The sequence below is a fragment of the Telopea speciosissima genome, chromosome 9 (genome assembly GCF_018873765.1).
Source record: "Telopea speciosissima isolate NSW1024214 ecotype Mountain lineage chromosome 9, Tspe_v1, whole genome shotgun sequence".
NCBI lineage: Eukaryota > Viridiplantae > Streptophyta > Magnoliopsida > Proteales > Proteaceae > Telopea > Telopea speciosissima.
Genome location: NC_057924.1, coordinates 9,469,892 through 9,541,980, shown reverse-complemented (window position 1 = coordinate 9,541,980; position 72,089 = coordinate 9,469,892). Strand labels below are relative to the sequence as shown.

The 72,089-nt window shown below is 38.1% G+C and overlaps 3 protein-coding genes, 1 long non-coding RNA gene and 1 other non-coding gene across 6 annotated transcripts; 1 reads left to right on the top strand and 4 right to left on the bottom strand.

Annotated features, from left to right (window-relative positions):
* Nucleotides 1-10,414: 10,414 nt before the first annotated feature.
* Nucleotides 10,415-10,486, bottom strand: TRNAQ-UUG. Its single transcript has one exon. It is a non-coding gene; the product is annotated as a tRNA-Gln (tRNA).
* A 7,174-nt stretch (nucleotides 10,487-17,660) lies between these two features.
* On the bottom strand, nucleotides 17,661-18,793 carry LOC122638618 (transcription factor MYB14-like). Its single transcript, XM_043831477.1, has 3 exons — nucleotides 18,605-18,793; nucleotides 18,213-18,342; nucleotides 17,661-18,117 (listed from the first exon to the last, which is right to left on the bottom strand). Exons 1-3 carry the CDS (start codon nucleotides 18,735-18,737, stop codon nucleotides 17,661-17,663), a joined length of 720 nt encoding a protein of 239 aa, XP_043687412.1. The 5' UTR covers nucleotides 18,738-18,793.
* An 11,776-nt stretch (nucleotides 18,794-30,569) lies between these two features.
* On the bottom strand, nucleotides 30,570-31,766 carry LOC122638617 (transcription factor MYB14-like). The gene is made up of 3 exons (XM_043831475.1): nucleotides 31,616-31,766; nucleotides 31,284-31,413; nucleotides 30,570-31,047 (listed from the first exon to the last, which is right to left on the bottom strand). Exons 1-3 carry the CDS (start codon nucleotides 31,746-31,748, stop codon nucleotides 30,570-30,572), a joined length of 741 nt encoding a protein of 246 aa, XP_043687410.1. The 5' UTR covers nucleotides 31,749-31,766.
* A 5,951-nt stretch (nucleotides 31,767-37,717) lies between these two features.
* LOC122640110 (ubiquitin carboxyl-terminal hydrolase 14) lies at nucleotides 37,718-67,405 on the bottom strand. 2 transcript variants are annotated; one of them, XR_006329627.1, is made up of 20 exons: nucleotides 67,209-67,405; nucleotides 66,927-67,098; nucleotides 66,039-66,151; nucleotides 65,617-65,953; nucleotides 63,200-63,294; nucleotides 53,321-53,454; nucleotides 53,184-53,240; nucleotides 52,996-53,073; nucleotides 48,306-48,360; nucleotides 47,088-47,168; nucleotides 41,454-41,652; nucleotides 41,316-41,373; nucleotides 41,110-41,232; nucleotides 40,584-40,672; nucleotides 40,380-40,469; nucleotides 39,162-39,332; nucleotides 38,877-39,010; nucleotides 38,642-38,771; nucleotides 37,917-38,277; nucleotides 37,718-37,840 (listed from the first exon to the last, which is right to left on the bottom strand). XR_006329627.1 is itself a non-coding variant. In XM_043833243.1 (19 exons), the coding sequence occupies exons 1-19, from the start codon at nucleotides 67,314-67,316 to the stop codon at nucleotides 38,099-38,101; spliced, it is 2,403 nt and encodes an 800-aa protein (XP_043689178.1). In that variant the 5' UTR covers nucleotides 67,317-67,405; the 3' UTR covers nucleotides 37,718-38,098. The 2 variants fall into 2 exon arrangements, 1 of the variants encoding a protein (XP_043689178.1); XM_043833243.1 differs by having other exon boundaries at nucleotides 37,718-38,277.
* Nucleotides 52,397-53,772, top strand: LOC122640111. The gene is made up of 2 exons (XR_006329628.1): nucleotides 52,397-52,431; nucleotides 53,630-53,772. It is a non-coding gene; the product is annotated as an uncharacterized LOC122640111 (long non-coding RNA).
* Nucleotides 67,406-72,089: the final 4,684 nt, after the last annotated feature.

Genomic DNA, 72,089 nt, shown 5'->3' with positions numbered 1-72,089 from the left:
CTGGACATTCCAGACCTCACAATTTGAAGTTGGTGGGAAGCTCAAGGGTGTCCCGTGGTTGCATTATTCTCCCTAGGTCCCATATAAGCTAAGCTAGCTAGAACCAAAGACATGAATGGTTCAATTCTTTTATTTTCTTCTACATTCAATCTTTCACGGTTGAATTGTTTAATCCCATCAGATGTTTTACAAGAAGAGGGGAAAATTTAGATACAGAAAGAGACATTCCAATAGTATATATGGTCAGGTCACTTTCTTAAATCCTGCCATTGTGACCCTATTCATTTACTGATGCAGATCTTGCCTCCCAAATCCATTTCTGTCCTTTCCCAAGCCAAAGCAAAAAAATAAAAACCCTTTTGTCCTTTCATCAATTCACCATATTTGTGGTAACTATAAGCCTTGCATTCTTCTATCTAAAGAACTACTTGTGACCTTGAGAAAGGAGAAAAAAAAATGGTTTATAATTCAAACATAAGAGATTTTTTAACTCTTCTAGGTGAGTATGAAGGCATGGACCATGTAACCAGTTAAGAAGGCTGCCATTGGATATTTGGATATCTAGGTAAAAGGACTGGAGACACATGCTATAGCCGAGTTTGAAGGCATGGACCATGTAACCCATAAGATTAAAAAGGCTGTCATTGGATATCTAGGTAAGGGACTGGAGACACATGCAGGGGACCATCTCCTGATTAACAGTTAAGACTTGAGAGAGACTAAATCTTAGTTGTTTCAAATTTTCGGATTAAAATAAAAAAAAAAAGAAGCAAATATAAAATTATGAGACGAAGACTTGACTTGGGGTGGAGTTATTTATAGAGGGAGACCTTAGACCTGACAAGAGCTGGACGGTCTGACCAGTATATTAAGGGTAAGGATAGATAGGATGAGGGAGGAACGGTAATATCTTTATTGATAAATAGAAAGATTATAAAGATTTTTCACAATTATGAGATCAAGGGAGTAGATTGTATCAAGGATGTTGATTGTAGAAACTAGAAATCCTATTAGAGGTTTAATCATGTGGAGAAAGTTTTCCTGCAAGCACGCTCATCTAGGATCATAAATGTAGGGGTGTCAAAAGGCTCGCACCGGTAGGTTCGATTTAAACAGACCTTTTTGAAGCCCGACATGGCTGGTTCGACCAATTACTAAATGTGTTGAACTCAACCACTTATCGATCTACTAATAATCGGGCGGTCCCAGTGCAAGGTAGTGGCTCGATTGTTGCCCAATTGGGACTGATCGATCACTATGAGTGACCGATAACCAACCATTTATAGCCCGATTAACTCGTTTAAGCCCATCAGCCTGATTATAGCTCCATTTATGGACTGTTTATAGCCAAATTAATCAAGTATCCCGTTTAAATCCCGATTATCGCCCGATTAGCTAAAATTACCTTGACCCGGATTGTGATTCGGAAACTAGGTGTGTCAATGGGCCGGGCTTGACCTTAACCCTAGCCCAACCCTAGGAACCTTAACCTAAACCCAAGCTAGCCCAACCCTGCCAGGGCCCAGTATACCCACAACGCAGCCCGATCCTGGCAGAGTTTTCCCAGCCCGGCCCGACATTGATAGACCCTGATGGTCCATTGAATAATGAAATTAACAAAGCCCATCATGGTAACACAGCCCACTTGATATATATTAATGTATATGAAAGCCCACTTAATAAAGCCCCAGCCCACTTTTTGATGTACTATATAATATATAATATATTGTTTACCAAAAAAAAATATAATATATATAATTAAGATAATACATTAATACAGGGTCGGGTTGGCCTTGCCAGGGCCGAGTCCTCAACCTAGGCCTGGCCCGGCCCTGCCAGGGCCTAGCAATTATGAAACCCAGCCTGACCCTTCCTTATCCCTAGGCCCGGCCCAGTCCTGTCTTGGCTCTGGGAGGGTTAGGACCCGGTCGAGATGGTCGGGTTTTTTTGACACCCCTACTAGAAACCGATCGACCAAATAGAAACATGTCCATTCCTTGACCCATAAGGCCCTGAATACCTAAACGGGTAGAAACAATGTAAGGCCTTAAATTTGTGGGGACCGATTAGGCCCGACCGATTGACAACCCTACATAAATTTATGCCCCCTATTGTACACGGTTGATAATATCCCTATACTATTCCTCGACTTAGTCAAGGGAGAAATTCATTGACCGTAGCGGAAGGCTGGAAAACCGTCTCCTAATCTATAGATAATTAATAACAATTGGCAAAAATTTATGTTCACCTAGTGTGAAGAGAGAATCTCTTAAAATAGTGAATGTCAGGAATTAGTTCATGGTTGATACTGATGTGTAGCGCTTAGGATCAATCCAAAATGGCTGAAAGTACAAAAACCATCTCCTTTTTAGTTGATACCAATGATACGCGTTAATAGAGATGGTAGATATAATACCAATACCTAAAACCATGAGACTTCTCTGCTTGTGGATTCTGATAGATCTCAGACTGTTAGTTCTTTCTTAAATACTAACAACTGGAATTCTGATCTGCTTAACAATTGCTTACCTCCTCTGCTGGCTTCACATATTCAATCTTTAACTCTCTCTAACTCTGAGGATAAATGGTGGTGTTTTCTAGCCAAAAATGAAATCCTCACTACTAAATTGGCTACTCTTTATCTTACCTCTGATTCTGACAATTTATCTGTTCTAAATTTTCATTGGTGGAGATTTTTTTGAAAATTACAAATTCATCCACAATTTAAAATTTTCTTCTGGCGTTTGATACATGCAGGACTTCCTACCAGGGCTACCCTTTTGAAATGGATCCAGATTGACTCATCTTGGGCTTTGTGTGGAAATGGTGTTGAATCATCATGGCACCTTTTCGTATCTTGTGATTGGGTTAAACACATCTGGGCAGCAGGACCTTTGGGCCTAAGAACTGATTTCACGGCGTTTGATAATATTCAGTCTTTATGTTTGTTTTTTTACTCTCTCCTCAGGTCAGACAAACAACTGGTTGTGTGATTTTTTGCATGTTTATGATAACCTGTTATTTTATATGGACATCTAGAAATAGGACTATTTATGGGTCGCAAGTTGCTGATCCCTCTTGGGTGCTCCAATGCACCCAAAAATGGATCATATTTCATGAATTACTCCCCCCCTTGTTTGTATCCATTCATGTAATGGATATTTCAGATTCTACACCACCTATTGGATTTCTTCTTTCTCAACTACCTATACTCAAGTTTGATGTTTTGGTCTGTGCAGGATACTATAAATCAGGATTAAACCAAGCTGGCTAGTCATATTTCTTTTTGACACATGGCAATATTAACTTTTTTGACACAGGGACTATCTCTCAACGGGACAATCTAACGGCCCTCCTTTTTGCAATCCGCAAAGGTATTGATCATGCTGCCAGCATTGGGTTGAAGATTAAAAAAGTTTGGAGTGATAACCGTTTCATCTCAGAAACTCTTCCATCTCCCACCAAATGCCATTGGCCATGGATTTTGTTTAAGGACTTCTTATACATATCTGACCACACCCCTGAAGTAACTTTTGTACAAACTAGTAATCATTTGTGTGTTACTTATGCTTAGAAATGCTTGTAATTATGACGCAGATAACTTATATGTTTGTATTTTTTCTTCTCATAAAAAAAAAAACCATGAGTGAATATTGTCGTAAGTCCAAAATACATTTCTTAATCCAATCAAAAAGTCAGATTTCGTGGATTAAAAAATTCTCTTTTCAACATGGGTAAAGGAAAACTTGGTTCATGAAAATTTATGACTTAAACTCTAAGTTAATAGAATCACCTTCGTTGGAATTGGATTGAAGCAGAAACCGTTTCTGATTTTATTTCTTTCTTGATTCAAAAAGAAAAAATTCCAGATATGTTTTGTGCTGCCATGGTCCATTTGTTGTCTTCTTTAAGATGTATATTTGTGTGTATGCTAAAGTTACACATGAGAGAAGGTGTTGAGATATTAATTAGGAGCTATAGATATCGGTGTCAAATTGGAATCGAAGCCAAAAACCAAAATCGAAATTGAACTAAATCAAATCAAATGGAATAAAAATCAGTTTCAATTCGGTTATGGAATGTAGGAACCGAATTGGGTTTAGTTCCGATTCCAACATAGTTATCATCAGTTCGAACCGAAAACGAACGAAATGGGATACTAAAGAAATAATGAAAGAATAAAGATGAAAGAGGCATTAGATCGAGCACGTACGTAGGACCATTTTCTTTGAAGGCTCAATTGCTTTGCTCCTAATAATGAAAGCCCATCTTCACATCACATGAATAAATGAGGACGAAAATGCAAGTATTGAGTAGTTCGAGTGGATAGTAGAGACCAGATCTCAGGTGTGTCTCACTCTGTGAACTGTGTTCCTGCAATTAAGTTGGAAATAAGTCTTGTGGGTTCATCAGAGAAAGATTCACAAGGAACCCGAGACACACGCACACACTAGAAATAGAGAGAGAGAGAGAGAGAGAAGTGGCTCGTCTCTTCATCATCCGTGATTGGTGGTAGGGCTTGTGGTTCGTATAAGGAAGGTTTCATGGGCTGTTGCTTCGATCAATTTCTGTTTGCTATAACTTATTAGGGAATATCAACCAGGACTCGACTCCTGTCCAGCACCCTGCTCGGACTGCACTTGCATCGTCGGTCGGACGCAGTGAGGCATAAAAAGACTGCCTCACCCCTGTCCATAACCAACATTCTCATACCTCGGAGAATTATCTCCTCCAGTCCCTGCCTGGCCCAGTTCCCCAATTCCTCTAAAAAAGGGCGGTGGATCCCACCGAATAGGATGATCATTTCACCCCCTCTTATTAGAGGAACTGAGGAACTAAGTCAGTCAGAGAACTAGAGGGGATAAAGATCCCTCTCACACCCCAGAGGGAACAACACCGGTGCTATATAATCATCAACTTTTAAAAAGCTCTCCTTCCTCCCATGCATAGCCTCTCCCTGGTCCCCCACATCTACGCCTTCCAACGCACACCCATGCATGGCCATTAGCCACCATCACGAGAGTTCCAACTCTGGATTCATGGCTCCATCCAAAAAATTCAAAGCCAAATCATATCCTGACCTCTTCACTATCACAGTTTCACGGCCTTAAAAAGGTACATGACCCCCAACCCGGCCCATTTACTAGTGCTCTATGAAATCATCATTCTGCCCCACCTTGAAATAACTTGTCTTTGGGAGTGTTTGGTCATCATAATAGGGGTACGGTAGAGATTACAGAGGTTGAAGATGAGACTAATAGCCATGCCTTTGGGCAACTCACCCATGATAAGCATTTGGTCCAATTTTTTTGTACTCGAGTTTGTTGTAAGTTTCATTAGGAAATCTTTCTTTCTGTAAAGTATACCAAGTCACTCTTCTCAAAATCATCATATCATCAACGGGATCGATCGCTTCCCAAATGGACACTTTTGTGTAGACTGGCACATGGAGTTATTATAAGCAAACTCTGCTTACGGTAAAATAAGATCTCATTAACGTGGATGATCATCTACAAGACAACAAAGTAAATCATCAAATTATCTACTCACAACTTCGGTTTGTCCACCAATTTATGGGTGATGGAAATTTGATAATTGAAATTTGGTACTCATGTGTCTTCACAAAGTAAGCCGAAAATGACTCATTTATTAGCTTCTTTATTTTCACCTTTTAAAAAATGTTGATAAAATAAATAATATTAATTTTCAAGACAATCCTATATCCTTATCCTTAATATATATATGAGGGTCGAACCCAGGTCGTTGGATTCAAAGTCTAGAGTGCTAACCACTACACCATGGAACCGCATTGGATATATATTTTTTTTCATCTATGAGGAAAAGTTGGCTTCCCCAAGGAGTGATTCAATTTTTGTCTCGTTGCAAAGTTTTGAAACTCTCTCATCTCATATTTGCAGATGACCTAATGATCTTTGTGAATGCCAATCATAAATCTATTTTGGTTAGTTTGGGAGTCTTAAATGAATTTACTTCCTATTCTGAGTTGCATTTCAATAAGATTGAACCCTTTATCATTCTCGGAGGAATTTCTCATTCTAACACTCTGCAACTAATGGAATTAACGGAATTTTCTACAACCAACCCAAGTTCAGAGCTTGGTCCAATTTGGGCTCAACCAACTCAAACTCTACTAGCAATGTTTACAACTCCAAATCGGGCCATGGTTCATTAAATCAACTAATATACGTAGGTACTTAAGGGGGAAGGGAAAAACAATGATTAAAGAGCCTTTTAGAAAGCATTAAAAGTACACTTAGAGGAATTAAATTAGTTTAAATAAATTCTCTGATTAAATATTACTGATGTAGATAATATAAATTAAATTTGAATTTTATTAAACAGTATCACATGGACAAAAAATAACCTCAATTGGAACACCAGCTCCAAAGAATTTGATCTTATTACGGCTACTAGCGAAAGGGTGATCAAATTAAGCACAAAACAGTGGCAAATGCTTTCTAATTATGCTTTAATCCTAAGGGAAAATTTCCTAGATCTACTAGATTAAAAAAAGATTTACAAAATAAGTATATTTTAAATTTGTTTTACATCCGTAAAGTTATATTTTGAAAAGATTTACCCAATCCCCAAATCAGTTAGTTACCATCCCGCCCAAACTATAAACTTCCTAATATACCCTTTGACTCAATTTTTTTCCTTAAAAAAACACTAAAGATAATGCTTTAACCGTTTGCATTACCCAAAAATAAAAAATAAAAAAAATAGTGTAACCGTTTGCACTTTGCACAACTCATTGAGTTCTCTCTTATTTCTATTTGGCAGGAAACTTGCAGAAACTAGCAAAAGTGGAGCTCGCTAGGCGCAGAAGAAAAAAAAAAACTGCAATAGGGACAAAGAAAGTGAGAGAGAGAGTCAATACTCATCGGGACTAGTGAAGATGATTAACGAGTGGAAGAAGGATAACGAGATAAAGATAAGTGATGATGATTAACGAGTGAAAGAGGGATAACGAGATAGAGATAAAGGGAAGCACCTAACCAACTTCTATTAATCCTGCAAGTTTTTTCTATGGAAAAGGGAATTCAATAAATTGTGCAAACGGTGGTTTTTTTTTTAATAAAGTGCAAACGGTTACACTATTTTTATTTTTCTTTTTGTAATGCAAACGGTTAAAGCATTATCTTTAGTGTTTACTTTATTTTGGAAGTAAATATGGCAGCATGTTTTTTGTCTTTCTTTAGTTTCTCTTCCTCAGACACAATCCTACAAATTAGGTCACTAATACTCCAGACTCCATCTTGGGAAATAGAGTTGGTTTAAATGATGCCAAATTCAGATGGTAGGGTATTCAAGGCTTGATGGACAATTAAGGCATCAGAAAAAAGAATGTTCAAGACCTTAAGTTTAGTTTGGTAATCAACCATCCTAATAATGTAATCCCCAACACCCCCAGAACCATCATATTCCATATTAAATAGCCCTTGCAGAAGTGTCCTAATCTCAGCATTTGATGAAACTATGTAGCTCTTAGAAACTGCATCTAGCAATTTCCTAGTAGTATATTAATTAGGCAGATCACTTTTTAGGTGTTCCGGTATTGACCTCTTTATGGATAGTATACTGAGTCGATTATTTTTTTGCCATGCAGCATGCACGAATTTTTCGTCCTCGGTACTATCAACAGTTAGGTCCATTGGTTTATCCAAAACAAGGAACGTGTGCACATCTGCCATCTCCATGGCAAACATAAGGTCTTCTTTCCACTTCTTAAAATTTGACCCAGTAAAAATCTCAATAGTGACAATGTTATTGTTGACAGAAAAGGTGACTGAAAATTTAAGCAATGAACAGTACAATAATCAGCATGATGCAAGTAGAGCTTAAAACCTTATAAGCAAATGAGAATTTTACACACATCGTTGTGAAAACACCTTTGGGATGAATTCCCAACATGCAATTGTAAAAATCCCTACATACCAGTGGTCATGAGAATATAACTCAGCTATTAAAATCCACCACTTTTTGGTGTATAGAATTCTAGGGTCGGCCTATTCACATGCATACTGTATATGTAACCCTTCAAGTACTAATACATAACCACTACCTTCGGGTGTATGACCACACATCAGAGTTGAAGGATATCCCACAACTGTATAAGACTGGTTTTTCACAAATCCAACAAGGAAGATCACTTTGGCGGCTGCATCCTGTCGAACCCATGGAACCCTCTCTTGGGATTTTCCAAAATTACTTACGTCTCTTTCAATTTTGTGTTATTTTATAATTTATGACAAGGGGCTTAAATGTCTTAAAATTAACACAAAAAACTAATAATTCTGTTAATCAAGGTAGGTATTCCAACAAATAAAAAAATTAGTTCGATTCTCAATGGAACGAATCGACAAATTCCAAAAAAGAACATACATCAATAGAATATAAAAAATATTGAAAATATGCATATTTTATCAAAACAAAGCATACCACTGTGTAGAACACAGAAAAACAGAACTAACGCAAAAAACGGGACACCAAACGGAGTCTCGTAGCGCCCACAAGGCCGATCAAAGTTTAGGCCAAAAATCGATTGACTGGTCCTGGTTCTGAGCGGTCCGTACGAGCAAATCAATTCGGTCCAATCCAATAGTGGTCCAACAGGTCTGATTCAACCCCGGTCCAACCGGGTCCGAGTCGACCCTAGACGGGTTGTCTGGTCAGGAAACGGGTCGACCCGACCCTTCGGCGCAAGTTAGCAAAACCCTTTAACAGTCACTGGCGCACGTTAGCAAAACCCAAAAGTGCCTTTTTTTTTTAACCCTGCCGAAGAGTGAGATCCACTCGCGGCTTTCGCCGGTGCGTGAGAGCGCATCCGGTAGCCACCGGTGGAAATCCACCCATCAAATTGCTCAGAATTCCAAGCTCCCTTGATCACCCTATGTCCTCTTTCAATTTTCGTCGACTAAAAAAATCGACAAAAAGCCAGTGTTCATACGGGTTTTTTTAAAAAATAAAAAAATCCTAAAAATACTTGATTCGAAACGAAAAAATTTTGATTCTCATAGCATGATCTATTATTTTGAATCCATATAGGTTCAAGAACGGATCTATGGAGGCTCTGATGCCACATGTTAAATTAATTTGATCCAAATAGGGACAAAACCCCAAAAGCCAGGATCTCCATAGGGTGTTCAAGAACACAATCAAATAAATAATAGAAAATAGGGATAGAACCACTAACCTTATTTCGCATCCACAGTGATGATGGTTGCAGCGAAAAATAAAGACCAAGATATAAGTGTTTTCCCTCTATTACCAAAGTAATTGGCTTGATGAGAATACCGATTACACACAGATGATGAACACTAAATATCTACATCTTTTTCTAGAATGCACTCCTCAATAGAGATTGAGAATAATTAGTTGTGATGGGTAGAGGGGGGGACCTAGCTCTCTTTATATAGTAATTCCTATAGGGCCTGATCACAGTCCCAATAGGAATCTATCTGCCCACACTAAAGCCAGTCCACATTGGATTCCTAATATAACTCAATGACACCCTTAATTAGACCAATACCATAATTAGCTTGAGTTTTAGTTTATTTAAAAAAAATCTCCTCCCTCCCATGCATAGCCCCTCCCTGGTCGCCCACATCTACGCCTTCCACTGCACAGCCATGCATGGCCATTAGCCACCATCATGAGAGTTCCAACTCTAGATTCATGGCTCCATCCAAAAAATCCAACACTAACTCATATCCCGACCTCTCCATTGTCACTGATTCACGGCCTTAAAAAGGTATATGAGCCCCAACCCGGCCCACCTACTAGTACTCCATGAAATCATCATTCTACCCCACCTTGAAATAACTTGTCTTTGAGTTTGTCATTAGAGTGTTTGGGTTATCATAATAGGGGTAGAGATCAGAAATGTTGAAGATGGAACTAATAGCCATGCCTTTGGGCAACTCACCATGATAAGCATTTGGTCCAATTTTCTTGTACTCGAGTTTGTTGCAAGTGTCATTAGGAAATCTTTCTTTCCGTAAGTATACCATGATTAAGTCACTCTCCTCAAAATCATTATACCATCGACAGGATCAATGGCTTCTCAAATGGACACTTTTGTGTAGACTGGCACATGGAGTTATTATAATCGAACTCCGCTTATGGTAAAATAAAATCTCATTAGCGTGGATGATCATCTACAAGGCAACAAAGCAAATCATCAAGTTATCTATTCACAACTTCAAATTTATGGGTGATGGAAATTTGATAATTGAAGTTCGGTACTCATGTGTCTTCACAAAGTAAGCCGAAAATGACTCATTTATTAGCTTATTTGTTTTAACCTTTTCAAAAATGTTGATAAAATAGATAATATTAATTTTCAAGACGATCCTATATCCTTATCATTAATATATAAATAGAAGGGTCAAGGTCCCACCGGGATTCGAACCCAGGTCGCTGGATTCAAAGTCCAGAGTGCTAACCACTACACCATGGAACCGCACGACCCTATATCCCCATACTTATTTACCCTTGCATTGGAGTTTTTTTTTTTCATCTATGAGGAAAAGTTGGCTTCCCAAGAGTGATTTAATTTTTACCTCGTTGCAAAGCTTTGAAACTCTCACATTTCATGTTTGCAGATGACCTAATGATCTTTGTGAATGCCAATCATAAATCTATCTTGGCTAGTTTGGGAGTCTTAAATGAATTTACTTCCAATTCTGAGTTGCATCTCAATAAGATTGAACCCTCTATCATTCTTGGAGGAATTTCTCATTCTAGCAATCTGCAACTAATGGAATTAACGTAATTTTCTGCAACCAACCCAAGTTTAGAGCTTGGTCCAATTTGGGCTCAACCAGGTCAAACTCGACTAGCAATGTTTACAATTCCTAATCGAGCCATGGTTCATTAAATCAACTAATATATGTAGGTACTTAAGGAGGAAGGGAAAAACAATGATTAAAGAGACTTTTAGAAAGCATTAAAAGTACACTTGGAGGAATTAAATTAGTGTAAATCAATTTTCTGATTAAATAATGTTGATGTAGATAATATATAAATAGGCTCATGTTCTCTGTGCTGCAGCGCAAGCTGCGCCTAGACACATGGGTCTGTCACTCGGGGGGCAGGGTGGTTATTGCACCCACCCCAATGTGTCTGGGCACAGACACAGAGAACATTCTCCCTATATAAATTAAATTTGAATTTTATTAGAACATTCTCCCTCTATAAATTAAATTTGAATTTTATTAAACACTACCACATGGACAAAAAATTAACTTCAATTGGAACACCAGCTCCAAATAATTTGATCTTATTAGGGCTGCCAGCGAAAGGGTGATCAAATTAAGCACAAAACAGTGGCAAATGCTTTCTAATTATGCTTTAATTGTAATAAGATTCCTAATTAATTACCCAAATGAAGTGGTGACGTCTCTTTGGTGCCACCATCAACCGTCAGCAAAACATAGAGTCAACAAATAACGACGAAAGAGTTCTTCGTTTCTTGAATAAGATAAGATATGCATTACGTACTAGTTACATTATTTTAGAAAAAAAATAATTTATATAATAAACTTATGGAATTGTGTTTCACACCTGATTTTGTATAAAATAAAGTTGCCTTGTTTGGAACTCCATCATGTATGTATATATCATCCATAACCTAAAGGGAAGTGGAGTTTTCGTTTCATAAAAAAAAAAAAAAAAGAGGAAAGTGTTGTAAACTTAATTACAAAAATTATTATTATAAAGAAGAAAAGAGAGATCCAGTAAGACTGAATTAATAAATTAAGAAAGACGGACCAGAAACACGAAGAACAGTTTTGGGTGGGTCAATCCAGCGCGTGAAGAACATGGCTTCTTTATATCCCAGTTTTGTATGATTATTACAGAACCCATCTCCATGTTCTTTCTCCCTTATATAATATATGGGAAACAGATTTCTATACAGGAGTGTGGCCTACACCAGTACTCCCATGTGTCTATCTCTCTTCTACTTAAAATAAGGGGGCAGAGAGGTGTTTTTTCACATGAAAATGAGAGAGATAGACTCATGGGAGTGCTAGCGTAGGCCACACTCCCGGATAGAAAACTTATTCCCATAATATATTTAGCCACAGGTTAGATTCAGATTGGGTCACTAGAATCTAGAGAGAGGGAGAGAATGGCCTAAGTAGATAATTTATAATTGGGGCAATTACTATCACTATTCTTTACTTAGCCTATATTTACTAAAATTATCCTACCTTAAACTTCTTTTCTGAAACTACCCTACTTTTAAATTTTTACATCTCCTTCTACCCTCATGTTTTTAAATACCCAGATTACCCTTCCTTTTCACCTAGTAACCTGCTAATCTGTTTAACCTACCATTCTTCTTCTATTTTTTACTATTTTTGTCATTAAAATAGTAAAAAATGAAAGCACCCACCCGCGTCTTCTCTCTCCTATTTTTTATTCTGTTCGTTTTTTTTTTTTCTTCAATCCATCTATTTAATTAATTTTTTATTCAACATTTCATTCTCATCATTCTTCTTCGAACAGAAGAGTGGTGACTCGAGAATCGTGCTATACGTTAATAAAAAATAAAAAACATGGGAAGGTAAAAAGAGGAAGAGAGAGAAAAAGTGGGGTACTGTGAAGAGAGTCGATTTGTTCCATGGTTTTAGTACACGGGGTCAGAACGGGTATCAACAACCTGCAAAACCGATTTGATACCGATACGGTATCAGCCTGGATCGACTGCATCAGACAAAATTACCCTTGAATCTCCTTAAAAATGAGTTTTCTAACCATTTTACCCCTTGTCCATACCGTACTATCGATACGGTATAGACATGGTATCGGTGACTAGCAAAACCAATACGTATCACCCGATAGATACTTAGAACCATGATCTGTTCGAAGAAGAACGATGAGGATGAAATGTTGAGTAAAAAATTAATTCAATAGAGAGATTGAAGGAAAAACAAAAAAACGAATGGAGTAAAAAACGGGAGAGAGAGAAGAAGCGGATGGGTGCTTTCATTTTTTTACTAGTTTAATGATAAAAATAGTAAAAATAGAAGAAGAATGGTAAGTTAAATAGATTAGCAGGTTACTAGGTGAAAAGGAAGGGAAATTTGGGTATTCAAAAACATGAGGGTAGAAGGAGACCTAAAGGTTTAAAAGCAGGGTAGTCTCAGAAAAGAAGTTTAAGGTAGGGTAGTTTTAGTACATATTGACTACGTGTAGGGTAGTGATAGTAATTGCCCCTAATTAATTAGGTCTTAGAGGACGATCTCCATGAATTAATTGCATTTCCAAATGAAGAACTTGGCAGTAGCATGAATTTGTATATAGTATGCAATATGATCTGATGGCTACAATTTCTCCATTTGCTATAAGGGTGTCAAAAGCTGATTCGAACCGGTCAAACCGGCCCGTACCAACCCGATCCAAACTGAACCAAGGCCTTGTTAGTTCGGTTTACGAGTTAGGGCACCATTCGGTTTCAACTCAATTCACGCTAAACCGACGGGCCACTGATTTGTTTGATCGATAGGACCAAACCCCAAATACGCTACCTAATCCCTACCCAAAACTAGTTTATACCCGGTTTTCAAAACGAACCGATATCACAAACCGGACCAGACCCGAGCCCAATCCGAACCAAATCGAAACCGAAATGTCCTTGTTGGTTCGGTTTCGTTTTCCGTAAAACTCACATTGAAACCGAAGAAACCGAAGAAACCGAACCGAACTACCTAATTGACACCCTTAATTTGCTAGTTGTCAAGTAACCAAAAGAAAATCCTATAAGTTCACTGTGCTGAGTAATCAGCTTTACAAACTAGTGAATCTTATAATGATTTCATTCTCATTTAAGTTTTCAATCTCTTCTTGTTATGTGTCTTGAATTCTTGTACCTATTTCAAAGATTGACCTGCTCCGACATCTTTTGTGGCAAACCGAATGGGATTTTTTTTCGAGGTCTGTGATGGTAGCTGAAGGCTTGGGTCGATAGAAGTATAATTTCTTGGTGTTCGTTTTAACACTTCTTAAATCCATTTCCTGTATGTGCCATGCCATGTTTCATGTCCTCCTAATTAATTTTTGTGAAACTAATTAATCCCCTTAAGAAGACTATGACTAGCAAAGGTCAGAGAGAAAAATAGAAATTGTTTCACTCAATGGAATATAGAGCTTTGGAGAACAAACTTTCAATATGCTTTTGTGGATTGTTTTCCGGGAAAAGGAATTTCCTTTTTCCTTTCATTTTCTTTAGGGCATGTGTTGGAATTTTTTCAATAATTGTGTGGACGGTTTTGGGTCATTCTTTGGTTCAATGTTGGCTTGGTTTTTTGGCTAAGGGACATGTATCTTCTAAGAGACATATCTAAGGGACATGTATCTTCTAAGAGATATATCCAAGGGATATGAATCTTCAAATAGACATATTCATTTGTATAGGTGCATTCATAGCACTTGGATTGGAATCTTTTAATCTAATCCATTGATCCAAGAGACACACCTATATCATGGGGTATCTCCAAGAGACACACCTACACCATGGGATATCTTCAAGAGACACTTACATATAAGTGCTTGGATTAGAATCTTTTAATCCTATCCACACATGTCAATGGGCACACCCATTCCATGAGGTGTCTTGAAGGGATACATCCACCTCTATAAATAGAGGTGTAATGGACAGCCCAAATCTTCAATTTTTGTGATACGATTTCAGTTAGTCAGGCATTAACAAATTCTTAATTCTCTGATAGTTTCAAGTGATTACTGTCTCTGCAAATCAATAATCAGTCCAGCATGTTTTATCTTGGGAGGCAGATTTGCTGCAACCCAGTGCAGTAATAAGGTGCAAATACTGTCTTAAGGACAGAGTGTTCTCGTTCGACTCAGGCTATCTCTTTGTCCTCTTCTTTTGATATCAACATTTTTCCAACAACATTCATCTAGTCGCTCCTCTATACTTTCTCCTCCAACCCTTTTCCTGGAACTTGCATATCGAAGCATTGCATGTCGACCCCTCCCTTATTTTCTCGACTCAAAAAATGCTTTTTCTCCAATGTGTAAATCATTCTAAACTTACTAGAAAAATCTGTTCATCAAGGGGATCTTTATCTTCTCAGCTTCCCTGGTTGGTACAGTTGTCCGGTTCTCTCATAGGGGGGAGGAAATATCAACTTAACCCCCTATCCGAACACACTGCCCGGGTGAGGTCCAACCCCCTCTTATTAGAGGCACCGGACAACTGTACTGGGCAGAGAACCTGAGAGGATAAAAATTCTCATCAAGGTTATAGAACATTTGAAATAGGCGACAAAAAAAAATTCTTGATTAGAAACCTTGTGAACCTAAGTGCAGAGAAGGAAGCTCAATTCTAGAACATTTGAACGAGGCGCAAAGTATTACGAATCAACTCTGCTCCATGAAGATGGTGTTTGATAGTGAGTTACAAGCCATGTCACTTCTCAGTTCATTACCATCTGGGAGACACTAGTGGTGTCTCTTAGTAATTCTGCACTAGATGAGGTACTCTTAGTGAGTCAAGTGACAGGAAGTTTGTTGAATGACGAATAAGAATAAAATCCTTGGGCCCACCGCAACAAGAAGCATTTGTCACAGAAAATCAGCAACAAAGATTTTTAAAAAAATCAAGAAAAAATATTATAAGATAGTAAGCCACTACTGAAAAAGGTCAAGAAGCTCAAAAGAGATTCAAATAAAGAGGAGAAGATAGTGATGAAAAAGACACCACTATCTTCTACTAATATAGAAATATTATCTTTTTAAATAATGAAAAATCATGTCACACCTCCTCAATGGAGTGTTCATACTCATAACCTCATTGATCGTGTTCAAACCCTCCTATGGCACATAATGATGGCAAGATCTACAACAAGACATTGGAGATGCAGATGGTGATGTTGGTGTTGACGATGATCCTACAATTGGTCTAGAAGCCTCCTCAAGAGCTACCAATTGAACCTCAATTAATGAGAATATTTACTAAGGAGTGACAATCATCTACCAAAGTTTCGCCACATCAGTATATATAAGTAAACCAGGTTGTGCTAAAGAAACAAAGGCCAGTGAGTGTAAAATCATGCAAATGGAGTATCTGCATGAGGAAATAATCAGTGCGAAGTTGGATCTGTTCTAAGATTGAGAGTTGTTCATTTGAGAGAGTAGTACTACATAGAAAGGCATACAGGCAATGTGCAGAGAATTGCACAGATAATGGTATATGCAGAATGGTATGCACAGATAGTGGTGCACACAGAATGATACAGGCATTGAGAATACGCTTATTGAATAGTGAAACGAATAAGTTGCACATTACAGTGGCAAATGAACCATATTGTAGGATTGGCAATGTGAGGTAGCACTCCTATAATATAAGAAGTGTGGTGTATGTCATGGCAGAAAGCTTGTGTTGTAGGGATACATAGATGTTATATGGCAAATTTGGGAGATCCATCCTCGTGAGTCGAAGGGGGAGTTTCTTCGGATCCTTCTCATGTTATGAAAGAGCCACATGCGTGAGGCGGTTGATAAAACCTAAATACTCGGGGCCAATCCCGATCCGCCACGTGGCATGGCATGAAGAGAGAATAACTCAGACTCGGTTACATCAAGACTCATCCATTGAGCACAAGAGGAAGAGACCTAGTAGGTCACTCCAGGACCAAGATCACTACACAGGTCAACAAGGGCGTCACCACCCAAATCTACATCGTCTTGCAGGCAAGGGGATCTTATCCCAAAGGAGATGCACATTACCCATGCACGACTCTCATGGATCTTATCCAACACTTGAGGAGCACGCATGTCTATCTGCGAGGGAACTCCTTCCCTACCCGGACTCTACCTCCCAAGAGGAGGAGATCTACTACGTGATGGACTCTCCTACCAAGGAAGCCTAACACCAACTACTGGACTCTCTACACCGCCATATTCAGCTATAAATACCCAGGTATTCTACCCCATTGACCCATCTTGAATTTCAGTAATTCATATGTTACTCAAAGAGATCTTACTTAGGCATCGGAGAGTCCTAGGCCGGAACCACACTGTATTTGTCACATCAGATATTGAAGTGAGAGTACTGTAATCTTGTTAACCCATTCTCCCCCCCCCCCCCCCCCAAAAAAAAAAATATCTTGTTAACCCACCTTTGTTTGGTGAGTTGCTTTGTAATCTGAGAGAAGAATTTTCTCTTAATGGTCAACATCTTTCAGCATTTTCTAGAGAGTATTGTAACCCCATTATTATTCTAGTGGAAGCTTTCCACGACAAAATAATTTTCTGGGATTGTATTTCAATCGGTCAGTGCATCGCCCTATCAAGGTGGAAGTTGCGGGTTCGAGACCTTGGCAAATGTGTTACATGGCTTTCCTTATTCCAGTTTTCCCAGGAGGAGACAAATAACTTGATAGACTGTAATTACACTAGTAGAGATGTCTAGATTAAATTCTGAAGCAGCAGAGTAGTTCACTAAATTTCAATCCGTTTTCTCTAATTTTACACACAATCCACCAAGAGATGCATCTTTTAAAATTCTCTTTTCCTAAATCCTACTATATATGGTAAAAGACCAAAAAAATGTACTTGATCCAAGTAGTAGCTGTTGTCTTCTTGAAGTTCTTGATATCTCATATCCTTTAGTTGAACCATTCCATGTAATTGTCTTCGTACGATCCGTAAGTACAGAAGTAGTCTTCAAGCAACAAGGGATAAAGAGGGAATTGAATTCCTGGATCAACCCAAGTTTGCTGAAAATTCTCTTGGATATAAGAGCTCCCTGCCACATATGGTTCTGTCCAGAAACCCCCAATATTGAGTTCTGCAAATTTCTCTGGTGAAACAGTACTAGTTCCAAATATAGAATCAGTGCTTGAGGAGAACAATGGTGGTGAGCTTTCCAAAGTTTGGAGTGAGAGAGCACTGGGGAGCTCTAATTCTTGTTTACTGTTAGCTTTGCATTCATCAGATGAGTTGTCTGGTTTTGATTCTGATAACTTCAACTTTTGTTTCAAGAGTTTTCTGAGTTTGCTGTGCCAGTGGTTCTTGATGTCATTGTCTGTCCTACCTGGTAATTTTGTTGCCATTGTTGCCCATCTGCAAGTAAAAGAAAATTTCTTGATGAATAATCCCCCCCCAAAAAAAAAACATTAAAGAAGAAATTCATGATTCAACATTGCTTTAATCCATACTTGTTCCCTAGAGCTTGATGCATGTTGATGATGATTTCCTCTTCTTCTCTGCTGAAATTCCCAATTTTGATATTCGGTCGCAGGTAATTCATCCATCGAAGTCTGCAACTCTTTCCACATCTTGATAGACCTACAGAGAGAACCAAAGAGATTACAATCCTTGAATATGGAAGCCACAAATCAACTTCACTGGCTAAAATTTAATTGTTGGGTTTTGAAAATCTATTCAATTTTGATGAGGGGAAGCTTCATCTATTTATTACCATAAAAAGTAGAAACTTGGATTCAGAGATTAGAGAAATAAAACCCAGATGTAAAGATTCAAAATAAGATCATCTGGGCTTATATGAAGACCTTAAAAGTAACTTCTTTTGTAAATACTAATAACCTACCGGCGTACTTGGGAAGCTCACGCCAATTCCAATGGCCATATCTGGTAATGTAAGCTACTAACTTCTTATCTTCTTCAGGAGTCCATGCTCCTTTCTTTAGTCCACTTTTATCACAACAGGGAGTTCTCACCATTTCCGGAATGTGGGAAGAACTGATTTGAACACTGAAACCAGTACTGAAAGTCTCGAACCCAAAATGCTTCTTACTTCAATCACTTCACAGCTCACCCAAAAAACTACCTATGAAATTTATACTAGCTAAGATTTTTTTTTAAAAAAAATTACTAAAAAATAAATATGTTACCAATCATGCTAACATATGATTGGCTCCCTCACTTTCTTACAGGGTTCACGGATGATGCTAGGAAATAAGATAACAGGAACAGAGAAATAAATGATCGATGTATTTTGCCACTAACGATTAACGGAAGATGTCAACACGTTTTTTTTTAAATCTTTTTTTAGTCCGGCCGTGTCTTGTTGCCACTTGCCATGGGAAACGGTCTCCAGCTTAAACTGTTCGGAGTATCTGGACTAGAATATTGAAAAAAAACAATTAATAATAACTACATATTTCAAAAGAAGCATGTTGAAAATAAGTGCGAAGGACAAATAGATATAAGTAAGTGATGGGTCAAGGGTTTCGGTTTCAAATCATGACCAAAGTTTTTTTTAAGTCACGGTGAATGAGAATCCATTTATTACAAGACTTTATAAATATGCGTGGGAAGGTATTTTAGAAAATATATTAAAACCTTATAGGGGTTCGTTGATCCTAGGATGGTGTGGTGAACTTTCATTGCATCGTGAAAGCGAAAGAAAACTTTCTCCTCCCAACTTATTTTGTTACTTTCAAATTTTGAAATTTGATTCTGCTAGTTTATTCTAGTCAAATCAGATTGGAATCAATTCAATCTCATTCCCACTTTTTAGATTAGATTAAATTAAATCAGACCAGGTAATTAATTGGATGGGATCATAGTTGACCGATCTGCTTCGAATCACTTCCATTGCATGCTAGACACGTGTCTTCTTAGGAATTAAAAAAAAGGGAGATGGGTGGTAGCTAGGGCTGCAAAGGGGAAACCGAAGCGAGAGGGAAAGGGGGAGCTAAAGTCAAAGGGGAGGGTGAGGAAGAACATAAATCAATCATTATACCATCATGATTTTTGTCTCATTATATATATTTTTTTTTTTCTTTTCTTTTCTTGACATCCAAACATAGCCTAAGTGATTATTGATCACAGCAAGAAAAGCAAACAATGTCTACAATCTCGGAGACGTGGGACATCATCCATACATAGCATTAGTAGTTTTTTATTGCCACTAAAAGAGAAGGGTTTTGTAGACACTACATTTTTCATCCCAAAGGAAGCTCATGACGACGATGAACACTTGTTCAAGGGTCAAGAGAAAGCTCCGTTTTAAGGTTTAGAAAATTCTCCAATATCTCATACACGTGGAAGATCATCCAAATAAAATGACCAATATAACCCTAAAAAGTAAACAAGATTTAAATGTAGTTAATTGACCCTAAAATCAACCTAAATTTTCAAATAAATTTATTTTCATTCTTTATTTTATCATATTTAAATTTGATTTCAAAATGAGTTTATTTACATCTAATTTAGTAAAGATTCCATTTCAAGCATATGGGGTCAACAGTCAACACTGAAAATGAGTTCTATTGACCAAAACAACCCCCACGTCCATACCGTATGGGTCCATCACTTACACTTATCCGGGTGTCTTTGCCCGAAAAAGCAAAGCGAAATGGTAACAAATTGAGAGAATTCAGATGAAAGAGGCATTTGATCGAGCACGTACGTAGGACCATTTTCTTTGAATGGTCAATTCCTTTGCTCCTAATAATTAAAGCCCACCCTCGCATCACAAGAGTAAATGAGGACGAAAATGCAAGTATTGGGGGGCAGTACAAGAGTGGAAAGTAGCTAGAGACCAGAATCCAATCTCAAGTTGGAATTAAGTCCTGGAGGTGCATTAGAGGAAGAGTCATGACATGGAACGAGCGAGAGAGAGAGAGAGGGAGTTCTTAAGTGTGCCTTGTGCCTGTGCAGATCTGGAGAGACATCTGTCGGCTTTGCTCTTCTAGATCCTCAACTTTGGATGTTATGATGGAAGAAGAAGAGAGGGTTGTTAAGGAGTTTCGAGGCGATCAAATGGGAAACATTGGCAAAGTGGCATTTTGTTCTACCATTGCTTACTTGTGGATGAAGAGAAATTTCAGGATATTTTGGAACAAAGCACGGACCAGATTTGTTGTTATTTACGATATTTCTGCTAATGTGAAGAATCGTTTTCACTCCATCACTCTGAGGGGAAAAAGATTTGCTATTTTTTACGATATTTCTGTTGATGTGAGGAATCGTTTTTCAGAACTATTGCCTTGGCTTACTGATAAATGGGGGGTGAATGCTCTTTTATCGAGCTTTTTTTTTTTTTTTTTTTTTTTTGACTGGGCCGATTGACCATCGGGGCCCCACAAGGAGGCAAGGAGAGGACCCACAAGGGATCAAATATGATACCCACAGGGCTCCACTTCTTGGACTAGGTGCCACTAAGGAGACTCGAACCACCAATCAAATTCCCTGACGTTGTTCTCTCAAGGGAGTTGTGAACCACCAGGGCAAACCCTGGATCAGCAACCTTTGTTTGATATAACAAATTAGGGAATACCAACCAACACTCACACACAAACAGCCGCTAGCTCGGCTGATTGGAGGCATTGTTAGTTGAGTGCATGCCCCCCAGGAGGTCAAGGGATCGACTCTCCTGGATTGCAAATTGTGCCAAAAAGGCACCCCTCTCTCCCCTCTTTCCCCCCCCCCCCCACTTAGTTGTAGATTATGACCGGGCTTGTTTTAGCCTTCCCCCTTAGCTTGTAGTTGGCCTGTGGGCCCTTGAGTAGGGTAGACCAAAAACAAATAAATAAAAAAACCAACACTCATACCCAAAAGTGAACACTTTGGCGGCCACAGGAGTGGGAGTCCGGTGACTCTTCACGTACGTGAGCGTATGTGAACGACTCAGAATCGTTCAAATGGAATATTCTCACATATTAGATTCCATCTGAACGATTGTGAGTCGTTCACGTATACTCATGTACGTGAAGATTCCCCACTCACCAGGCGTGGTGCCATATAATCACACCTTTAGAAGTTTATTATTTGTGATACATAATAAACCTCTCCTTCCTCCCATGCATGCATAGCCCCTCCCTAGTCCCCAGATCGATCACATTTCATTGCACAGTCATGGCTATTAATTAACCACCATTACGAGATTTCTAACTCTGGATTCACACATCCCCACCTCTCCACTGTCACTCTATCATGGCCTTAAAAGGGTAATATGACTGACCTCCCAACCCCACTTGTAATTTCTGTGTTATTTTCTTATATGTGTACATGCATTGAGAGCTAGCGTGAGCAATTAACATTAATTAACTTGGGTTTTATTAAATAAGCGAGTGTGATTAATATCTCTATAGGTCTATTTAGAACCTGACACCCCCTTTTAATTGTCTCTTACCTTATTCTAAAAAGGTTTTTAAGACATGTATTAAAGGGTTTTAAAAAATAAGTTAAAAATGACATATCACTATGTCATTGTTATGCATATTTTTCGAGTACGCATTTGATCTGACACTATTACTCTCATTGGAAGAAAAAAATGTCATAAAAAAAGGACAAAACGTGAAGATTTTCTACACTCAAAAAAATAAAGTTACAAATTATTTAGCACATTAAGAGGTGTCAATAAGAAAACCTCATTAAATAAAGTGGGCATGAAATACCATTTAGAGGTCAGCTAGCTTGGATGGAGATTTGACCCCCTTGTCCCCACAACATATGAAAGTAACAATATCTCCTAAATGTGCTACTCTTTAAACAAAAAAAACAAAAAAAAATAGGAAAGTGACTAACAAGAGAGGTTATGTTCACATTTTTAGAAACCAAATTTCAACTACTGATGTAGCCTTGTTGAAATGAGTCTACATCATATGGGACTATACTTTTATAACTCGCAATATCTCAATAAGTTTAATTTGTTTCATCAATTTAAAAATTCAATTAAGACTGAACAATGGTAAGATATTGACCTCCGATTAGTTCAAAAACTATAAATTAATGTTTCAAAATTCCGGGTCTGTAAAATCTATCCATGTCTTAAACTCTTATAAAATGTTTTGTAAGGATTTTAGATTTTTTAGACCGAATTATTTGTAAAAATCAAAATTGTTCTTGCCGAATCATTCATGGACTCTAATAAAATCTAGGGAAAATTACGCGTACACTCCCTGTATTTTGCCTTAAGTAATAATCAACCTGAAGTTTCAAAAAACGCATTTGTACACCTCCTCTATTTTTTTAAAAACTACAAAATTAACGATCGTTAGGAGGTGACTGTTAAGTGATGTTGTCATCGTTATTTTCACTTGAAATGACAATTTTACCTTCTTAATTCCCAAACCCTTTCTCCCTTGATTTACCCCCTTTCACATTCACCCCGGCCCCTTTGCTGGTTGCCCCAACACCTTGGCCAAACTCCACCCTTTGCATCACCCCCTCCCCGGCCACTTCTGGGAAGGCTTTCGCTAAGAGGGTTGGGGTGGATGTCAAGGGAAAGAAGAAGAAGTTATCGCCTCAAGATGCAGCTCTGATGATCTAGATGACCTTCAGAGCTTATATATTTGATCCGTCGATCACAAGCTCCCCGTGCGCTTTGCGACTTGGCTATGGCCAAGGCCAAGTTGAAGGAGAGTAGGGCGTTGTTCAATAAGTTCTCTTACCGCCTCTGTATTTCCCGCGATGCTGAAGACTTCTAAGAGTTGAATAGATCCATGTTTTGTCTGCTGTTTTTGGAAATTCTCTGTTAAGTTTTTCTTGACTTCCCCACTGCAACTGCAAAGATGAGCGGACTCTAATTTCACAGTATCTATCGTTTTTAGTAGAGACTAGAAACTAGGGATCGGATCGTCTACGGCGCGGTTATGCATCTGCCTGTCTCGCTGTCTTGCTGCTGCAGATACTGATGCCACGCATAAAGACCACCTTACACCCACTCGGGCAAGGTGTTCGGGCAGGGGTAAAGCAGTCTTTACACGTGGCACTGTGTCTGCGTAGCACAGGTAGGACAGGCAGCTGCGCTGTAGACGATCCAAATTGAGAAACTAGAGAGTTGATTCCAGGTGAAATGATTGAATAGTTACGATAAATGTTACATTAAAATAGATTTAAAAAATAAGTTAAAAGTGACATATCACTATGTCATTATCAAAATGGATCATTTTTATGCATGTTTTTCAAGTACGCATTTGATATGAAAGCTAGCTTGGATGGAGATTTGTCCTCCTTGTCCCCACAAAATAAGAAAGTAGCAATATCTCCTAAATGTGTTATTCATCATAAAACAAAAAAAACAAAAAACAGAAAGTGACTAACAAAAGCGATTGGTTACGTTCACATTTTTAGAAATCAAATTTCGGTGGTTGGTGTATTCACACATCTAAACCAAATTCAACTACAGATGTAGTCTTGCTGAAGTGAGTCTGCGTCATGGGACTATATTTCTATAACTCTCAACATCTCAATAAATTTAATTTGTTTCATCAATTTTAAAATTCATAAAACTGAACAATGGTAAAATGCCCAGGGAAAGCGAAATTTTCATTGATTGCAAAACTCTACTCCCATCCGCTTTCCAGTTATATTGGTGGAAATTATGAACCCCAACTCTTTCTTTTTTTTTTGGGTGTCACTTAGTCTCTCTGCATCATTCCTTCACCCAACCATCGGATCTCAAGATTAGTTGTGCCAAAGCTCTGTGGATACTTTCCAAAGGAAGTGGGGCTGGGGTGATGCAGAAGGTGGAGTTCGGTCAAGGTGTTAGGGCTACCAGCTAGGGGGATGATGGTAAAAGGGGAAATCAATGGAGAAAAGTTTTGGGAATTAAGAGGGTAAATTTGTCATTCAAATTAAAAAAAAAAAGAGATAATGTCATCACTTAATAGTCACCTCCTAACGGAACATTAATTTTGTATTTTTTTAAAAAAATAAAAAAGTGTACGTGTTTTTTGAAACTTTAAATTTTTTATTACATTAGGCAAAGTACCGGAGGTGTACACATAATTTTCCCTAAAATCTATTAATCTCTTCACTAATTAACATCCTTGGATATGTGAGGCTGGTCACCCAATGTGATTACATCATGTAGGGTCCTCTAACATCGCAAACCCCATAAAACAAGAGAAATGAAAACTAAAAATTAATTTTCCAAAAGTTGATTTGGTTGTAATTCTGATGAGACTCAAAATCTGAGAGGTTTGCATTTTATTTAATTACGGCCGCACTGCAGGCTTTCATGTATGGGCCTTACAGTCCTCATCAATTCAACAACATATATGATAGGAGTCCCAAATGTAGAATTTGGTTCCTATAAAAAAAAAAAAAGTGTAGAATTTGGTCCAATTTGGACTCAGCCTCAATTTCTATTAGCATTGTAAACAACTTCAAATTGTATCATGAGTCATTAATTAGATGTTACTCACATATTTAACATTGCCACGTGATCAAATACCACTTCTTGAATTGAAAATAATGCTCTCTAAGTGTGCTTCAGTTAGAACCCAAGCTCCAAACAAATTGATCTTGTTATGGCGGTTCGATTCGGTTTTTTTGGTTTTGGTGTGAGTTTTAGGGAAATCGAAACCAAACCAATGAGAAATTTTCAGTTCGATTTTAGTTCGTTTTGGATTCGGGTCCGGTTTGGTTTTTGTTATCGGTTTCAATTTGATTTGGGTTCTAGGTAGGAATTATTTAGGGTTTTTAGGGTTCGGTTCAAATTCGGTCCTATCATCACTCGTCGATTTAGCCCGAACCTAGTTGAGACTTAATGGTACTCTAACCTTTAAACCGATAAAGCCTCGGTTCGATTTGGATCAGGCTCAATCGGGTCGGACAAGTTTGATTTGTTCGGTTTAGGTTTTGACACTCTTAAGGTTGCAGAGATGTTTTCTAGCTGTACCTTAATTATTCGGATCTGGCTCTTGTCCTGCAGTGGCGGGAGCTGGAGCGTCCAACCCATGGAAACCACCTAAAAACAAGGGGTGGGGTGGGCATTTCACATGTGGGGCCCAGGTGGGACCCACCTGTGAAATGACCACCCAACCCCTGTTTTGGCTGTCGTTTAGCTGGGTTGGACGCTCCAGCTCCCACCACTGCAGGACAAAAGTCAAATCGTAATTATTCTTTGGGTTTGAAAAGATCCAATCCCAATGAGCTTCTTTCTTGTTCTTTTTCTTTTTTTTCTTTTTTTCTTTTTTTTTTTTTTTTTTTTTTTGGTTGTTGTTGTTGGTGGGGGATAATATATGAGCTTCTTTCTTTTGGCCAAATAAAATGACGTCTCTATAATTATGTCATTGTCAATCGTCAGCATGACGAAGTACGTAAGAGTTCTTCGTTTTTAGTTAAATTTTTTAAATAAAAAATATGTAAGACATGATGACTATGGAATTGTGTTTCACACCTGATTTTGATTTAAAATAATATTAGTTTTTTTGCTTTATCTTTTGGAACTCGGCTTCCTCATGTTCCATCGTCAATATCGATCATTGTATTATCCATAACGCAAGTGTGAAAGTTCAATAATATAAAGAAAGAAAAAGAAAAGAAAAGAAAGACTTGAAAAAAAAGTAGCTAGGAGTAGGACTGTAAGAACGTTTAATAATATAAAGAAAGAAAAAGAAAAGAGAAGAGACGAAAGACTTGACAAAAAATTAGCTTAAGACTGTAAAACATAAAAGAACACTACTACCACCATAAAGAAAGAAAGACTTGGCCTGGAAATTAAATACACGAAGACCAATAATTGGATCAACCCTGTGCGTGGATCTAAATTAGGGTTTCATTAATTCCCAGTGGAGAAGAGAGAGAGACAGAGAGAGAGAGAGAGAAGTCAAAAGTCTTCAAACAATTCCCAGTCCATATTTCCATATCAAAATGAGGAATAGCAACTACTGAATATATTCCAATTCCACTCAAGGGGTCTCAGCTGGGATCTCAAGTGTCCCATCAGGTCAGGTCATCTCTTAAACATTCACATGGTGAAAGTGGGATCCAAATATTTGGAAATAGGAATATCACCAGATATGCATTATCAACTTTAATTGGATTTTTCCATTAAAAAATTAAAAAAAAAAAAAAAACCTTTAATTGGATTTATCATTTAGCAGAGCAGAAGTCTCTACATAATACATATGGACTGACTCCACCCTAAAGACAACCTTTTGTTGTGAACAGAATCTTAGCTGTTCCCAAAACCAGAAAAACAAAAAAAGAGGAGGGAGATAATGGGAACGAAATCTATACATATAATCTTGTATCTTAGATATTAAATAAATGGAAAATTATCTCCTCTGATTCCTTGTCCAGTTTCCCAATGCCTCATTCGAACAGGGGTAGGGTGATCATTATGCCCCTTATTATAGGTACTAAAGAACTAAACCGAACAGAGATCTAGAGGAGATAAAAATCCGATTAGAATTCTTAATGGTTGAATGCGTTGGAGACAAGGCTACCAACACTTAGGTGATCAGTTTTGAGTTCTATGAGAGAGAGAGAGAGAGAGAGAGAGAGGGGGGGTTAATTTCATTTGTTTCAACTTTCCACAAACAACTTTGTCCACCTAGTGGACCCCCTGTTCATGCAGAAGGTTCTGCTACCTCCTTTGCCTAGACCCTGCTATGGTCAAGAATGCCCCCCACCTTGACCAAGGTGATCTATTCCTAGGCATATCTTCACCTCTTAGAGAGCTATCACTCAACACCCTCTCATAGTATCTTTGTTTTTTTTTGGGTTGAAATAGTATCCCTAATTATTGTTTCTATTGGAATGCCTTCGAAGATGTTGATCATTTATTCTTTTCTTATCCATTCTCTAGGAAAATTTGGGTAGATGTTCTTTTCAAATATGGGTCCGCCCCTAGGTTGATTGGGTCTTTTGATCATGAATGGGGTTGGGTTTAATCTTGCTTCGACGGGAATTCTATATGTAATACTATTGGTCATCTTGCATTTTGTGCAGAGATTTACCACATTTGGTGGGAGCGTACATGAGATGGTGGACTTCTTGATTTAGGAATTACCATCAGATTTTGTCTATTATTGCTATTGCTCATTAGAAAGCTCTCACTAATTTAAAAAAAGGCATACCCAGTCCACGAGACTCCCACCACTATAACGAGGTTTGGAGAGGGTCATACTGTACACAACCTTATCTTCGTTTTGTAAAGAGGTCATTTTCAGAGACTTGCACTTATGACCACTTGATCACAATGGAGCAACCTAACCATTACACCAAGGTCCACCCTCAAAGCTCTCACAAATTTATCTCCCTTTTTTTTATGACAAAAAACGAAAATATATTAGAAAGAAGATAAATTTACAGTAATATTGTGGACAAAAGAAAGCAAATTAGCTCTCACTAATTTATCTCCTTGTCATGAAAGTGTTAGAAACGGGTTTATTGCTAGTTGTTGGGAAATCTCAGTGCAATTTGGCCCCTAGCATGATTGTTCATTGTCACTTTCCATTCCTTTTCCTCATTGTCGCTTTCCCTTCCTTTCTCCTATCTCTTTAATTTATTTGTGTGTTTGTTTTGTTGAGTAGTTTCTCGTATTGTATTGTCTAAGCTTCTTGGATGGTCTTTGTCGGATGGTTTTCCCTCCTCCCTTGTTTGAATTCTTTTCCTTAGCTTTAATATATTATTTATTCAAAAATATAAAAAAAAAAAACTTTTCATAAAAAAATATTACCGAAGTTGTCAAGAAAGCAAAAGTAAATCTAATAAGTTTATGTACAAAGTCTTCTTCCACCCATAAAGGACGGTTTACACATCATCCTAGGATTCACAATCCCCTATAGGATTTTAGTACTAATTTTCCAAACTACACTCGTGATGCCCTCTCTCGCCTATCTGACACCCGCGGTGAATTAAATCCCATTCACATTTCATTCACGGTGAGTGGAGGAAAACTAAGTCCTAAATTTATTGTGTTGAGGAATCTGAAACTTACGAACTAATGAATCTTTTTTTTAATAGATAAATCACTTTATAAGAAAAAGAAAGAAAATATATTTACGTACACATCCAACGAGAGGCTCCAATACTCTCATAAGGACAGCCCCATGGAGAGGAAGAGAGGGACTCACTTCACTAAGAGGAACCCTAATGCCCAAACCCGAAAGGCTTAAAGAGTAGTCAATCCAAGGGGGAGCCAAACTAGTTAGCCAGTCCAGGTGCGGTGGATTTTCCATTTCTCAGCCAAGTACCTGTCCACGCAAGGGGGAGCCGAACTAGTGAATTTTAAGGTGTGTTTGGTTGCGTAAATCTGTTGGAGCTTGCATTGATTCTGGATGGTTATCTACAAAGTTACCATCTGTGGATTCGTTATTCTCGAAAATAAATTATTTGATTATCATGATTATGTGACGTGAATCTTTTGGAAAATTGTTTGGTTACCCTGAGTTTGTCAATTGGATTCATCCTGAATCTATCTGAAAAACTGTTTGGTTACCCTAAGTCTATCAGTTGATAAAATATTAGCTTTTAATTAAATTTTAATTTTTTATATTAATATATTTTTTTTACTTACATATTAGTTTTTTATATTAAATATTACTTTTATAATAAATTATTAGTTTTATATTAAATATTAGTTTTTATATTAAATATTACTTTTTTAATTAACTATTAGTTTTTTATATTAAATATTAGTTTTTTATTTAATTGATTATTAGTATTTTATTTAAAAAATATAGCATAATGTTTAACTAAAAATGGTATTTTTATTTAATAAAATATAAGATTTTATTTCATTAACTATTAGTGTTTTATTTAATTAAATATTAGTGTTTTATTTTAATTAAATATTGGTGCTATATTTCTAATAAAAAATCAATTATTAAAAATGTTGCTTCCAGGTTGAATCATGATATTCACACACCCAAATGGCATAGCAAGAATTATCCCCAGAAAACCTTAACTTGAAAATCCTCAAATCTCACTTGTTTCATTTTCTTAAAAATCGAGTACTCAACCCAAGCCCTCCACTACCATCACAAACCTCAAAACAAAAAAAAAAAAAAAAAAAAAAAAAAACCTCATTCGGGTCACCACCAAAAATATCGGAGCGGACCAATCTTCGTAACGAGTACAAGAATTCAAAACACACATAACAATTTCCTATCTCTTCTTAATTCCATTTCCTGTGTGTGTCATCCCATGTATGATGCCCTAATTGGTTGTGAGACCATCCCCTCATGGAGACTATTAGATTAGCAAAGGTCATAGATAAAAATGGAAATTCTTTCAGTGCTAGATGGAATATAAAGCTTTGGAAAAACGACTTTCAATTTGCTTTTCTAGATTGTTTTCCAGGAAAGGGAAAGGGAATTTCTCTTCTATTTTTGTCCTTTCTTTATCTTTGGGACATTTTGTCCCTCTGTTACTTCCCCTCCAATTAATCCCTTTTCTTGGAACTTGCATATTGAAGCATTGCATCATTGCATGTCGACCTCTCCCTTATTTTACTAATTGACTTTGCTAATCTTGGCTCAAAGAACAGTCTTTTTTCAAATCATTTTGAACTAATTAGAAATAGATACTCATTCTTAATAGGAAGACACTACTAAATCACATGTACAATATAATTATCACTTTTTTGAATCATTAATAGATACTCTTTGAGGCATCAAACAGACACAATTTCTCTAAATTTCAATCCATATTTTCTAATTTTAAACAATCCACCAAGAGATACATCCCTTAAATTAATCCTCTTTCCCTCACTGCATCATTCTATGGTAATTAAAGACTAACAGAATCATACATACTTGAAATAGCTGTGTTGACTTCTTGAAGTTCTTGATATCTCATATACTTTACTAGAACCATTCCATGTAATTGTCTTCATAAGATGGGTAAGTAAAGAAGTAATCTTCAAGCAATAAGGGATAAAGAGGGAATTGGATTTCTGGGTCACCCCAAGTTTGCTGAAAATTCTCTTGGATATAAGAATTCCCTGCCACATATGGTTCTGTCCAGAAATCTCCATTGAGTTCTGCAAATTTTTCTGGTGATGAAACAGTACTATATTCAGTACTTGAGAAGGACAAATCACTCAAAGATGGTACTGGAGACAAGGTTGATGAGCTTTCCAAAGTTTGGAGTGATAGAGCACTGGGGAGCTCTAATTCTTGTTCACTGTCAGCTTTGCATTCAGAACCTCTTTCAGATAAGGTGTCTGGTTTTGATTCTGAAGACTTCAGATTCTGTTTCAAGTGTTTTCTGAGGTTGGTGTGCCAGTGGTTCTTGATTTCATTGTCTGTCCTTCCTGGTAATTTTGCTGCAATTGATGCCCATCTGCAAGTTTTTTTTTTTTTAAAAACAAAAGATAATTTCTAAGATTTCTATTTCAGTGGGAATATGAATAAACTGATGGGTTTCAGGTAGAAGGCGAAAATAATAATCTCATATCGGATGTGAGTAGTTCGATGTAAAAATTTATAATTACTTGCGCACGAAAAAAAAAGAAAAAACAACATAAAATGATAAAATCATGATTCAACAAAAGTTATATTCCTTTAATTCATACTTACTTATTCCCTAGAGTTTGATGCATGTTGATGATGATTTCCTCTTCTTCTTTGCTGAAATTCCCTATTTTGATATTTGGCCTCAGGTAATTCATCCATCGAAGTCTGCAACTCTTTCCACATCTTGATAGACCTGCAGATCGAGAGAACCAAAGAGATTGGAATCCATATGAACATGAAAGACTTCAAAACTCAAAAAATGAAGATTTGGATTCAGAGATTAGTGAGAAACAAACCCAGATGAAAACATTCATAATAAGATCATCCGGGCTCATAAGATGAAGACCTTTTTAAAAATAAAATAAAAAAACTTTTTTCTGTAAAAGCTAACCTACCGGCGAACTTGGGAAGCTCTCGCCAGTTCCAATGGCCATATCTGGTAATGTAAGCTACCAACTTCTTATCTTCTTCAGGAGTCCATGACCCTTTCTTTAATCCACTTTTCTCACAACAAGGAGTTCTCACCATTTCTGGAATGTGAAAAGAAACGCTTTGAACACCGAAACCAGTACTAAAAGTCTCAACTCAATCACTTCAAAGCTACTCATCAAATTTATACTCAAGGATCATAGTAGAAAACCAGGTTTTTTTTATTTTTTATTTTAATATAAATAAGGTCAAGATCAGATCCAAATGTAAACAACCATGCTAGCATCTGATTGGTTCCGTCCTTTTCTTACATGTTTCGTGGATGATGCTTGGAAGGGTAACACAAACGGGAAAATGATAGGCAGATGGCAAATGAGTCAAATGACGTATCATTCTTGCTACCATGTGTCTCTTACTCATGGTTTTAGTGCACTATATCAATCAACACTAAAACCGATACAATATCAGATTGGTATCAGCAAAGATCAATCGTATCGAACAAATTTACTTTTGATTCATCGTTAAAATTGAAATTTTTACCATTTTACCCCTTGTTTGTACCATGTTATCGATACGGTATCAACACAGTATTAAGATCAATAACTTACAAAACTGGTATGTATCACTTGAATTTTTTTCGTATACTGTTCCCTGACCGGTGTGGTTTCCTAGTTCCTCTCACAAGAGGAGGGTGGACCTCACCTGGGCAGACTGTTCGGTCAAGTGCTCCAGGTGGGTCCCACCCCCATCTTGTGAGAGGAACTAGGGAACCGCACCGGTCAGGAAACCGTAGACGATAACGACTCATCACTTGATACTAGTAATACAATACTGATACCTCAAACCATATTCTCATTTACTGTTAATAAAGTTTTCTTTGGGGGAGTGCAAAGGCCAAGCGTGCACGACACCCCTTGAGAACATACATTGTAGCATCTTTGGAAGAGATTTTCATCTTTTATGAAGATGAGACAGTCATTTCACCTCACTATGCTTGGCATGACCCCTATGTCTCCAATAGAGAATTTTTCTTGTTTTTTAATTTCTTTCGTCAACTTAATTTCTCTGGACTCCAATGTAAGCCAAAAAAAAAAAAAGTTTCAAAAGAGGCAAATTGAGAATGGGACCAGGTTTCGAACGAAGACCAAAGTTTTTGAAGTTCTTATTTTATTACTTGCAAATTTTAAAATATGAATCACAAGTGAAATTGAAGGAAAGATTCCTGGAACCATCCATGGGAGTTATGGATATAAGATTCGGAATCGGATCACCGATTCTGGTTGAGTTGGATTGGAATTGACTTAAGTTGATCCTCGATCACTACGTAGATGATCAAAATAAGCCAACTAATCAGATCGGTCCCACCGATTCACTTCAATGCATGTTGAACGCGTGGTGTTTTTTCAAGAATTTAAAATAAAGTGAAAAGTCCCGGAAGAATCAATGGAGAGGGAGAAGAATTTAGCTCGTCTCCAGGGAGCCCAGCATACACTGGACACTGCCAGCCGTTGGGTTGTGCCGCACACATTCCTAGGCATGCACCGAGATGTGTGCCGTACAACTCAACTTCTAGATGCCCCTTGGGCGCATCTTGGGCACTGGGTTTCCTGAAGACGATCCTGATCTGAGGAGGAGAGGGAAGGGCATGGCCGCTCAAGGAGGCGGAGGGGGAGAATAGGGGAAGCCAGAGCTGGAGGGAAGGGGAGGGATGATCGTATTCTGCTTCTCCATAGCAACAATATATAGACATGGGACCTAATCTTAAGTGGTGGGATAATCCTATATGTGATCCTTCTAAGGTTGTTGTAATTTCTTTTTTATTCACCAACAAGTACATAAGTAAAGTATTTACTTATTATATGCGGGTGATAATATAAAACCCATAAATTCGTAAAAGTATTTACCTCTTAGTCTCTACACTTAACAATATCGTTCAAATAGGTCAACGGGCATGGAATAATAACACCATCTATAATCATAACATATCAGAAACATATAATCAGTGAATCTCAATCATGAATTGGACATAAAAGTTTCATAAAATATTTTTAAATATAATTATTTAAATAATATGATATTTAAAAGTATTTGTAAACATTTTATAAAACTACACCAAAGTCAGAATTTTGTCCAATCATAGACAATGAATTCCCACTTGATATTTTCCTTACAAGGGAAGTGGATTCCATATAAAGAACCTCTTTCATTTACCAATGAACATTGTGAATCCAATGCATCGATAATTAGTCAGTATTAGCATTAATCTTTTGTACACCAAAATGCATAAACCATAAAGTCCAACTATAAAAATTAGAACATATCAAATCTGGAGACTAGAATACCAATAATGAGAGTCTCGTGGTCTTTTTCTTTTTTTTTTTTTTGGTAACAGAGTCTTGTGGTTAAATAACAAGAGACGACATTCCATGCCAGATTCGCCTAATGATCCAATTCGATACACACAATATATAAGTACTTTACATTTATATTTCTCTAGAATCTCATTCACTACAAATATACAATGTAACAACCATAAGAATTAAAATTTTAGTTCAATGCCTAGTTGTGAACAATTTAAATATCTGAACTTAGGGTATTATTCAATGGCAAAAAAAATAACAAAAATTATTTAAATTGGATTTAATGGACACAAATATCCAACACCGGAAGCGTGAGTGCGTGACACAAGAAAGGATAATGAGGTCATTGCAGCATGAGACCGTGCTTAAGTCCCCAAGAAAGACTTGATCAGCCGTTGCATTTTTTATTATTTTTAATTATTTTTTCACATCGATTCAATATCCGGTCCAATAAAATGAATCTTTTTGGAGAATCAGCCATTGTTGGTCGATCCAACCGATCCAATCACCGATTCAACCATTGGACCGGTCGATTGGACAGTGGTTGGACCAAACAAAAAGCAAAATTAAGCATGGGTTTAGACAAATAACCCAGATCAGACCATCGAGTCAGGTGGCTAGATTGTCTTCAGACCAAAGGGTCCTTAGGCCTGGTTCATTTTTAAACCGGTTTGGTATAATCCGAACCACCCAATAGTATAATTTAAACTATCTTTTTGAATAATCAGGATAGACATTGGAAGGAAGGCATAGTCCAAGTCCAAGAGGCCAAATTTGGATCCACAGCGACCAAAGGGCAATCACTGACCCCAGATGTTATAATTTGTAAAACATCTTTGTTAGAGAGAATATAACTAAGCTGGTTCCTTATGTTACTTTATTTGGTTCTAGAGAAATTTATTAACCCATTAATTATTGGAGATTATAAAATCACGTGTGAAAACCCAATATTTTTTTACTAAATTTTGATGTTTAGTTGTCAACTAGTATAGACAGATACAATTAATGGAGAGTGGAGACAAAAGAACAGAGTCAACTAATGGTTAGTTCAATAGTCATTAAAGAAAGATGTATTATTAGACTAATGGAGGTTTCAGGGAATGCTGTTAATGGGTTAGAATACAATGGACATGTGGTTGGTTTTGTCAGAATAAGAAGACTTCAAGAAGATATGAACAAGGGAAGTGCTAAGGGGTATTAAAATCCTCCGCAGTATCGGTGGGGTGGCGGTGCACATCTGGTGGCACAGTCGAGGCCATGTGTACCACCTGGCCTCTGCTGTGTCGTCGGATGTGCACCGCTGCCCCGCCGATACTGTAGAGAATCCTAGTCCATGCTTAAGGACTTTGATTTGGATCCTCTCCAGCCCAGGTGCATGGGTGGTCATTGTTTGCTTATTAGTCAGTGTTCAAAATTTGCAATATATGTTGGCCTCCTCTTTTCTGACCTGTTACTTCCTTTGGCAAGTTCGAAATCTATTTGTATTCATAAAAATTATTCCCCCAACCCCTTTTGATATTTTTATTAATTTTTCAAAATGGGTTTATGATTTAAAATTGTCTTTTCCACTACTACCCGAAATCCTGTCCCATTGGCCTACCCTCGTACAGTTTCACCCCTATCCACATACTATGAGGTGTTTCTAAGTTCTGATTGCATCATAATCTGTAATGGGAGCTTTGTAGCAGATAGTGGTGAAGCAAGGTGTGCATCTGTGCTTGCTATTAATAAAGCCTTTGTCTGTGTCAATCTTAATTTTGGCTGTGCAGGAACCGCACAAGAGTCGGAGGCAAGGGAATGCTTGAGAGATTACAAAAAAGCGAGACAATTAAATGATGTTTTGCCAAGTTTAAAACTGTATCTATATTATGGTAGCTCATCACTTGACTAATAGGGCTAGGACTGAAAAACTAATGATGCATGTAGATGATGATGTTATTTCTTTTTCTTTCTTAGTTAATGCTAATATTTCTTTTTCTATAAAAAAAAAATAATAATAAAAAGGGGTAAAAGAATGCTAACTGGTAGTGTAGCTTTTGCACCAGTGGGGGCCAATGAGTGTGCACAAAGGTATTGGTTTGGATGGAATTTTTAATTTCACTACGGATTTAGGGATCTTTTTGTGCGCTCTTGTGTCTGAGCACCGCAACCATGCACGGTTAGTGCTCTTTTTCCAAAAATAAATTACTAGGATTGGGGCGGAGCTCTTTTCAATGTTTGGACAATTTTAAGGAATATAAAGAGTGGAATTACCTAAAGTTCCCTCAATTATCTAGCGCGTTTGTATCTCTGTTTCACACAGCTAGTTGACGAATAATTATCACCTCCAATTCGCAGGGACCTCTAATTCTTCCAATTCTTCTAATAGGGGGGAGTGGACCCCACCTTGGACAGTGTTTTTGGGCACAGGGTAGAATGGTCATTTCTACCACCATATGAGGAATTGAAGGGGGCAACGGATTGGAGGGGACAATGATTCGCTAATTGACATATCACATAGACCTACTTTTTACATTGCTATATTTTACGCCTGGGTTGCTCTGGTGGTTTGCGAAGGCAGGCTCTGGGCTTGTGGTATCGGTTTCAAGCTGTTAGGTACTTGACCAATACGCCAAAAGCTCCGAAACTGATGAAACGCGTTAAATCAAGCCCTTTAACCCATCCCATACTAAGTTGGCCCAATCTAGTGCCCATACACTATAGTGGATCCCATTAGCCACATAACACAAGCCCCGTCCCCCCAAAGTCGCTTCCTCCCCACGTAGGAATGGCCCCTGGGAGCCCACCCTCAGGGTTGTCAACTTGAGCACCCACCTAGTCGCCTATGGGTCCTCGTCTAGAATGAACCAAAACAAAAACAAACCACCATCTGACATACCACACAACAGTCTTTGTTCGTAGCGTAGAATAAAACTGACTGCACGCGAATGATGAGTCCCAGGGTATTGCAACCATAGTCCAATCGGGAATAAACATTTTAGGAGAGTTTTCCTCCACAGTGGGAGATGGAAAACTTACCACCTGAAAATTAATAACCACCCCACCCTCATTATGATCCTCATTTCAACCCCCATTAATGCCCACCGCCTTCACCGTGGGTAAAAAGAAACTGCCTCCAGATTTTCAGGCACCGAGGAAGGATGGAAAGGGGAAGCAAAGCCAGATTCCTCCATGGCGCCCCCCCCAAATCCAAGAATTTTTATCGTATGTTGTTCCTGACCGATGCAGTTCCCTAGTGTCTCTCACAAAAAGAGGGTGGACTCCACCCAAGCAGAGTGTTCGGTCAAATGTCCTGGGTAGGTCCCACCCCCCTTGTGGGAGGCACTAGGGAACCACACCAATCAAGGAACTGTAGACGATAACAATTCCCCCATCCATGCGCCCCCCCCCCCCGAAAAATTATCTCCTCCATTCCCCTGCCCGACCCAATTCCTTAGTGCTTATAATAAGGAGGTGAACTCCACCTGGACAAAGTGTTCAGGCAAGAGTAGGATGGTCATTCCTCCCCCCCCCCCCCCCAATACTATTACAGGCACTGGGGGAACTGGGCCGGGCCGGGTACTGGAGGGGAAAAAGATTCCCCCTCGAAACAAAGAAAAAAAGGTCTGACCGACAAACAAAAGTGAATGTGGCCCACAGACACCACACACAACTAGGCGTAATACTCCATACTGATCTTTTTTTTTTTTTTAAAAAAAAAAAGAGAAATTAGGGGATCAACTAAAACCTTGAATGATATACAGTAACCTCTCTAAAAGATTATCAGGTCAGCTTCCCAAAACAGAACAAGGAGAAAACACACGCACACAATCTTAACTAGTTTCACAAGGACTAATAAGATAAACCACTCATCTAGTAATTTAATATATTCACAAATCGTTTATGAAAGCTCCAATAAAAAGGGGACAAAAAGAATGTTTTATTTTGGCAGCAATTGCTGAATTAGAAATGATGCCTGATGAGAACTCGGTAGCTCAGGATAAAACAGCTCCATTACCACCGCTCAAAGCAGTGGTCAAAACCATTCCACATCACCAAAACCCTGGGGGTTACTGGTACCGGGGCTAGTCAAAAGTCCCTTCCGCATTTTCAGCATTTTAGTCTCTCAAAGAAGTATAAGTATCCCATGTCTTTGGGGGGATTCACAGATGCCCCAACTTTGTCATCATTGAAGATCACCCATCTCCCATCTTTGTAGACATGAGCGACGTAGTGTCCACACTGAGTAGAGGTACCTATGTGGCTCACCAGTCCAATAAGCTTGTACCCTGCACAAGTGCAAAAACCAGAATCAACATTCATATTGCGGCAAAATAAAAAAGATTCAATCAACAGATTCAGACAATCAAATCAAAGTAATGATCAGCCAAGAAGGAAAAAGAGACTTCAAGTTTTTTTTTTTTTATTCTAGTTTCCCTGTGGCTTAAACATCCTAACATGCATTTGCAAAAATATCATCTGTATTGGCCAAATTAACTTGGTATTGGATTAGGACCTATCCAATCCTGAGGTCCAATCCCTAAATCCTTTTGATAAACACAATCAGTTACATGTGGAAGTAATAGAACCATTTCGAATTCAAGATGTTTATATGGTTTTGCAGAAAGAAAAGGTCCAGTCTAAGAAACTAACTTCCTCCTCCATCAGGTAGGCCCTCATCAGTCGCACTTTGTGCACTGCTAGATGTAGTATCCATGTCTGCCGAAGCAGAAACCTGGGGTTGGTTAAATATCCAATCTGTGGCCTTCTCAATATCCCCACCCTGTTAATAGTTGAACATCAACAACACAGAAGGGTAAGCTCCAGCACTTGAAAAAGAAGGGTCTAAGTAACCAAAGACAATACTAAGAGGATACGCGAACCACACCGATGCTTTTAATGCTTTTCTAGCAACCTCTTCCTCAAATCCAAATGACACCAATGTATCTACTTTTGATTGGTCAACAAATGATAACAGCACCTCAGCAGTCTGTGCCTCTTGCGAAATAGGATCGTCTATATCTGGAAACAAGAAACAACAAAATACATCAGGCCAGCTAGCCCACTCAAACTTAGGCTATGCACACAATCCTTTTGGAAGCCTGAATTGATCAATGATGTGGTTGTCTTAAAGAATATCACAGACAAATTTTGTATTGTATAGCCATGATACCTGAATCGTTCATGTGAGAAAGCAACCAATTCATTGCTTCTTCCACACCAGTATTTGAGGTGTTGATAGCAGCTTTCTGACAGTGAAGATAGTTAAATCCCATGTCTGCAAGCTGGGATACAATATCCTCGTTGGCTGAAGGTTTACTTGCTTCTACTCCACTCTCAGCAACTGCACAACAAACATAACAAGGATAACTCTTATTTCATTACTTGTTGAGAGGTATGAAGGCCTTCTCCTCATACGCATGTATGCAAACATCCCACATAGGGAAGACTGTTTCTAATAATCCATTTCACGCCCAACCCCAACCAGAAACCTCCTACTTCAGGGCTAATAACAAGGAATTCTTTAAAAACCTCAAAAAGTGTTTCATTCTGGTTCCTGTTTTCAAATTTTTCCAGTGTAGGTTCCCCATCTTCTCATTTCGAAAGATCAAATAACCCCCCAAAAAAAAACAAAAAAAAAAAAAGAAAAATTGAAACCTTGACAAGGAATTCAGTCCTATGATAGAGGGCAAAAAAAGGTGGGGGGAATAATTAGCATATAGAAATCAAAGAATTTCAAAAAAATTTTAAAAAAAATTTTGTTCATTAACTCTATTCTTCAATTATTGAAAATTTTGAATGCACTTGGCCAGATACTTCTGTTCACCTTATATGACAACGCAAAGTGTTCAAATATACTGAGCGAAGGGGGAAGGAATATTGAGAATGGAGAGAAGAGGGGGAATGAAATCCTTCATGTTAAGGCTTGGAGTCCTCAGTTCAAAATATCTATGATTTAACAAATCTGTCTTCTGCTAAGGCGTACAAAGAAGAAAGTTATTGATGTACTTTCATTTCTTCCCAGCTTCAAAAAATTTTTAAAACAAAAAAACAAAAATGAGGCAGTACCATTGTCTCATTTTCAATAAAAATCCCTCATTGACTCAAAACATTATCCTGGTTTCGGAATAGTAGAACAAAATAAATAATACTCCATAAATGAAAATAACATAACTGTTCTATTTATCCAAAAGAAATTAACACAAGAGTTTACTTCAGAATTCAGATTCCTCGTTCAACTCATGATTTTTCCACTAAACGTGTAGAACACATTGATCAGTACCAACCGAAGGCCTAACCCTTCTTTCAGGTTGTAGAGGCATACGAAGAAAAGAAAATGATCTTTAAACTGTACATATGAGGTTAATAATACTCTTCCATGTTAACGGACCTGTTTGTGGTAAAAGTTCTTCTCCCGGCCGAAGACCATTGCTTCGCATGTGACTAATATCTATAACATCTGGAACATCTATATAGACATCTGGAAAAATGACAACAAAGGCACCAATTATTCTAGAAGACAAGACAACATATGTAAAACCAAGAAAACATACACTGATTGCAGGAAAAAATAGCAAAGAAGCATCAAAGTTACCAAGCTTTTTTGGCACCCAGCCTGCCTCCATAACAAATTTTCGCATATGCAACACTAGATAATCAGGAAATGAAGTCAAGCCAGCAGTTCTGTAAAAGATGAGACCACTCAGAACATTTAAGGTTATGAGTGAATTGGGTTACTTCACAGAAATCCTCCATGTTCTGACCTTTCGAGGGAATGACAAAAATAATTTGACAAAGGTGAGGCAAAGTTTTGACATTGGTCATCTTTGTTACTACACCAATACCAGGGCATTACCGCATTAGCAGAGCCTGGTTTCAAGGAACTTACACTTCTCAAATTCTGATTTGCTTTTATTTCCAAGTATTCAACAGGTAGCTTACTCACCAAATCTAGGGCCCAAATGATGAGTCTGCATGCCACTCAGGGCAAAGGACCAAGATTCACGAAGTGAGGTGCATCACACACTCCCTATAACTGATAAGTTTATTATTATGCTTTCCTAGAACATGAAAATAACACAAGTTGATGATGTTTACAAATAAATAATGACAAAACTTACTTAATTGCTGTTGTCCTAGCATTCAAGGCAGCACTATAAAAATCATGAACCTCCTCTGGAGCTGAAAAACTTGCCAAACATGCTTCTAGGGGCACCCTTGGACGCACAATTTCCTCTGCAGATCTGATAGATTAACATAACATTAGAAGGATACAGGAAAATGATTGAATCAAATATTACATTGGATGCTTGTTGATATAACTCACACTTCCTTCCCTTCCAAACTCTTTGCTGCTTTCAACCTCTGAAAGGCTTCTAGCTGTTCTGAATTCTCAAATCATGAGATTATTAGGAGACAACTTTAGGATGGGACCAATACATAACTGATTATTGCAGGAATTTACCTTTATTAATTGCTTCATGCAAAGGAATATTCAAAGAGAGAATGCAGTCAACCCTTTTATTGTAAGCAACTTTTCCAGACGAACACTGAAGTCGTTCTTCAATACCAAACTTGAAACTCCTTGATGGATCCGGTTCAGGCTTGCCAGCATTAGCCCGTTCAACTTGATCAAGAAGATGTAGGAAGAACTCCAAAGCATCCTAAAAAGTAGTTAATGGCAAGAAATTGTTTATGAAAAAAGATATATTACTGTGACTATATTTCTGCCAAACACAAAAGCCTGAAGAGGCGGTCATATAAACAGTCTGAATACAGTCATACACCAACATAATAGGGAACATTAATCCAATACGCAGACTAGTCGATTTCTAACCCTTCTCACACAACATAATCAACACTTCTTGCCCTAGAATCCTGAATATAGTTTTGACAACCCCGATTTCCAAAACCATCATTATGATCTGGAAGATCTCTGCTTCACCAAATTCAGAGCTTTTTAGTGGCCCCTTTCTTTCCCTCTTAACAAATTTGCTTCATGTGCACTACTCATGGGAAACATGTCAACCACCTATTCATTCACTACCACTTTACCATGGGATTTTGGTGGCATGTTATGCAGGATAGGTAATAGTCCAAACCAAAGCCTTGCACATTATGGGACCAATACACCAAAACGCAACCCAATGATTTTTTCCTGAGTCAGAAATTTTACTAAGATGGGGCAAAAGCCCCAATCAGGACGTTAAAAAGGCTTCCCCATACAGGTCCAGAAGAACCAGATCCCCCCCAGTCCCCCCCCCCCCAAACATTAAAAAGGGAAAACATTATGGCTACTTCTCACAAACAACTACCATTTCCAGTTCTTAGAAGTTTGTAAATAGCAGCAAAATCTTTCCCTTCTCAATGAATTGTATGTAAGAAATACATGAATCAGTAATCTAACAACCCAACAGTAGAACCTCTTCAACAGAGTAGTTGATTTCAGTTGTTCAGCAATCCAAATTCCAGGAAATCAACCTGGTTGCCAGGTTAGAAGCCAAATCAAACCTGAAAGAATCTCATGAGACTTTGTAGTACCACTAGTAATCCTACAGTATTATTGTATGATACTACCAAATCTCAAGGTTGGAAGAAAACCCGTACACAGAGTTCTTTCTCTGGTCACCATGTTGGTTGAAATAAAAGAAAGAAAATGCAGCAATCACAGAGAGATCAAAGAACTTAATGGAAATAAACCCTATGACCAATCGGCTATATTGGTTCTCACAATCATAAAAGAACTGACATAATAAGATTCATGACCAAGCTTGTAGTAACATAGGCATGGTCATCTTGTACTTTTTGGTTTTAACTTCTAAAACACACACACACACACACACACACAAATAAAAGAACTGACATGATAAGATTCATGACCAAACGTGTAGTAACATAGGCATGGTCATCTTGTACTTTCTGGTTTTAACTTCTAAAACACACCCACACACTTGAAAAAAACTTTTCTTTCCTGCAGCTGATTTAAGGGGGGGGGGGGTAATATGCACAAGGGCCCCAACCTAAAGATCAAACAAAAAAGAGTGAAGACACCATCTAGAAGAGGATTTACGGAATCAGAGTTAGAAATGGCCCAAAATCTTATTGACAGGCTACAGTATGTGTTTTTAACCACAAATGACCAGGAAAGAAGAATATGGACCCTTAAAAGCCAAAGGTAAACTTACTTTCAATTTTTTTTCATCGAGTTGTGTATCATTGCTATCCTGATGATCTCGATAATTCAAGAGGTCCTTTTCCTGATTAGATGCTATGGAAGGCCAAAGTACCTTTGAAATTCAGGGTGAACAGGAATTAGCTCACAAAAAAGTGCTAATTGGTGATTTTTATCCAAGGAGATGACCAGGGATGTGTCTTTATCCCAACAAGTGTTTGATGCATAAACAAGACAGTGAGTCAGTAGGCAGGTGTCGGATGGGTAAACAAAACAGAGTCTGTAGAAGACTTCTTCTTGTTCTGCCCTTTCGCTGAAAATGTTTGGTGCCACTTCTTGATAGTTTTTCAAATGTCTTGGGTGTATCCAAAGGACATCAAGAAGTTATAATGATATTGGCAACTCACACATTTTGGTGAGATAAGAAACTTCCCATTGAGAGTTCTTTTTGCAGTATTCTGGTGTCTGTGGAGGAAAGAAACTCTAGATTGTTTGAAGAGAGATTCTCCGAAGAAAGGTAATGATTGACAAGATTACATGTAAAAAAGCACATGTGCAGAAACGAATGATCCATTTGGAGGTGTCCCAGAAATACTGAGATAAAGGGATTGAATTCTGTGATAGTGTGATACATTCTAGAGCAAGGAGCACTGAAGAAGTGCCTACGTGATAGGCTCCACTGGAAGGAAAGTTCAAGTTGAACTTTGATGGTAGCTCACTAGCCTAGGGAACCCAGGTTGTTTGGGCATTATTGGTTTTTTCAGATCTATACTAGGAGCTTATTCACAATCAATTTGGAGAAGGTGACTGCTAGAGCAGAACTGTAGTTCAATAAAGAGGAGTTGAAGCTGGCCATATCTAGAGGTTTTAACCATATTATGGTGGAGACTCGATTAATATAATTAATTGGATGGGATGTCCTGATAAGTCACAATGATAAATGATAGTCCTCTAATCTAATTATACACATTTAAACTCTTGCAGCCTGGCTGAATTGCTCTCATTCACTTTTATGCCAAGAATAGTGAATCAGGAAGCTGATGACTTAGCCAAGCAAGAGGTGCTTAGACCTCCTATACTGCAGATTGTGGATTTTTTATTCTGTTGTGAAGGGTGACCTAGTCATCTTCCCTCTTTGGAGGGTGTATTTTTACTTTTTCTCATCAATAAAGCTTTTGTCACTCACCAAAAGGAGGGGGGGGAGAAGAAAGAAGGAAAGACACCAACCAAACCTTACATATGAGACCACAAAATCAAACAACTCCTTAAAAAAAACCTCCAACAAGTTGTATTACAAGATAGAGTCTGCCTCTGTGTGTGTGTGTGCGCGCGTGTGTGCATGTGTGTGTCTGCTTAGATTTACCAAACAAATTTCTAATATAGTTCATTTCTTTTTTTAAGCGGAGACAATTGTAAGTCCTATCATTTTTTTACAAACTAGAGAATTGGTGAGGGATCACTATGTCAAATGGAAGCTTGGAGCTGAGCTAAATAAAACTCATACAGGGTGCAATATTTGGTCGAAGCAAGTACGAATCAAACAATACATGTAAATTGACTTCAGATAATTAGCAAGCCTACCAGTCATAGTGTGAGTGGTAAAAGGGTCGATAATAACTATTATAGGATCAACATGAGTAAGAAAGCGAAGCAATGTCCTTTATTCATTTATATTTATATGTATTAAATATTGAGGAAATTGCCTAGATCTACTAGATAGCAAAAAGATTTACAAAACTGGTAGAAGGAAATTATATTTTATAATCACAAGTTACGATGTTGAAAAGATTTACCAAATCCTCATATAAATTTTTTTTTTAAAAAAACTTAAGTGAACAACCTAAAATACCCCTAGCATCATTCTTTCTCCCCTCGATTTTGTTTTTTTATTCAACCTTTCTATTTTTAAATTTTTTATTGACCCCACCCTTTCTCCTTTCTTCTTCTCCTACTTTTTCTTCTTTCTCCAACAAAGTCCACATCCACTCCCTCCTCCCTCCCCTGCAACCCCACCCCACCCTCCTCCTTGCAAACCGGCCCCACACCACCACTGCCACTGTCATCCAGCCCCTCCCTCCCTCTCCTGCTCTCACTCAATTTTCCTCACTCCCCGGTCCCCGCCCCTTCTCTTCCCTGCAACACCACCCCCACCCAGCCCTGCCAAACCATTTCTTACTTCGGAACTGAGCCTTCAGCTTCAAACCTTCGCCATCATCTATCAATACATGCTTCACCTGTGTCGCAAACTTCAAAGCCATAATGTTCAGCCTCGCCTGAGTGAACCCTGGTATGGACGGTAATCTTCTGGCAGATCGGGTTGTAGCCTCAAGCCTCAGGACCGTTTGGGAATCTAGGTAAGTTCCATCAGATGTGACGGAGATGTTAAAGCTGAAGTTATGTGGCACATATCAACAGCATGGTAGATTAGTTATGTGGTGTTTCTCATCATTTTTACAATGGGCCCTGTTCAATTAATTCCTGAAATATTATAACAAGACTTGAAAAAATCAAAGTGATTCGAAAAACCTCATAAATAACCTGCCCCTTGAACTGCCAACCAGTACTTGCATAAGAACACTCTTATTATCAGATAAAGCCAAGACAAAGACATCAAAGGTTAGAATGAAAGGGACGGCTGCAGGAGATATATCGCTAAAACCATTGATGATATTTTCTCTTACTTTTTTAATGAGAAAGAACGTCAATATCATCAAATAGGTTAAGGAGTTTATGAAATCCGACCAAAGGCAGGTAGAGATAGGACCGTGCCTGCGGTTTGGAATTAATTTGGGTGCCTTCTTGTTGTTGTGTGTGTGTGTGTGTGTGTGTGTTTTGTGGGGGGGGGGGGGGTGGTTGAGCCTGTCCGGGTTGCACAAGTATGAGTTCTTTGAACAAGGTGAGCAAGAAGCTAAGCCCAATATTGCAACCACAAGTGCTGGCAGTGATATCGCTTGGAGAGTTCAGAGAGTGGCCAAAACTAGACAATGGCGAAGGGTGGAGGAGGTGCAGGGCCAGTTTGCAGGGGAGGATGGGGTGGGGTTGCAGGTAAGAGGATGGGAGGAGGTATTGGTTGCAGATTTCACCAAAGGAAGGAGGAGTAGAAGAAAGAAGAGTGGAGTCAATAAAAATTTAAAAATAGAGAAGTTGAATAAAAAAAAAACAAAAACGAGGGGGGCGAGAAGGATATTAAGGGTGTTTTAGTTTTTTGTTACTTATGGGGATTTCTTAAATCTTTTCAACATCGTAACTTGTGATTGTAAAACATAATTTACTTCTACCAATTTTGTAAATCTTGTTGCCCTATCTAGTAGATCTAGGCAATTTCCCCTTAAATACTTGGGTAGAACATTTCAGAACTTTGTGGACAGGTAGACCCCGCGTCCCATGCTCACATGTAAAATTCCAGCCCAAACAAAGTTTGTCAAATAGTAAAAAATAGAGGTCTATGGGAGAGTGCACAATAGCAGTAATTGTAAGGTAGACATGCATGAACATACATGGGGATGCATGCCAATACAAGGGAGCATATTTGATTGATTTAGGCTCCGGAATTTGACATTTTCAGTATGGCTAATCTAGACTACATCATCATTCCACATTGCACAATGACGGGCCACTTTGATACGTATGGCCCCTTAAATACTTGGGTAGAACATTTCAGAACTTTGAGGACCGCTCAAATGATTTTTTCCCTGAATATTTATATCTTGACAAGAAAAACTGTATGTTTCACAGTGCAACTCAATTAAACCCCAACAAGGATTTAACATATGAATTAATTTTCAGGACATTATTCTATATCAATAGCACTGATATCATTAAAGGGAACTAAATCAAGAGCATGTCCATCAGAATATGAGATCACAGACTAAATAAAGATGGCATATTCACAGCTTCAGAATCAAATTAAATTAAGCAACTCATTACCTGCTGCCGCATACTAGAAAACTCAGGATGGCTAGCTGCAATAACTGCTTTAAACATGCGAGGAGGTATCCCTTCCTGTTTCTGAAAAAGAAACGGAGATAAAAGTAGTCAAGTGTGGGAAGAGAGAGTTCTATTTAAAAAAGAAATAAATAGAGATATACACTCTATTGGAATCTAATGGTCAGTGTGACCAATTGGAAATTTTTAAAAAAAAAAAAAAAAGGCATTGCAAGAGATTAGTGATTGTTTCAAGAAGAAATGTCAAGTGGACTAGGTTGAATTGCATTTCATAAAATAAATATAGAATAAAATGCATCAGCAGATCAGGTCTTCTAGGCTTCAAGATTCTATAGGGATCACTCAATTTCTCCTCTATATTTTTTATTTCTTGGAATATCTGAAGGCAAAGGTATCTCTGGATGGGCATACCCAAAAAGTATCTTTGGAAGGCACATCAAGTTATGCCACGTGAAAGGGGTGATAGGGCACTTCCAGCTGTTGGATTCCTCAGGAATGATCTGGATACGCCTAATGTCAAATTTCAATTTGAATCATATATCATCCCACCAAGATGAAACCCATATGTAACCCACGAAGATCACATTGATACATGTTGAGTTCAGACATGAATAGTTTACAACATAAATTGGGTTTGGCATCAAGGTTTATATGTAATCCTTGCCTTTGTTAACCCAGTCTAGATCAGGATCAACCAAAGCCAATCTGAGTTTTAAATAGGATCTGCAAGGATCAGTCAAGTTTAGCCTTGATGCAATCAGGATTAGTTGAAAACAATCAAGTCCCTATCCCGATCCATTGGATCTGTATCCCATCTGAATTTGACTAAATTCTACCACCTAATCCTGAGCAAATCCTAAACAGATATATCCTGTCGTGATCCAAACCATATTTTAAAAGGAATAAAAAGGGCATACCCAGTGGCCACACAAGGCTCCCGCCATATTTTAAAAGGAATATCTAATAAAAATCCTATATAATAATCTAATAGATCAGATATCACAGCTGACTACTCTATTTCATGTTGTTGAAATTGAAGCAGCAGACTCAGAAGTATGTAAAGTCTACACAGATAACTTAAAGCACTTAAATCTGATGATCTAAAATTTGCAATTTCAATATTTTGGTTACAAAAGAAAGTTATATCCTTTAAAACAGACAATGGCAAGAAGATATACATGACATCAATAATTTACATACCTCCTCTGCCGGGACTGAATATTTGCCAGAAAGCAAACCATGCCCCAGTTTTGTCCTACCATTGAATACAAAAATATTAATAAGTTCTGACAACATTGAACCACCACAAGGCACAAGTAACCCTAATAACATGATTTATCAACAGAGTAGAAACGTTAAAATTAATCAGGAAGCATATAGGAGAATAGGACAGAGAAGAAAAAAACGATTGACAGCAAGTTGAGAAAATGCAGTCCCAGACATTTACAGGAACCATAAAGTCACTATGCTCGATTTTTAAATTTCTTCTCCCTCTCATTACAGGAGCTAGGGCATTTTGGTAATTTGATTCATTGAGTCCTTATCATGTGAAGGGTTGAGTCATTTGAGTCACTTAAAGAAAGCACAAGGAGCTAGGTTCTGTTCTTTTATTCTCCTCGCCTTTATTACAAAAGCCAGGGTACTTGGTAATTTTCAGTGTGTACTATTGAGATCCTTATTATCAAAAGGGATTTTCTTATTGACACCCCCTTAAGGTGTCAAATAATTTGTAACCTTATTTTTTACCTTTTTAGTATAACACAATTTTTTCAATGAGAGTAAATAATGTCATTTCACATGGGTATTCAAAAAATGTGCCTGACAATGACAGCTTTTGAAAATGATAGTGATAAGTCACTTTCAAATTATTTTTGAAAACCCATTTATACCTCTAACTTAAAGAACTTTTGGGAATAAGACAAAGGAAGATTAAAAAGTGTCAAGTGCTAAATACAACTATAGACGTGTCATTTAGACAAATCTCTTATCAAAATAATAAAGAAATAGCAAATCATTTAACAGAAAGATTAAATTACAATATTAAACCCATAAGCACAAATATGTAATCGCCTCCATGTTTTGACTTGGAAAAGCAGCTCAAAAGGCCAAAACTGAACCTATTTCATCCATGCAATGATTATTTCCAAAGCTTAATAAATGTATGAATTTGCTTGAAGCCGTACTGTTTCTTCTCAACCTTGAAGGTGACATATTTTACAACCCTACTTGTGATTCTTAGAAGGCCTAATGTGGTTCTAGGAATTATCTTTGTTATTTATTTAATTTATGATTGCTCTTTGCTACTACAATCTACCCAGTCCAAGAATGCTTCACAGGGGCATAACCAGGTTGCTATGACATAAGCAATCTTAGATAACCAAATTTTTAGTCAAATTTAGCAGCCAGTACATTCACATGAATTGGCTAATATTTCAGGACATTTAAAAGCAACAGCCTGCCCTAAGATAAAGTGGTGGAGATTAAAAGGAGACTCCTTGATTTCATTTACAGATAAAGTGGTCAAACAAGGAAAATGGGACCTTGAAGGCAACACTAATTTGATGTGGTACGAGAGGACAGCTTGTATTAAGAAGGTTGCTAAGGAGGTACTGGGGGAATCGAAAGGTAAACGTCATGCCCTTAGGGAGTAATGTAGTCCTATATAGGCAAGACCTAATAGGAACCAGGGTAAAACAGAATTCTAAAACTGTTTACAGTTGGGGCTGTTTAGGGTAAAACTAGGGTTAAGTTAAGGAATTAGGGTAAGGTTTATATATGGTTTTAATGTGCAGGTTTAGGGGATTAATATGATGTAAAGAAGGTAGGGTTCGGGTAGGTCTAGAAATTCTGCAATTTTAGGGTTAGGGTTAGGGTTAGGGTTTTAGATTTCAAGTTTTGAGGTTAAATCTAGGGTTTAGGAAGGGACTTGGGGGCAGGGCTTGGAGTCGAGTATAGCTGGCTGTAGGAGGGTGACTCGATCAGGTTTTGGGGATGTTTTGATGGCTGGTTAGGGCTAGACGGAATTTAGAATGGGTTTAGGGTTTTTGGGTTTTGTGGGAGGTGATGGGAATTAGGGTTAGGATGGTCTGACTAGATCGATGGGGGAAGGGATGGCTTAGGTTGGAGGATGAAGAAGGGAAGGATGTATGCAGCAATTGAAAGTTAACTTACTGATTTGAAGAACCAGCAATGGCAGCAGCTTGAAACTTGAAGAAACCTCCCGATCTTCACGATGCAAGGAGTCGCAGGAGTCCACCCACTCTATCCACCTTGAGATCCACAAAGATGTAAGAACTCACAAAGGAGCAGAGGCAGCAGCACGATGGCAGCAAACAAAGCTTGAAAACAGAAATTTTTTAATGCAGAATAGTGGGGGGGCCTGTCCACGATTGCTTTATTTATAATCTGAAAAAGGGCCAAAGGCCTTACACATATTCAGATCTGGATTTGGAATCCCAGATCTGATTCCTAATGACAAAACAACTCCACCCTCTTTAAATCATGGAGGGGAAGAATAAAACATAGTTTTGGACAAAAATTAAAAGATGCTCTAAGAGCCAATAGAAATAAAACAAAATCAGCCAATAAGAAAGAGTCACTTAAATTGGTCCATTGGGTGGACTGGTTCAATCTAAGAGCTCAAAAAAAAACTAAGTATAGAAATAAGAAAAACTCTTCTAAGGCTCCAACAATCAGTCCCTTAGGACATTTCTTCTTCCTTCTTGTGCTTAGACCTGCATCAGGGAGTCTTGGTGGTGGGATGATGAGGTCCAAGCAGCCATTAAGACTAAGAAAGCTAGTTTTAAAACATGGCAAAGGACTAACAAGGTAAAGGATCTAAAAAGGTATAAATCTGCCAGAAATGAAGCTAAGAAGATTGTGGGGAATGCAAGGGCAAGGAAATATGATGATCTTTATAACAATCTAAACACATAGATAGCTAAGCAAGAGAAAGAATGACTAGAGAATAGAAATGTTGACCATGTTAGATGTATTAAAAATGAAGATGGTAAAGTATTAATAAGGGACGAAGACATTATGAAGCGATGGAACGAGTATTTCTACAGTCTCCTAAATGAAGATCTTTCGAGTAATAATACCCCAGAGGGTAGTATTTCTCATTGTGACACCATCTGTCATAGATATATAAGAAAAATCAGGGTGTCTGAAGTCAAAGAAGCATTAAAAAAGATGAAAGTAGGCAAGACTCCAAGTCCAAACGGAGTCCCAATCGAAGTGTGGAAGAGACTAGGAATATGTGGTTTAGCCAGGCTAACCAAGTTGTTTAACAAGATTTTTGAGTTCAAAGAAAATGCAGGATGAATGGAGGAGAAGCATTGTGGTCCCGGTTTAGAAAAATAAAGTTAATATTCAGAGCTACAATAACTATAGAGGCATAAAGCTAATGTGTTTTTTATGAGGGTTATTGATACCCACCTGAGAAAGGAAACTACTATTTCGGAGAACCAATTTGGCTTCATGCCAAATAGATCCATGATGGAAGCTATATTCTTAGGAGAATCATAGAAAAGTATAGAGAGGGTAAGAGAGATCTTCATATGGTCTTTATTGACCTAGAAAAAGCCTATGATAGAATCCCTAGAGAGCTAATCTGGCACATACTAGAGAAGAGAAGGGTGTCATGTAAATAAATAGGCAAAACTAAAGATATATGTGATGGCGTGGTGTCTAGCGTAAGAACTGTAGGGGGTCAAGGTAGTGAGTTCCCAATTACGTTTGGGCTACATCATGGTTCAACCTTAAGCCTTAATTTGTTTGCGCTTATAATGGATGGTCTAACTAAAGACATACAAGATGAGATTCCTTGGTGTATGCTTTTTGTTGATGATATTGTGTTGGTGGTAAGACAAAAGCAGGAATTATCGCCAAGCTGGAGTTATGGAGCTCTATCGTAAATGAAGGAGATATAGAGGATAATGTTTCCCAAAGAATTAAATAGGATGGATGAAGCGGAGAGGTACAACTGGCGTACTGTGTGATCGGCATACTCCTTTAAAACTCAGAGGAAAACTTTATAGAACTGACATACAACCGGCAATGATGTATGGTGTGGAATGTTGGGCAGTCAAGAAGCAGCACGTAGATAAACAAAGTGTGACGGAGATGAGGATGTTGAGATGGATGTGTGGCAAGACTTGAAAAGATTAAGGAAACACCATTTAAAGCTGAATTGGGAGCATCCCCTATACATGAGAAGCTAAGTTAGAGTCGTCTAAAGTGGCATGGTCATGTTCAACAAAGAGCTTGGGATACACCAGTACGGAGGAGTGATTTGGTTCAGATTGAAGTATCTAAAAGAGCTAGGGTCAGGCCTAAAATGATCCTAGGTGAAGTAGTGAGGAATGACATGCATAGTATAGGCCTTGTCTCAAGTATGACCTCAAATAGAGCTGATTGGAGGGCAACGATCCATGTAGCCAACCCCATTTAGGTGGGATATTGCTGAGTTGTCGATGTGCTCTCTTCCTTCTCATATTATTTTAATTATTTTTTACAAGGATCCATGTAGCCGACCCCATTTAGTTGGGATAAGGCTGAGTTGTTGTTGTTGTTGTTGTAAGCAAATAGCCCCCAAAAATGCAAAATATTTAATTTGGGAGTCGCTTAATTTCACCCAAATCGTTTCATAATCCCAAGTCAAAAGGTAACAACTCAAATACCTAAAGATTTCTGACCACTGTGTTGGACATAAATAAATCATTCATCAACGGATTTGTTTAAAGAGAAAAACAATAAAATGCAGGCACTTCAACAAATCCAGACTACCAATAATTTAAAGGATTCATTTTAGAATCAAAAAGAATATTTCACATCAACATTACCCATGGAAGCTAAGACAGCCACAATATAAAAGACACTGTTTTCTTACAACTGTGTATTTAGGTCTACAGTTGGATCAGCAGGAGCACTCTCAAATCCCTGTTTCAGACTCTGTTTCTTGTAATACCTGATAGAAGAATTACGTAAATCAATAAAGTTAAATAAGTGAGGAAACCTATTCAGTTTCCACAAAGAAGGTGAATGGCTAATATATAAGTAGTGAAAAAGAAGACCAACCTTGAAGAGAAAGAATCTGTTGAGAATACTACTTGCATTGTTGCTGCCAAATAACAACTGTAACGGAGAAGCAATGTACAAAGAAACAGTTACAGATAAGTAAATTAAAAAAGAAAAAATGAAGGTACCAAAACTACCTATTCCCAAGATTGATAAGCCCAGTGTAACCAGGTCCAAATAGCGGTTCCACTTCTTCTCCACTTTCTTGTATGCGGTTCCAATCAAAATTGGTATTCTGGTCAAGTTCCTTTTCAGCAGTTGTCATTTCGGTCTGGAAACAAGAAAGATTTAGTTTCCTTTTACAGTGGAAATAAGAATGGTAATAACCACCACCACCACAACAACAACAATATTTGTAACATGACTACACATAATTGAAGAAATGTTTCAAAAGAGTGATTATCTCAGGAACCTAGGTTTCAGATTAGACAAACTAAAAAGCCAAGGGTAGGCCTAAAATGACCCTAGGAGAAGTGAGGAAAAACATACATAGCTTAGGACTAGCAACAAGTATGTCTTTGAATAGAGCTGACTGAAGAAAGATCCATGTAGCTGACCCCATTTCATTGGGATAAGGCTGAGTTGAGTTGAGTTAGTTTCGAAGAGTACATTAGACTTCTAAACTAAGATGCCTATTTTATGCACAGGCATTCAATGGTAAAGGATCTCTCGCAACTGGATCATGGTCTAGGAAAGACCAGCTTATTATACAATTATCACACATGCTGCAACAAAAGCAACTCCATAAAACCAGCTAATTATACATGAAATGCAGCATATGTAAAGAAACCAGGAGGTTGTAGAAAAAATTCAATGCACATGTAGGATCAAATGCAACCCAAGAGGAGGGTGAATTGGGTTGTGACCAAATTAAACAAATCTAACAAACAAAACACAAACCCAAAATTAATCCTAACATCACACAATGGCATATGATAGAAAACAAATAAGAAACAAACAAAGAGAGTGCCATGGAGGATATTACCAGTTGCTTTAAGTAGCAAGATGCAATTAGGAGAGAGAGAGAGAGAGAGAGACAAGCAGGCACACATAGCGATTTAGAGTGGTTTGAGCAACTGTCCTACGTCCACTACCTTGATCACGGACCAAGGATTTCTCTATTATTTGATTCTTTTCCCAGGCAAGAATCAAGCCCTTACACAACTCAACCACTTTTTCAGGTTGAACACCCAAGCCACCCCTAGTCAAGGATTTCCACCCATGCCACACAAGCCAAGGATTTCCTTCAAGCCACACAAGCTGAACTTACAGCAAAAATGGCTTCTTTGAAGCCTGATACTGTAAACACTCTTAAGCACACTTTGATCAACACAATATGATTTTCTTCTTCTGAACTTGAGCACGTTGTAGCACTTGTTCACAGCTCTTTCTCAAGATGATGTAAATACTTGAGCACAAAACACAGCAGCAGTAGCTTCGCAAGATGATGTAGACAATAAACCTCGAGCACAACAGCTTTTCTCAAGATGACAAGTCGATTCAAGCTTGCACACAGGTTGTTGTTGTGTATTGATCTATGTTATGTGACATCAAGAGACTCCACCTATTTATAGGCAAACGAATTAGCTTTTAAACTAACCGTTAGAGTCAAGCTCAGTTTCGTCTTTGAACAATTGAATTCACTTTTCATTCCCAAGAGAAACTAGTTGTTGGAGAACCATTTCTAATTCAAAATTGCTGGAATTATTTAATCCATTTTAGTCTCCACTATTCAACTTATATTTTCTAGGAAAAACTAGCTGTTGGAGCTCCTAAACATCAGTGAAGATGTTTAATTAATGATGACTCAAAGCCTTTCAACTTCTTGACCATGTAGCAATAAATACTACCGCATGGAAGACCACATAACAGCCACCGTGGCTATAGGAACTTAAGACTATCACTCTCGGACTTAGACGGAAGCTGGTCACGGAACACTGCAGGATCGTCCGCCTGAGAAGACTTATGTTGAGGAAAACTCCTTATACACTCCAAAGCCATGTTTTGATGATAACAAATAAAGCTTCTCTTGGACTAACATTTGCTTAAGGTGTTTAGATGAGAGTGTAGCACCAAGTGAGGGGGAGCATACAAACACAAGAGCATATACAAGAGCGTATACAAAAATGTACAAGAATAATGCTCAAGATGTTTTCAAAGATATGGAAGTCAACAAGTCTAACTTTGAAGATTGAAGATTGAAGAATGAAGACTTATTGAAGATTTTGTAATCATGTATTTGTAATCTTAAGTCACAAATTGATGTAATGCATACACGCACGCAGACATCCATTTAGAATGTCCTTAGGAGGTAATTTGACCCCTTAGACATATGACCTTTTGGGTTTGAAACCCCCAAACCAAACCCTTGTTGGAATTGGACTAATTTCCACTGAAATTGCCCAATCCGGCATACCGGTTCCTGATCCGGCATACCGGATTAATGGGAATCTCAGGAAATTACTCATAGTAGCTCTCCGGAGTACGCTGGATAACCATCCAGCATACCGGATCCATTTTGGCTTAGTCCTGCACTAATCCGGCATACCGGATGAGTATCCAGCATACCAGATCCTTAAAATACAACTATAATTTGACCGTTATTCCCTTGTTCAATAAGGAAATTAGGTGATCCGGCACACCGGATTAAAATCCAGCATACCGGATTATATATGGCTTTTAGAATCCGATCCTAATCTAGATTCCTAATTAATTTAAGCCATCTAGCCTATAAATACCCACTTGTTTAAGGCTCTAATCATCACTCCTAATGATAATCAAGAGCCTTCAAGAACAAGTCACTCTCAAGTGAGAATTCAAGCACCAATCCAAGGCATTCAATCTCACTTAGCTCCTTTCATTCATATTTGCATTAAAGCTTCATAGTTTGAAAGGTAGACATCTTTACTAAGGTTTGGGGTAATTCTAAACTCCTTAGTATCACTTTTACTTTATATAAGTAGGTTGAGTTCTCTTGCTCGGAATCAAGAGTAGGTTGAGTCTTCTTGCTCATTGAATCAAGATTAGTTGTTGTTGAGTTCTCTTGCTCATTTTTCAAGAGTTGTACGAGTCCTCTTGCTCTTACTCAAGATTTGATATAGTGAAATTCTCTCTATGGTGAGAGGAGTGGACGTAGGCAAGTGTTGGCCGAACCACTATAAATCTCTTGTGTCAACTCTTTTAATTATCGCTTGTTTATTGTTTACATTGGTAACTTGGTTATTTCTACATAAGTTTTTATTTTTCCAATCTTCACTTATTCACCCCCCCTCTAGGTGAAATCACAACTAGTCTCATTAACTCTCAAACATTCATGGAAGATCGCACAGAAGACCGCAACGATCGTCTATAGACACAAGCTTTAAGGCTCGATTGTCCATGAGTTACGACTTAGAAAATTTTTTGTTTGCCATTTAAACTCGGACGTTTGTCTTTGTTCATAGAAGAGCGTGGACAGCAGACTTAGACAATTCTCTTAAGCCAAACCATCTAGTTTCTTGGTTTTTCCATTTAGAAGGTCATTTTACACATATACAGACTTAAATTCCTAGTTTGACTCATAAAAGGACTCTACGCACTCTAATACAATCATCTTGTGTACTAACTTTATCCCCACTTTATGGGTTTATAAATTAGACACATTACATGAATAAACCCAACCATGGGCCAAAATAAAGTCTTTTGAGGCCCGATTGACCCAATTGGGTTATCTTAACTGCATCATGAGTTACATAAATAAACCAAAAAATAAGAAACATGTGTTATAGAACCAATCATGGTGCCAAAATAAAGTCTTCTGAGGCCCGAATGACCCAATTGAACAATCTTAACTGCATCAGGAGTTCTCCATGCAAAGGAGCAAGAGCAACAGCTCTCTCTCTCTCTCTCAAATCATGGGTGAAGACCCCCCCCCCATGCTTTCTATTCATTGAAAGCCACAAAAGAGAGTTAAGAGTTGGGCTAGGAAAACCCTACCCAACTCTTAAATTGCTTGGCCACTCCTTTTAAAAATCTACATGACCTTTAAACGAGCTGGACCCGACTTAAAAGTCTTAAAGGAAGAGGGATGCATAAAAGTTTTTGCCTCAAGGAGGAATCCCAGAATTACGTCTGTTTTTTGGTTTTGGAAAAGTGCGGATTTTCAAGAACGGGAATCTTATGATAATCATCCGCGGCTGAAATTTAAAAAAAAAAACAACTATAACTTAAATTGGACCAAAACAAACCACCAGTTCAACCGGTTCTAACTTAAACAAAACAAAAAAACTTTAAAAATGAAATAAGGTGGACCAAAGCCTTGAAATAAGCTGGGCCACGGTAAGATTTCTTGGGCCTCCTGCAGTATGTCTTCAGTACACTGCATAATGGCGTACACTACCAACCTAGGGTACGAAACCAAACTAACATTTCAGGTGTTTTTTTTACAATATAAAGGTTTCAATGTGTTTAGAGATGCTTAATTAGGGTTACCTTGGAGATTCTGGCCAAAATATGGCAATTTGATCACCGAAATGAAAAGCTGAAACATGCAGAGTTTTGGTGGAATTTCGATCGAAACCCGAAATATTTTGGTTTTGACCAAGGTCAAAACTGAAATTTTGAACCTTGCTCATTCTAAACATTGAGCCAAAGCTCGCTTTCAGCTTATCCAGCTCAAAGATCTTCACTCAATGGCTACAACTTTCCTCCCAGCCACCATTAGGGTTGTCCCAGAAAACACGATATAGATGCTCAAGGGGTTTCCATATCAGATATAACTATTCCAACACTCGACACCCAATACGAAAATATAGATTTCATAAAGGACAAGTTGGCACTTCAACATGCTCTGTAGCAACACTCGAGCATGGAACTAAATCTAGGTTGAAACTGCAGATTTCGAACAAGACAACTATGTATCGCAGCCAACCAAGACAAAACCCATGGAATTCGACCATGTTTCGACTGGTTTTGACCAGTTTCGACACTGTTTCGACCGAAACAGTGTTGAACCAGGTAGAACCCAGTTTTACAAAATGACAAGTCTCGGTCGAAACTTGCTCATTTCAAGCAATTTTGACCGAGAGGTGCTGGAGCCGACTGGTTTCGACATAGGGAGTACTTTTTGGGCCAAAAACTCAGATTTCTTCACTCAACTTCAAATCTAAGCGCATCTACAAGTTGTATCAAGCTTTTTAGAAGGGATTTTGAACCTTGAATCTCAAAGGTAGCAGTGTTTTCTTCCCAGAAATCAATTTTTTTGTACAATACATGGTAATATATGGTAGAATTCTTTCAAATTTATATATGTTAGCTACAATGGGACAACCTACGACTCTACGGGGTCGGAATTTTTTTTGGTATGCCAATTAAAGTTTTATTTTCTGTTTTATAAAAACTATTTTCCTACAACATATTTTTTTTAAATATGATTTATATATAATGGATGGACAACAATTTAATATATATTAGACACCGTTGGTCGATATACGGCATGATGGTGTCGAAACTTTTTTTCTGCTTTCATTTATTTATTTAATTTTCTGATTTTCAAAAATAATTGTTGAAATTCAAAAAATTGAAAATAAATAAGAGAATTATTCTATTTTAGTTTTAAAATGTAGAAAAATAGTTAAAGTATATAGAATATGTTTTTGGCTGTATTTGATTAGTATGTAATGTTCTTCAATTAATTTTTGTTAATTAATTAATAATCATTAAAATTATTTTTAAAAAGCAAAAAAATAGCATACTTTGGAGGAAATTTAGAATATGCTTTGTAGTTGTTTAGGAGTCATATTTCAGTGTTCTTGTTAATAATCTATGTGTTCTTGTTGCAACAGGTTGGTAAAAACTAGTGTTGCATAATGGGGGACATTGCATGGCTGCATGGGAGACCCCTTTCAACTGACAAGAAGAAATCAGAATGTAATTACTGTAGGAAGCAAATATTGGGAGGTGGAGCCACTAGATTGAAGTGGCATCTTGCTAGTGGAGATAGGAATGTCACAGGTTGCCCTAATGTGCCAAGTAAGATAAAGATAGATATGGCAGCGCATCTAAGGGGCAGAGTAGAAGCTAGGAGGGAGAAGAGGGCATCCAGGGATGGATTTGATGAAGCATGTCTAGACAGGTATCCTGAGTTAGGGGAGTAGGATTATGACAATGATGAGTCAGATGAGTATGATGGTTTAGAAACAACGGCAGAGGCTACACAAATGAGGAGGCCAAGGATGGAGAGCAGAAAGCATCTTAGGATTGATAATGAGAGAAGGTTACAAATGGCCAGAGAAGCTGGTTCAAAGCCAGAGCTAGAGTTAGAGCTAGAGCCAGAGCCAGAGCAACCCCGGAGGAGGAGGTTGAGACATAAAGAGCCAAAGATTCCATTCAGGAGGAGCCAGAGTGTTAGGGCCCCTGAACCAGACCCACGGGTTCCACCCCCACGCCCAGCCCGTAACCCAACTATTGAGGTCCTTCAAACAAATCTTGCACTCTTTCCAAGACAAAGTTAAACAAAAGAGATTGAAACAAATGTGGACTAATGTGAAGGAGAAAGTGGAGATTGTTTTCTCCAAGTGAGCTTTCTACCACAGTATTCCGGCCAATGTCACCCAAGGGCCATACTATCAACACATGTTAGATGAGATAGATAAGGCTGGCCCAAGAGTGAAGGGGTCGACAATCAACACCATATGAGATGTATAATGTTTACTTGCCCCATCACAAGTAAGACTTGATGGAGTATATTAACGAGTTGAAGCCAATGTGGGACCATTTCGGAGCGACTGTGATGTGTGATGGTTGGACTGGACCCACTAGACAGTCCATCATCAACTTCATGTTAAATTGTGATGGGAGGAACAGTCCATCATCAACTTCAAGTTAAATTGTGATGGGAGGTGTTCCTCAAGCCTGTTGATGCATCCAAGGAAAAGAAGGATGCAAAACATATTTACAAGTTGTTGAAAGAAGTGGTGAAGGATATGGAGGTGGAGAATGTGGTACAGGTTGTCGCTGACAACGGAAGCAACTTTAAGAATGCAGGTGAAAAACCTATGAACAATCTCAGGTATCGACTCTTTTGGACACCATGTGCAGCCCACTGCATCGATCTCATGTTAAAGGACAAGGGGAATTTGAAACTTGTGAAAGGGGTGATAGAGAAGGCAAGACAAGTGAGCATCTTCATCTATAATCATGGATTTGCCCTGCAAATGTTGAGGAGCAAGTGTGGTGGTGACTTAGAGAGACCAGGGATTACACGGTTTGCAACAAATTGGATTGCTCTTCAAAGCTTCAAGTTAAAGAAGATTGGACTGAGGTCGATGTTTGCTTCTAAGGAATGGTTTAATTGGCAAGGGTCTAGTTCTCGTGGAGGTCGAACAGCCCAGGCCACCGTTTCTAGTGACAATTTCTAGGATGATCTCAAGAAGGTCGTAAAGATCTTAGACCCAGTTGTCACCATGTTGAAAATGGAGGACCAACAGAGGAAGCCCACCATACCACACTTGTGAGCAGCTATTGATATAATGAAGATGCAAGTTGAGACTATTTATAGAAGGGGTAATACAAAGTTTATTCAGATTATCAGGGATCAATGGGAGAAGCAGCTCATGCATCCACTACATAAGGTTGGTGAGTTGTTAGTTACTTTATTAACTTCAATTCAACTCGTCAATTTGTGGTTATCATTTAGTTTCTTATCATGGTACTTTGCATTGTGTTCAACATACTACCTAAATCCTAAGTACCACTACAAGCATAAACTTGGGATGAGACAAGATTTGATAGATGCAATTCACTCAGTGGTTGCTAGGTTTGAGCCAAATGCAACTAGACAAGGGGTTATCAATGGCGAGGTGAGAATTAGTTATTGTTTAGTAGGTAAAAATTTATACAATTATGCTTGTTGGTATTGATGCAACATATGAAAGCTTTCAGGGATGCCACTAGGAGTTTTGGTCGGACAGTGGCAACAGCGGCTCGGGATGGCACCACTCCTGGTTGGTCCAATCACCTTAGCCTTTCCATTCATATTTAAGTATGCACCCTTATTTAGTATTACCTAACAATAATCTTTAATGCTCTTATGCAATTGAATGAAGTTGCAATATGCTAGAGATTCACCCCACCTATCCAAGATAGCAGTTAGAGTGCTTTCCCAAACACATTTTGCTACTGAATGCGAGTGGAACTGGAGTACGTTCAACCTCATACAATCCAAGAGGCGGAACCAATTGGGTGCTAAAAGATTTGAAGAATTGGTCTATGTGCATTATAATATGAGATTGAGAGAGGAGCACATACGACTTGGCATGGAACACGATACAAGCCCAATCAAGTTGGCAGAAATATTCCAAGTTGACAAAGATGAAGAGAATCCCCTTTATGAGTGGGTCAGGGATCGAGGTGAGCCTATATTAGATGAGGTTGGGGGTCGGACCAACAATGAGATTGCTTCACAGATGGGTGCTGATGTTGATAAGTATGTGACAACAGAGGGCAGAGTTCATTCACAGACCCCACATCCATTCGAGGCACACCCTGGTAGTAGTGGAGCTAATGATGATGATGATGAGTAGTCCCATTCCTCGAATGCTACTTAACCACCTACCCAGACTCAGTAGTGGTGGTGGTGGTACTGGTGGGTATTATGATGATAATGCAAGATTAGCATCCTTACGTGATAAGGAGGCCCAGATGATTCAAGAGCTAGATCCACAGAGATTTTCAGAGGGGAGACTCGGTTTACTCATGCAACACAAGATGATGATCATGGTACATGTACCTCGAGAGGTTACACTCGAGGTCCTTGCAAGCGGTTTGGACCTACTGAATCTGGGATGGATACATCGAGCTTGTTTGGCACTATGGAAGCCATGAGTTTGGGGTAGACTAGAGGATTTGGGCATTAGCGCGCGCCATCCTTCATAATAGAGACCGTTTGAGAGCGTCAGATCAGCATCACATGTTGGGTATGGATCGTATGGTAGATATGTTGGTGGACCATCCTTCAAGAGCATCAATTCATCTGGATAAGGTGGTGGCCATGGTGGATCTTTTACTTCATTTGAATATGGGAGTGGCCATTATGCATCTACTGCTACATATGGAAATGGGGATGGATCAGGGGATGGATCAGGGGATGGGTCATCTTTTGTCGACAATATCTTTGAGAATCCAGCCCAACCATGTGTGCAAGCTCCACTTTCTTATAGTCTCGGCGAGCCCTTCCCTAGATTGGGATGTCTTAGACAAGTTGATGATGGGGCTTATAGACGGGCAATAATGGACTATTTAAACAATTGGGCCCAAAGCATGTCATGGGATACATATGTGGTGCACCGTGCATTTTGAGGAACGGCTACGACATCTTCAATGGTACGCAGCTCGTGGATTGGACCACCAAGAAACTCCTCGTGGAATTTAGTGGTGAGTGTTGTATAATTTATTTTTTGTGCTTAGAATGTCAAAAATAGGTTGTATAGAAAAAACCAGAGCAAAAAATCATTTACGGGCCTCGAAACCCTCAACTCGAGTTGGCTGGGAAAAAATACCAGGTTTCGACCTGGTTTCAACTAGTTTCAACCAAATTTCGATTTCTGGCCTGTCGAAACCTAGGTCGGCACCTAGTTTTTTATACTTGCAGTCGAGAGGGACTACAAGCATAACATAGCTTCCAATTTCCATTTAACATGCATCCTCATGTTCATCATCAAGAAATTTCCCAAAAAATAACATATTAGTGCTATTCAAAAGCGTGGAAATATATTTCTCAGTTGCTTCCCCACTATCTTAAACTTCCAAATCGCTTAGTTTCATATCACTTGATTTTAGCTTTCAATAACTTTCATATTTATTAAATAAGTTAGTCCTTTAGTATATGCATACAGTTAACTTTTAATGAATATTGTACTCTAACCACCACCTACGCTTAGCACCTGGTTGACAATCTGCCTTCAAAGCCCAAAATGCCTCCATCACATAGCCACCTCGATTGCACTTCAATAAATGCATGCCAAAAAAAAATGACTAACCTTTTGCAACGATGAGAAGTCAATGCCAAAAAATGCCAAATGTTGCGCTAACAGCGGGTCCGCAACGATTTCATCCTCCGGATAAGAGAAAACATCTGAGCTGCCATAACAGATTAACATGATTAAACCCAATAAATGTATAAGAAGCATCAATTCAAAAATATGATAAAAACACCTAATAGATAAACAGTAAGATTTCAAGCCTCAATATTTAAGACCCTGTTGACCATCTCAAAGAGTAAGTAGGTTTTGAGCAACTTATAATTACTAATGAGCAATGCGGTGTATCAAAAATTAAATAGAGAAAATCAGGTTTCCTCGTGGATAAAATAAGCCAAAAATCTTAATAAATTAAGTCTTTTGATGGGGTTCAAGATGACTCTGTGACACACATTTCCACATCTACAGCGATCTTCCTAAAAGCAAGAGATTCACTCAATCAAATGATGCAGTTCTCAATGACCAGAGATGTCCATTTTCCTGAACTAATTTTTTCTGATCTTTTGTGTGAATTTTTCAGTGTATATTCTTACTTATTTTGATGGCCAAATCAAATTTAAGAGTGGTTTAGCAAAACCAAAACACGGAATTCAAGGACTCTGGGCACATAACAGAGTGTGAGCACTGCCCTTATTGGAAGTAGAGCTCTAAGAGCCAGCTGATGGAGGGTGATTTCTCGGTCCCCCGTAGGATTCATCTTATTGATTTTGGTGTACTCGTCTGGGGCCTCTTTTGTGCCTTACAGTTGTAAGGATATTTTCTCATTCTCGGAGATTTTGATCTGGCACTAGGGTCTCATAATTGTTTAGGGGTTTGCATCAGTCAACATGTGCCTGGTGTGTTGTATGATGGACGTATTCCACCAAAACTCAAAAGGAAAGTTTTATAAGAAAGCTATAAGATCAGCAACGATGTATGGGGTTAGAATGGTAGGAAGTGAAAAACAAGAAGTAAATAAAATTATTGTAGCTGAGATGAGGATATTGGGATGGATGAGTAGTAAAACTAGCAAAGATATAATAAGAAATAAATACTTTGGAAGTAATTTATGAGTAACTCCAATACATAATAAGTTAAGACAAAGTAGTTTGACGTGGAACGGACATGTAAAATGAAGATCTATTAATGCACCGGTTTGGAGAAGCAACGTGATTCAGATTGAAAGAGTTAAAAGAGCAAAGGGCAGGCCTAAAATGATTTTGGGCTATGTCATGAGAAAAGATGAGGATGGAACAGGGTTGACACCATGTATGGCTTTGAACAGACTGGGATTGAAAAACAGGAGCTGCGTAGCCAATCCCACTTAGTTGGGATTAGTCTTCATTGAGTTAAGGTACATCAGTCAATATCTGCCTTAGTATGTAATGGCAGGCCAGGATTTATGTAGCCAATCCAAAATTGTTCGGACATTGGATGCCACTTAATGAGTTGATTGAGGTATTCCAGTCAGCACAGTGTGGATAACCAGGCATATCTGACTATCTGAGAGCTTCTATTTTCTCTTGCATCCTTGTTTGAGTCTTAGTGAGTTCAGAATTGAAGAGCTTCTGCAGGAGCACATCAAAGGGGGGGAAATCATCCAATGGAGATTAATTTGAGTTCAATAATTAAACATTATTGTAATCTAAATTCTAATTCTTTGGTCAAAAGTTGAAGATAAAGCACTCTTTCTAGCCCTAGGTCGTTTCAAAAATCCTTTCCTTCACTATTCTCATGCTTTATCAACTTACAAATTTCTGTTCGATTGTTTCTAAAATGATTCAACACATATCTGTTATTAAATGTACCAGTGAAGGTTGATGTAACCTTAATCACAGTCATTGGAGATAAAATTCTTTTAGTTTCCTTGGGAAAATTATTTATTTAAGTTGTGGTTCAATAGTTTACAGCAAAACCAGAAAAATCACAAGGCTTGGGGGGAAAAAAAACCTAGAAATCTCACCTTGACCTAACATTTTAGGATTTGATAATAAATTCAGAGTACTATTACCCAGCAAAAGATTTTGATGGTACTTATTCCAATCAACCAAGATAATGCTACTGCATCAATAAACTAATTTTTCTAACTTTGATAAGAGAAAGTTGGAATCTGGAGTCTGGACATATAGGGAAATTGCCTACACAATCCTGTCAACCAGCCACTTGGTTTCTTTGTACATTGATTTCAAGAAACGCATTAGAAGATCAAAATAAACATAGTCTACTGAAAGGAAATAGCTAACCAAGCATAGCAAGTCAACTAAATGTGAAACCAGAACACAAATAGCAATAACCAATCACACAACATAACTTTTGATTTATGTCATGTGATTGCATCTGGTGAAATACAAACAACTGACTTGAGCATATTGATAAGGGTGATGATGCACATTTTTCTAACTTTAAAAAAAAAAAATACAGATGCATGACAGCATTACCTGCTCCTTCCAAATCAGCAGTTATAGTACCAAGCTTTACAGCGAGAGGATAGTTAGTTTCCTTGTAATGTTCAAGAGCATGGTTGTTTCCACCACTTCCATCCCAATTTTTCCTCCCACAGAGAATCATTCCATCAGTCAAGTTTAGCCAAAGATTATCAGTCTTGTCACATTTGCAACATTTCCACCCAGATGGAGGCACAATGACGCCACTGTCAACCTGTTGAAGATCCATGGCATAAGCACTATCTTGCTTCTTATCAGCTGTCCAAGATGCTACTTGCTCTTTCCGCTCGGCACCCTCAGCCATTAGAATAGCATCAACAGCCAATCTGACCTGCAATTTTGAAAAAATATTTGCATCAACAGTTACAATCTAAAGAAGTCTCCTTTGAAATATTAAGAGGTTGAAAACAAAAGACCTTTTCTGGCAATTCAACAGAAGGAAATGAAAGAGACACGAATTCTGGCAATATGATGATGCTGTGACTTTCTTCATATTCAGGTTCATGGTTGTCAAATCCACCATCAACTCCTGCAAATAAAACCTAGTTGCTGTAGGTGATATTTCTACATAAGAACAGTCAATGAAATCCAAGATAACATTAGTGATAAATGACTTGATACTGAATTCAGCGGTTACCCAGAAGCTTCCCTCCATAAAACCAAAAATACTATTTTAAACTGCACCTGACTGCATGCAAGCATGAAGTGAAGAAGTGAACTGGTACATGTGTTTGGCTTGCTATGAGAATCATAAGTTCGTCTCCATTAAAATTAATAGGCAGTTAGCTCTTGAAACATTCAAAAGAAGCATTTAAGAACTAAGTAAATATGACAAAAGTGTCAACATCCATTACACGTACAAGGGTAGAAAAAGTGTGTGTGTGAGAGAGAGAGAGGGGGGGTGAGGTTGGTAGAGTAGCTTCAGCCTGTCCCTTATATTCCATCAATGGTGTGAGCTTTTCCCTCTTTTCCGTCACTTGTATCAGTTTTTTCCTCTCTTTGTCTCTTTCTTTCAGGTTCTTCATTTTCCATACACGAAACATGGGATAGGTGTAATAAGAATAGGAAAGAGAAAACAAGAGCGTAAAAATGATAATTTTCTCGATAATCATCAACTGCGAAAGTCAGTTGCACCATAAAGGAAAGCATATCTATTTCTACTAACATATTTCAAGCAATTGGTATAGCAGTTGAGAAGATGGCAATTACGAATTAAGTTATACTGTTACAAGGATACATCTTCAAAACTGGTAGAATCTGAAAGGCCATAAAACTCATCCAGTTAAGATGCATAAGTCAGATACCTATTGCAAGAAGGGTCGGCTTCTTGAGAGGTCTATCCTCAGGCACTGATTTCTTCGTCTGCTTTATATGCAAATAAACAGGATTTCCAGTCTTCTCGTAGTTCCAACCCACATAATCCTTCCCAAACGCAAGAAACGAGTTCATATCTATAAACAAACCACCATCCGATTTCTGAAGCTCAAAAGAACAACCATCACAGATAGAAGCTTTTAGAAATGCTTAACTTAAGAATGAAGAGCATTTAGTATTCAAAAAACAGAGAATGCGTAGGTAGAATTTACCGGAGAATCGAAAGAAATGCAGCATTCTTGCTTGTAAATACGATTGGTGGGCTCTGGAATTCGAACTCGAGAGAGGTTTGATCTGAGTAGCTCCATTGGCGTTAACATTAACCAGCAAACCGATAGGGTTTAAACTATAACGAGTGCCGATGGGAAGGGAGAAGGGGGAAGGGGGAAGGATGAAGGGGATAGATTCGATTAGGCGAAGACGGTAAGAATGGGATTATTAGGGCCTAAAGACGGGAGACAGTGAAAATAATTATGCAACGGAATCTGTTCTTTGCCCTATGCTTACTTCAACTACCAAGCGCCGAAAGAAAGAAACGAAGCTTTTTCCTTTTCTGGTCTCTGTTGGGTACTTTGGGTTTCAAATGGAGTCGTAAGAACTAAGAAGACTCCTTGCTTGCCACAAGGAGTTCAAGAATGAGTTCCCAAAACAAAAAAAAATAAGAGAGAAAGAACACGCCACCCGGTCGTGCAGCATACGCGCCTCTGCGCCTAGACACAAGAGCATACGTACTGACCATCACACCCCTTAGAAAGATGAAATGACCAATGGTGTGGCGATCATTTCGTGTGCCCCTGTGTCTGGGCGTTGGGGCAACGTGTGCTGCGCGACTGGGTGGCGTTCTCTTTCCCAAAAAATAAAGAAGGATGATTTTGCATCAAGGTTTAGAAACCCGCATCGAGATCCGGATGGGTCTGGTTGACGGAATCAATGGGAATTGGGTAAGATACTCCTAAACCCTAGTTTCCATACAGGATCGCCCTGATCCAAATACGAGAAACGTTTTCTACGCGGGTATGGGCCGGGTGTCAAAACCAAGCCCGAATCGATAAAAATGGTCAAAACCGATACGAGAAACCAGATTGAACCGAACCGATCATTATTGGACTGTTTTGGACTAAGGTATGATGGGAGTATGGGACCGATTGAAAACCGGACCACGTCAAACCGATCGATATCCAAATCAAACCGAATGAAACCAATAAAAATACAAGCATGAGGTTATGAATAAGTGAATTGATTATTCATTGATTTCAATATTAGTAAGAATATTTATAGTTGTAAGGGGAATTATTACAAATCAATAAGTATGAGGTTATGAATATGGAAATTGATTTGTACCTATGCTTCCATTGATCTCCTTGTTCATTATACAGTTTTAGTTGAATGGTTAAATGAATGATTTGATAGTAGAGTTTGCAATAATGTTTTGATTTGTAAAAATGATTTCGCTACATAGTCTATTTAGCCATTGATTTCAATATTATTATCTTCCCCTTACAATTTATTCCTCGTTGTTTCAAACACAACATGGACACCAAATCAATTTCATTATTCCTTATTTCTTGTTATTTACTTGTTTGACTTGGGAAAGATGATTTAAAGTGTTTTCACCAAATCTTTTTTCATTACAAGTTATTAATGTAAGGTTTTGTTTTGTTGCGGTTCAAATCTGAAAACAAATTGGTATCAACCTGATATTGAAAAACCAAAATAAACCAAAGCCGTGTTGGATCGAAACTAATCAAAAACCGAATTTCTTAACGGTTTGGTTTTGGTCTCACTCATTCCTAGACCAAAACTTTCAGGCCGACCAAAAATTGGGCCAAACCGACTGTTTGACATCCCTATGTGGGGGACTGTACCACCCACCCCTAGACACCGTAGGGGGCAAAATGACCGCCGCACTCACATGGCATATTTTACCATGTGGTAAGCTTTGATATGGCTGGAACTTAAGATGTGAATAGGGGACCTAGGTTTACATGTCCAAAGAATTTGGGCCCTATGTGATATACTACGTAGCGGTTGTTGGCACTTAAATTGGATGTGTAGGAATCGGGCTTCCCACAATCTTGCTATATTAAAAATAAAAATAAAAAATTTGGGTGTCAGTAAAATTTTATTCACAAGATGCACTGTAAATCATGTAGATTACCACCCAAAACCCTAAGCATATTTTACGAGCTTATAATTTATGATTAGAGCAAGACAGAGATGTTTCTTTTTTCTTTTTTTTTTTTGTAAAAAGAAATTTTATTGAAGAGAAAGGCATGAGGAGCTCAAAGCATCTTGAGTACAAAGATCAATAAACCAAGGAGTGGACAACAACCAATTTGTCTTACATGCCAAAGACATGACCGTCCAAGCCAGGGAATGGGCAACACCATTCGCTTCCCTGGAAATACAAGAAAAGGAATATCTTTGAAACTTCGTTGCTAATGTTCTTATATCCGAGACCACACTAACAACATTAATTGGAGGAAACTTGATTTTGGCCAATCTAAGGCCTGGGCCAGGCATTATTATGGACCATCAAGCCCAAGCTCATTACTTATAAGTTCCGCTTGCACACACACATAATTTGGTTTTGACCAATTTAATGCCTGAGGCCAACATTATTAACTATCAGGCTCAAGGTCATTACTTAGTTCGGCTTGCACACATAAATATTTATAAATATGTTATATTTCTATTTGGTTGTATTTATAAATATAGGGCTTTTGTCACATATGTTCAAATATTTAGATTCTTTAGTTAGTAGATGGCTCACCAGCTGGGAAATGATTCCTAACAGCCCAAATACTTTCCATGTGGCAGGCCAATGGGGCCAAATTTTGTAGGGCATGTAGACCCCGCGATCCCTTGCTCACGTATCATATTTGACAATGTGGTAAGCTTTGATATGGATATTTATAGTTATAAGCGATCCAATCATTTGGCCATCACTCGAAGGAGCAAAGCAAAAAAGGAGGGAAAAAGAAACTTAAACTCGACGTGTGAGCATGGGATCAATATGATCTGCTTGTGGCAACTTAAACCTGATCACTTGTTTTTACCACTACTACATGTCTTCATCCTCAACTTTTACCCCAAAACAAAGAGGTGGTGGACAACTTTAATTACAATTGTCATGAGAAAACTTGATTTTAGCTAGTCCGCATAACTCGGGCATTGTTATGGGTCATTAGCCGAAGCTCGTAACTTACTTCGATCGGTTTGCATAAACACACATGTTTTATAAATATCTTCGATTTCTATTTTGATGTGTTCATAAATAATAAGAAGGATAGGCATACCGCCCGCGTGCAGTAAGTAGGCGGCACCAATGAGGGCATGTGACGAGGCACTATACAGGAGGGGCATGGGAGTCATTTCAAAGGGGAAGGAGGTAGATAGAGATAGACACGTCGGGCACTAGCTTGTGGTATACCGGCCGTGTGTCTAGCCTTTTCCTTATAAATATATAGGGTTTTCGTCCTATCTTTTCAAATATTTAGATTAATATACCAATTTAATAAAAAATTTATAGCTTTAGTTTATTAGTGTTTCCAAGTGATCCAAAAACTTTCCATGTGGCAAGCTAGATGGGGGCTCAAATTTTGTAGGGAAAGTATACCCCATGATCCCCCATTCACATGTCAATTTTTAGCTCAAATGAAGTATTGTGGGTATATAGTTATAGTCAAAATTACCATATTATCTATTCACATGGCAGAAGATATTAGGGCTGTGTGGAAAGCTATTCTAGGGTCTGCTTAAAACTCCTTTTGCAAACTTTTTTTGTGATTTTTTTATGAATCCAAATTCTTACATGTGATATACATGGTATTTTTAAGTGTTAATCTTAACGAAAAAATTTTCCTTCACCTGCCACTGTGAGCTCATAATAATTCCCCTTATTGACAAAGGTTCAAAATGCATTTAGCATTGCTCCATGAGTCTTGTCTAGCTACCGAAACTGGTGGGGTCAAAGAGATTTTCTCTTCACAATGGTGAAGAAAAATTAGGTCTGGATCTTAAACTATGGGCAAATAAATTTATTTTTTTTTGTTTGCAGAGGGGGTGAAGGACATTACAAATTTACAACTTTCATAGGCTTCCAAAAGATGGTAGGTTGAAGATTAGGTCTAGGACCAATGATTGCCTTTTTTTGGAATCTTTGTTTCCTCGTGATATTATTATCCATATTGTTAGAATCAGATTACCCTAATCAGTGTGTCTGGACCAATTGTTCTGCCCTTTCTCAAAATCCAAGAAATTGAACACGAAAGTAGTTGTTTTTTATCTTAGTAAAATGTATCAAATTGTTGGGTTTTATCAGAATCATCCTTTTTAAATTCATATCCCATAATTTGCACAACAGGGTTATGAAAATCCACGAGAAGCAACTGGGCATAAGTATGTGCCAATTGCCATTTAGCTATACCTTGACATTTCATTTGGAAACTAAATCTTCACCCAAAATTAAATTTTTTCTTTGGAAATATATTAATGAAGGAGTAATCACGAAGGAATTAGTTCAACATTTTGTTACCAATTGATCCCTTATGCTCATTACGCAATAGAACAAGGATTGACCATGGACAATGTTTAGCTTATTAACACACATTCAACTAATATTAAATACTTTAGGTATGTAAAAACTAAGAAAGTTAGTAGAATGCAAATAAGTCTAATTCATAGTATGGCTAATTCAATTAGATCATCTAAATTACCTAGTAGAAAGATAGAGAATTTAAACAATATTTGTATCCCTTTTTTCTTCATAGTTTTTATTTTCATTTAAAAAAGGGAGAGGGATACGCACACCACCCACGTGCGGTAATCTAGCGGGTGGCACCAATGGGGTGCGGGACGAGGATCATATAGGAGAGCCGGGGTTATATCAAAGGGGGACGAGAGTAATAAACATAGAGGGCGCTAGCTTGCGGTATGCAAGCAATGTGTCTAGCCTTTCCCATCAAAAAATAATAAGAAGAAGAAGACAAAACAAAAACAAAACTTGAGACAAACACAACTTATAATACATGTGTTTGGGTTAGATTATCTGGTTCTACCGAGTTTCAGGTTGAGACAATGACATGGGGGAA

What these genes read in the sequence shown, in the direction of transcription:
- LOC122638618 (XM_043831477.1), bottom strand. Translation starts at nt 18,737, where the DNA reads ATGGTGAGAACTCCCTGTTGTGATAAAAGTGGACTAAAGAAAGGAGCA. An exon ending in TGAGCTTCCCAAGTACGCCG is followed by an intron (nt 18,343 to 18,604) that starts GTAGGTTATTAG and finishes TTCTCTCTGTAG; the next exon opens with GTCTATCAAGATGTGGAAAG. An exon ending in CATCAAGCTCTAGGGAACAA is followed by an intron (nt 18,118 to 18,212) that starts GTATGGATTAAA and finishes TTTTACTTGCAG; the next exon opens with ATGGGCAACAATGGCAACAA.
- LOC122640110 (XM_043833243.1), bottom strand. Translation starts at nt 67,316, where the DNA reads ATGTTAACGCCAATGGAGCTACTCAGATCAAACCTCTCTCGAGTTCGA. An exon ending in GCTAGGACAACAGCAATTAA is followed by an intron (nt 40,673 to 41,109) that starts GTAAGTTTTGTC and finishes CATCTTTTACAG; the next exon opens with AACTGCTGGCTTGACTTCAT. An exon ending in CCTACCTGATGGAGGAGGAA is followed by an intron (nt 38,278 to 38,641) that starts GTTAGTTTCTTA and finishes GCACTTGTGCAG; the next exon opens with GGTACAAGCTTATTGGACTG.
- LOC122638617 (XM_043831475.1), bottom strand. Translation starts at nt 31,748, where the DNA reads ATGGTGAGAACTCCTTGTTGTGAGAAAAGTGGATTAAAGAAAGGGTCA. An exon ending in AGAGCTTCCCAAGTTCGCCG is followed by an intron (nt 31,414 to 31,615) that starts GTAGGTTAGCTT and finishes CTCGATCTGCAG; the next exon opens with GTCTATCAAGATGTGGAAAG. An exon ending in CATCAAACTCTAGGGAATAA is followed by an intron (nt 31,048 to 31,283) that starts GTAAGTATGAAT and finishes AAAAACTTGCAG; the next exon opens with ATGGGCATCAATTGCAGCAA.